General features: G+C 29.6%; 1 protein-coding gene across 1 annotated transcript; it reads left to right on the top strand.

Annotated features, from left to right (window-relative positions):
- The first annotated feature begins 2,961 nt into the window (after window positions 1-2,961).
- LOC121121782 (tubulin alpha chain) lies at window positions 2,962-49,149 on the top strand. Its single transcript, XM_040716757.2, has 7 exons — window positions 2,962-3,010; window positions 21,130-21,363; window positions 29,821-30,122; window positions 30,178-30,489; window positions 30,840-31,055; window positions 48,172-48,335; window positions 48,883-49,149. Exons 2-7 carry the CDS (start codon window positions 21,141-21,143, stop codon window positions 49,013-49,015), a joined length of 1,350 nt encoding a protein of 449 aa, XP_040572691.1. The 5' UTR covers window positions 2,962-3,010; window positions 21,130-21,140; the 3' UTR covers window positions 49,016-49,149.
- The last annotated feature ends 13,042 nt before the right edge of the window (window positions 49,150-62,191 follow it).

Raw genomic sequence — 62,191 nt, 5'->3', positions numbered from 1 at the left:
AGATTCAATTTTAAAATAACTCTTTTATATATTTGGAATTAGAACTCTTAATGATATTAACTTTCACAGTTAATGATTAATTGAAGGAGATGATGAAGTGAAAAATCGAAACGACGTTTATGGAAGACAAACATGACAAGGCTTGGTAATGAATAAAAATTGTGTTAGATTTATTACCTGATGTAATGTTACCCAGGAGGTGAGAATTACTTTGAGTCTCAATCTTTTTAAGAAGTAAATAAGTCATAAAAAATGTATTCATTCTAAGTGTGATTACTTAGTGTACTAAGCATTCCCTGAAGAGGAAAGTAGAAAAACAATTTATTTTCCATTCCCTCCTTGCTTCTGATAGCATAATATAAAATATCAAAGCAAATATCTACATTTCTAAAAATTTAAAAACTTTGGTGAAACAAAATCTGAGACCAATCACATTGGGCCCCCAAGAAATTGCTATTTCATACACGACCATTAAATAAAAAATATTAAATGTGCACAGTAATGTATTGTAAATAATAATAATTATTTCATTTTTTCTTGAAATTTTCTTCATGTATGAACCAAATTAATCAATCTTAATATGATAATATAATTTTTCAAGTTTGAATCCAATAATTATATATGGAACTAATATGTTTCCAAATCCTAAATTTGTTCTTTCATCTAAATGCCCCTGATAACCTCAGCTCATATTGGGATATGAGGAGTCTTTTTATAATTTTTTGATTTATTATTGGAGTCATAGATAGAAAAAAATTGGGGATATACCCCGAATTTTCTCTTACTGCCCTAAATAATTATCGGCTGTAATGGATTAATTGATGAAATTAAACTATTTTTCCAATGATTATAAATCATATTATACCTCAAATTTCAATTGGTAATACATAGAGATGCGGGAATTATCAAAGTCCTCGTCAGTGTAAATTGAAAAAATAGTAAACCATATGTTGCTACTCCTTACGACATATCTGCTGACCATAATCACTATATAAACATTGTTATAAATTTGAAGCCTTTTTAACTTGCTAGTTTTGTTGTAGTTGTTGGCAACTTGAACTGTGTTTTTATTTTTTTAAACTGCTATCATTATTCTTTGACCCTTGAGGAGAGAACATCAAAGTATAAAGTGTAACCACAAGAGCGCGTGCTCTTGAATGAGGAATGGTTAACAGTGATGCATTGATGGGAGTTATAGGCATAATTCCTTGTTGGACCCTGAGTCGAATCGAGAATTGGCAATGGAATACAATTCCTGTTCATCTCATTGGTGGTTACAAAGTGGTTTTTGTGCCTGCAGCTAATCTAATCGCCATGGCAACTATGCTGCTCAGATCCCATAGTCATTCTTCAAATCAACATGTTTATTTTGATTCTTTTTTAAAATACTTAAAATGCTTATGATTTACAATTCTATAAGCTTTAGTAAGAGATAGGAATATTGTCTAAATTGCAGTGAATGTAAAAATAATTCCTGAGAGAATGTCATAGAAGATATAGTATTTGATAGAAAGTAAATCTGCTGGTAGAGATCAGTGATCATTTTTAAAATTGATAGACATAATTTATATGAGTATTTATACCTCTTATAAACATATATTTATAGTTTAATTAAGCTCACTGCAATATAGATAATATTCGCATCTCTAATTTCAATGCTTGCTAAGAAATGGAGCTTTTTTTTAACCTACAAATTTTTCTGACAATTACTTAAAAAAAAATTTAAAAAATCTTGCTCCAATTGTTAATTATTTTGGGTGGATTTATTATTTAGATATTATTATAAGTAAATAGGTAATGATTTATTTATAAATGTTATAAACAATATATATAAATTGAATTTAAATTCTTGATTTATATCAAATGATATTAAAATCTAAATCCTACATTTACTCTTTTTGAGTTTATAATAATACTTGACAGTGCTTTAAATAATACAAAGCTCAAATTATGAAAATTAGAATTAAAAAGGAAAATACTTTGTCCTTTGTATTATTTAAAGCAACTGTAAAGTATTATTATAATCAAGAATTAGAACAATCTAATAAATAATTTAAAGTTGGGTTTTTTTTTGCCTGTATTTATTTCTGAATATATGAGAATGAGTCACTCAGTTCACTGTATATAGTGCTCCATGATGTATATCATAAACATATTTTGATTTAAGAAATAAGAATTTAATGGTATTAATAAAAAATCGCAGGCATGTACAATGAGCATATAGCATCGAACGTGTATATAGGGTGCACCGTATGTAATTCTCCCTGATGTAAATTATATAAATATTCGGATATAAGAAATAACAATGTAGTTGTATTTATGAAATATTGCCGGTATGTACATGTATACAAAAAACCTGTTTCTGTTTTTTTTTGTTGTTGGTCTCTTATGAATATCATAATTAGTTTGCTTTTTTAGCTTCACAACTCATTATTTTTTTTTTCTGAAACTTTTATTACTATTTTTATATTCTAGAGGAAAGCACAGTTGAATTGATATTAGTATTAAGTAGTTACGTGTGAGCGTGCTCATGAAAACGAAGAGTAAAAATGAGAATTTCTGGAGGATTTATTTTCTATATTATTAATGAAAAAAATGTCTTGTAGCCGACCTCTAATTACGCCGGACAATACATGGTAACTGTGCTAATCATTAATTAAGCCCCTAATTTTTAGCAGGCTACCAACATGTAATGCTTTAAATGTATGCTCTACTGAATTTCGACATTTTTTACATCTCTAGACGTATACATATTGGTACATACATTTATTAATGAATGCATGAGCATTTCCCCTCCTCAAACATGATTTTTTTTTTCGCTTTTCCGTGACTTCCAATTTTACTTGCCCCTTTCTATTTAAATTGTTTTTAATAGTAACTCCCATGTCACTATGCATGCGTTTCTAGGATATTCTAAATCAAATATCAAACAAAAACAAGAGTAGATGACCATTAGTTAGCCATATACGCTCTAAGTGAAAGTACATATACTAAAAAATCCGATTTAAAAGTAAGTATATTACAAATATTAATATAACAACATCAAGGGTGAAATGAATTTATTAACCCTTAATTCGTGAACAGGGATTTTCTGTAACACAAATTTTATAAAATTGTTTCAAATCTACTGTAACTTTTTAGTAATATCTTAAAACATCTTTTACAATAAATGCAACCTTTTGTTGTTGCAAAATGTATTTTCTTTGAATTATTTGACATTTTGAAATTTTTAATAAAGGTTTGGTGAATTTGATTAATTTGTTCGCTTTTAAATCATTCATTTGTTTTTGCTATTTCCTTTTTTTCTACATCGGGTATATGGGTTGCATCTAAAGTAATATCAGCTGTTATTTTATATATTGCACTTCACAGAATCAAAGTTAATGAGTACATTTTTGGTACCTATAATTTTTATAAATTAATTCATATTTGAGAGAAGTCTTAACATTAATTATCTGAAATTTAAATGTGTTATTAAGATTAATTTTTAAAAAAATGTATGAAAAAGTTAGGAAAAATACTAAAATCTTTATTGAGTGTATGTGAACTGTGTATCATGTATAAAAATTAGTTCAATATTTGGGTTAACATTTTACACTAACTGATGGTTAACTAAAATTTGTTGAAATATAGCTCAAAGTTATTAACACCTTTGTTACTCACATTCATAGTATGGTTGATTGCAAAAAGTAACTTATTTTATATCTTTCAACAATTCTACCCAAATTTACAGATTTATTTCAGAATAAAAAATAATTTAAAAAAAAATGAAAAATTTAAGTATAAAATTATATAAATATTTAATGTAAAATTGCACAAAATTGCAAAAATATACTAAAGTATTTCATAAATAATAAGTACTTTTTTAAATTTCGGGGTGTACATGTGTGCGCGTCTAAAACTGAAACCTCTGAAATTTTTTTAAATAGTTAAGTAATTCTGTAATTTTTAAAGTGGTCGACGAATTAATTTATTTAACATGACTTAGACACATGTATATTCAATATGGTCGCCCATGTTCTCCACTATCAACTCCAGCCTGGACCGGAACTTGCTGCACGACTTGGCGATGAAGCTCTGGTCGAGGTTGGATCAGGCATTCTTGAGGCCAGACTTCAGCTGGTCCTTGGACTTGTATTAAAATCCCGACAGGATCCCCTTTAAACGTCCAAACACTGCGAAGTCAAGCGGCGAACAATCAGGCGAGTGAGGTGTCCAATAATTCCGATCGAAGAAGGCTGGAGTCTCGATCTGAAGGAGCTCTTGGGTAAAGTTGCTAGTGTGGTATCTGGCACCGTCCTGCTGCCGCCACCACCTGTCCCTGTATGTAGCCCTGGCCCAAGGGAACACTTTGTCCTCCAAATATTGGCAGTACGTCTCGGAGTTAAGCCTCTCGTGGTCCTCCAAGAAGATGAGATCACATTTCTGAACGTCGGACGCAACAACAGCCATTTTGTCCGACCGTCGAGACCTTGACTTAGATCTTGTGATCACCTCAGGAGTCCCTTTGGCTACCACGCTGTAAATGCTAGTGCAGCTGCAGTTCAGAACATTGGCAATTTCAGTGGGAGTTTTTCCCCGGGCAGAAAGTTCCAAAATTGCGATTCGACGTCTCTCCATATTATCGGTTGTTGTTTCACTGTTGCTATTTAGATTTTGCTGTAGTTTTGTTTATAACTAGTCAAGACCCTTGCCTCGAAGTATAAACCGGTTTCAACTCTATAAAATCACGAATGTGTGCATGGCGTAAAATTTAAAGGAGTGTTCAGTTTTAGACGCACACACCTGTATAATATTTAGTGGTGAAAATCGTGTGCATTTGGGGCATGTTAAAAAAACGAAAACAATACAGTCACCCGTACAATTTGAAGAATGTTTTGGAGGAGAGCAGCTTAACTGTAATGACATTTCATTAGATCAACTCAATCAGCTTACAATGGTATCCTAGGTCACTGCCTGGCTTATTACAACATCTCCCAAGTATCACGAGGCTTTTAAAATTTATTATCTAATTCAAAAGTCCAAGAAATTATATATGTAGCGAAGCTTGTTGAAAGAAGAATTCCCTCATGCCTAGATGGCAAAGGCTTCGTGTCCCAGAAGATTAAAAATTTCGAGGATTCGGGGTCTGCCTTCCGAAGAACCAGATTTCATGAGGACCTATAAACTAATAATTAGTTATGTTTATCCAGCCTTGTAAGCGTTTCCTTCAGTGTTCCGTTCAATTTTTCTTTTTTCGTTCAGTGTTCATCGTTCTGTCATTATTTTCGTTCCGTTCCGCGTTCCAATTATTAGGTAGTATCAGGCCTGTACAATATACATACATACACTAGGGTACTCATTAAATGAAGCTCTACAGTTTTTTAGGGATAAAAAAGTCGGATACTCCAAATGAAATTGCTAAATTAAATTGAGTGTAGAAAAAGGAAGAACGTTCTTTCATGTATGTCTGGAGTGTAAAACCTTTTTTTTTTTTGTCAGAAATCCCAATGGGAATCATAAAAAAAAATCAAACTAAAGTTCAAAAGACTAATAACCGACTAGAATAACTACCTTTTATTTTCACAGAAATAGAATAGCTATCTCCGTTGTGTTTCATATCGATCTCCTCTTAATCCCATATGTTAATATAGATAGAAGTCATAATTAGTTATTAAAATATATTATATATAACTTATGACCAACTCTTAATAGTACTGAGTCATTGTAGTAAAATTGCATATTTTTAGCACGTCAACCCAAAAGAAAGTTAGAATAATTTTTCTCAAAATTGAACGTGAAATAGATTTTCCAACAAATTATAGTTCCTTTCAATGAACAAATGATTCTGATCCTTTTATGGCAACGCTAATTGTACTTAAAGTAGCCAAAATTCACCACCACATTTATAGAATTAGGAAATTATTAAATTATATTTCTAAGACAATATTAGGCCAAAATAAGTGAGGTAGAGAAAAGGGAGTTTTTAAACTACAGTGCCTATAATTGCCTGTAATATCTTTTTGGAATATTGCCTGCTATTTTATAAACATAAATGATAGTACCTTTGTATATTCGTGTATTTTTGATAAGAATAAATATTTTTTTTACTAAACCCCGACATCTAGGCGACATTGAAAAAATACATTGCAGTCAAGATTAATAGAAATACTGTAACCCTTGATTGCAGCGAGTAGCGTTAAACATAATATCTAACTCAAATATCCACTGAATGGGAAGTACTTTAAATCCCTACGAAAAATTACAACAAAAAATAAAAAACGAAGAGCGTGAGAATTTGTTCCATTGAGTACAATGGAAATTAAATTATTACTACATAAAATAGACATAAATAATAATGATGTACTTTTTAGAGTGGTTAATTGACATTAACACGAAGATTAATATCAGGGGCGGCGTCTAGTGGGGTGGAGGCTTTAGATACCTCCCCAATTTCTAAAATTGCTCTTGAATATGCATAGTTTCTAGGATACTTATCCCGTGGATACCTACACACCTTCCGAAATTACTATTATCTATTAGAACGGAACGCTAAAATCTCATTTATAGAGTTAAAAAAAAATTCCGTTCCGTTTATTGAACACACGTTCCATGGAACGCCGTTCAATTTTGTGCTTATGAACGGAGCACAAAAGTAAACAGCTTGTGTTTATCTCAAGTATTGTTTACGACCGCCTCGCTATGCCTACTTTTTCGTTTTCTTTTTACATTATGATTTATGAGTTAATATTGTATTGTTTATTTTACGAATGGCTGGCTTCCCCCCCCCCCTGTCTTCCTCTTTTACGTATATTTCGTAAAAATGAATAAACGAATGTAAGTCAGTGCTTCATTAATTTCATTAATAATTGGAAATTGAATTTGTATAAAATTAGATATGTTAAATATACATATATGAAATAAATGTAATAAAAAAAGTATGACAAGAAGGAAATAAACAATAAATTGGTAAGAATTATCCTCAATTCTACTATGAGTCCAACAAGGACTTATAATTGTAATTCTCCTAAAGATCTTCAAGGTTACTCTCCTTCTTATATGAGCACATACGAATGTACAATAAGTTTTTGAATATAATTGAATGAAGTTCATTACTAAGGAGTTAAATAATAATGGTAACAGCAATGGAAATGAAATTTTATTCTTTGTATTACCAATCCCAAAAAGACGGGCCTTTTTAAAAATACACTTGATCTACATAATTAAAAATGACGGACTGAGTGTCCCACACGCAAGTTACTACCTTGTTATTTTTTAAAAGAAGTCGTCACCCAGTTTTAAGATACCAAGAGCACATGAGTTTTCTACAAACCGACTTACAAAATTTAATTGATTTGACTCTTAGTTTAAATTAAACTACTTTAAAAATTCTTGGAAATCTCCAAAGACATAAATAATATGAAAAATTAAGAGTTTAGATTCTAATAATGGGTAATTTATATATTAATTATTAAGTCAGTAACGTTAGAATAATACATTTATTCTGTTTTTTTTAGTTGAATCGACATCTTAATTCACATAAGTAGTTTATTGTCGCTAAGGTATATAAAAGGGATGTATCGGCTCCAAAATGTTCAGGATCTGTCCGTTGTTTTTAAAATTTATGACCATTACTTTCTATTCGCATAATTAAATCGGCCTAATGTATTATGTAAAAAATTTCACACAGTAAGTTAAAATATTGTTATTTTCTTCTTTATCCATTTGAAGAATTTGATAAAGAAGTGTCACAATCATCGGATTTCAGCTGTAGAAGCAAAAACTCGATCAACCAATTTTCAGGCCTCTATTGCCACCAAATTGGTACCCCCAAGCGTGTTGGCCATATACAGGCATAGGTGGTAGTCACGTGGTTCCAGATTTGGATTGTAGGGTGGATGGATAAGAACTTACCATCCGAGCTTGCAGAGCATCTGCCGCGTCATCAAAGATGTGTGAGGCATAGCATTGTCTTGTTGTCTCCAATTAAACAAAACTGGCAACTTTTATTCGATCGCCAGCTTCAACCGGTGAGTTGTTCTCAGTAGAGGGCAGAATTGAGGAGAGAAAAAATCACTTGAACCACTGTTGTGTCACACGAACTGAAAGAGTATCGGCCCCGTAAGCTTTGCAAATTTTCTTCGTCGCTTTAGACACGTTTGTCTCTTTGAAAGTAAAAATGTAAAATATGGTAAATTTCTTCCTTATAGACCTCCATACTCTACGCACGATAATTCACGATGGAATTGTCCAGGCGCAATATTGTTCAGAAAAGCGTTTGTAGGATACACTCACACCTTACAGCACATTATCGTATAATCCGACCAATGACGAAAAATACAAATATAGTTAAAAAAAGGTAGGCACCACTAAATTACTTTTACTCCAACCTAATATATCTTGATGATTCTAATAATGGATAATTTATATATTAATTATTAAGTCAGTAACGTTAGAATAATACATTTATTCTGTTTTTTTTTTTAGTTGAATCAACATCTCTATTCACATATGTAGTTAATTGTCGCTAAGGTATATAAAAGGGATGTATCGGCTCCAAAATGTTCAGGACCCGTCCGTTGTTTTAAAAATTTATGACCATTACTTTCTATTCGCATAATTAAATCCACTAACAAAATAGCTAATATTTTTCGAAAGTACAAGCATTTAAAAGGTTACTGTCACATTTTCATGACGTTTGATTTATTATTTATCGAGTTACTGTGGTTTAAGTGGCGTTACTTTTGTGATTCTTAAAAACGATGGATTCAAAGCTATTTTGTGTGTTGATTTATCTTTATTTTTTGATGGGAAAAAACACCGTTCAAGCCAAAGTTTGGCTTGATAAATGTTATTCAGACTCTGTCCTCTCAACAACAACCATCAAACGTGGTCGTACGGACATCGATGATGCTGGAAACACTGGTCGGCCAAAAGAGGCGGTTATTCAGGAAAACGTTGAAAAAACCCTGAAGATCATCATCGGCAATCACAAAGTGAGGTTGCAAGAGATAGGTCACACTCTGAAATTATCAAAATGTAGTATTTACACAATCATACACGAACATTTGGGTATGAAAAAGCTGTTTTCCAAATGGGTGCCGCGTTTGCTAACACCAGAGCAAAAAGAACAACGAGTAGATAATTCAAAGAGCTGTTTGGAGATGTTCACGCGAAATAAGAAGGAGTTTTTGCGACCGTGCATCACAATCGATGAAACATGGATTCACTACTTCACTCCAGAATCAAAACGGTAGTCTGCTGAGTGGTGTGCAGACGGAGCAAGCCGTCCAAAGTCTAATAAATGTACATAGTGCATAGAACTCTTTCTAATAAATACTAAACCGTACAATATCACTTTATGATGTCCGTAACAACCAAGTAAGGTTATTAAATAAATTATGGTCTTATTCGTTTTTGACACTTTAAAGGCTGTTAAAGGTAAACCCGTAAATGTCTTTAGAAATTATTTATAATTACGTATGGATAAAATAATAATTGTCAATGGCAACTCAATTTTATATGTATACTGGCTCAAGAAATCTAGAGATAAGGTATATTACAAACGCTGTTTTTATGATGGAAAAAAAAAAAAAAAAACATTTGAAAAACATGCCAAATTTTTTGATGTAATGAGTTAAATCCTATATTGCCCGACTTCGGACACTCAACGAATGGAAGAAGATAATTTAAATTTATTTTTCTTACGTCAAGTCTGTCTGGTGTGGTTGAAGAAATATGTTTTTTTTCTTTCCTTTTGTTAGAACTGATATCTTTTCAAATTTTTACAAACAAACAAAAATACTAAAAAAACAAGTACAATATAACAAAGTAGTATAAACTTTTTTGACTGGCAGTCCTTAAAATATGTCCTACAGTCGTTTCTTTTGGAGCTTGGAAAGATAAAATTAAGGCTGCTAGGTGGTCAATGGTGCTTGGTCATAAGATCGTAGCAGTTTGCATCTTGTAACCTAGAATTTGAGATCCTTGTTAACAAATGCCTAACTTCCTTGTCACATACTTCAAGTTACTTTCCAATTAAGACGAAGGACCTCGTAGGGGATCGGTCAATTATGGTGCGCACTTTCTCGATGAACTTCGTGTCCAATATGTAGAAAACAGGTTTATTCTACACGTTTGTCTTTATGAATCTTACTTTCAACTTCCAAGGTACAGGATAGTTTATGATAAGTTAACAATTTTTCTGTTGAAGATAGAAGTTTACCTTTAAAAGCTTCGATAACTTCATTCTTTTATTTATTGTTCTTGTGGTAGAAAAAGTAATGACTGATATACCTTGACTCTTAATATCTTGCACTAACTTAGCATAACAGAGGATATTGCAAATTGACTTCGGTTGTTCTTATATTAATTTTTATAAAAATCCCTCTAAAGAGGTTTTTTTTAAATTGGAGGTTTTGTATGTACAAACAACAGGCTCAAAACACATTTTAGGTTCTAAATTAATGACCAATATAACCTTAGCAAGTAAGATTATCGTAGTATACTTATGTATTCCACACAATAGGTTTAGTAACTTTGACACAATTTGTTCGAATTATTTTCAAACCAACATAGTTAGAGCTTATAAAAATCCATTATTGATTTAAAAGCTTTCCTACGCCTTAAAATACGTATAAACACCCTTAATTTTTCCGATATATTGATAAAATAATTGCTTCGTATTATATTTTCCCCCTCTAAATAACATTTGGCATTCCAAATAGATATGATTACCACATGTATGTTTTAATAATATATTTTTAAATTATCACGTATTGACATGTGAAGGAATAAAAGTTAATTAGTATTTGCATACTTATATTACAAATATCTAAGGTTAATTTTGGATGATATGATTACATAGTGTAGACATAACGAGAAATTCAATATATTTGTAAAATTATCAATATCTATATAAATTATTACTATTTGCAAAATATGTTATGGAGTAAGTCTTGTCCTCAACTTAGACATCACAAGCTTTATTTTGCAAAAATTGTGCTTACATATATGACCAAAAATTGTGCTTACATATATGACCAAAAATTAAAAACATATCAATGTCCAATGGCAAAACTTCTCAAATATCCAAATTAATCAGGAATGCAATAATAATTGTTTATTTTCCATAAAAGTTGGATGTATAACTATTATTTTCATTTGATCTTGAATTTCATTTAGTGACATACTAAAGGGGATTTGAAATAGAGATTACTGATTAATCGGCTGATTATTTATAATTTTTTCTGGTAAATACTAAATACAAGAATATAATTAATACAAGCTGAGTAAATGGTAGTAATAATATTATAAAAAAACATTTGAAAATTTTATTGCCAGCACTGCATTAGCCCTTACAGTTTCTCACTTTATTATTGTATATCTATTGGGAAAGAAAGATATACGTATTTAGTGTTTTTTTTTAGATGGTCTGTTTTTTTTTCTTTGGTGATCTGAACAATAAATTTTCATTTCCTTAGATGTTGTCATTATTATTTAACACCTGAGTAAAGAAATTCATTCAATTAAAATTATAAACCAGAATGAACATTCGTCTGTAATTATAAAATTTTTGGGAGATATGATTATAATTGAGGATTGACATCCGAGTAATTCTTGCCAATGCCCTTGTTTATTTCCTTCTTTCCCTTCTCCCTTTTTCCAGCTAATATTTGTTGATCTAATGGAACACCGTGACAGCTAAGCTGCTCTCCTACAAAACATTCTTCAAAATTTTAGGGCTACAATTTTGATTTTTCTGTTTCTTTTTTTTTTAATATGCCCAAATACATACGATTTTCATCACTAAATATATGTCACTGCACATTAGGCAGTATCATGGGTACAAAAAATTAGCAATCACTGGTTTAAGCATCGCATAAGTTGCGAAAAATAAATAAACGAAAAAAGCTAAAAATCACTTTTATGAAAAGGAAAAAAATTAAGTATGTCTGTGTATAATAATAATATGGACGGCATAAATGATAAATATACAGCAGTAGCCGCCATATGCAATTATCTTTTAGGAGATATACAATTAATTGCACCTTAAAATGCATGTTTAATGCTCTTATAATTATTGTTTTGTTCTTGAGAAAAGAACGTCTATGTATTGAGTGAGTAGCTACTACGTGTGAGTGTGCTCATGAAAAACAAAGAGTAACACCAAGGATTTGATGCAGAATGAATGATCTTCTATATTATGAAAGTAATGTTTGTATGTTCGTCGACGCCTACTCCTCCGGGGCTACTATGGCTAATTATCTTACTAATGAATTAGGTTTCGTATTTGCTCATTTGATTATGAATCACTATAGCTGTAAATCTTAAGCATTTTAAGTGGGAGAGTTTTTTGGTTTTTTTTTTGTGGCTGGCAATCTAAACAGTATTTTTGCATTAAAAATATTTAATTAGAAGCTACTGATCAATCGGACATTATCAAAAAATTGTTTTATTCCACTAAGAAATAATTATTTCATAATTCTAGTTACTTTACTGCACTTAGCTCTTGGTATCAATGAAATCTTTTCATTTACTAGCTCTTTACAATTAGCAACGTACTTTTTCAATTAGTAATTCCATATCCGGTTTATCAACTCTTGAATCTTTGTTCATATTAAAATTCATCGTTTTAAAACATGTTTTTTATACAATTTTCTTTCCTGTGCAAATACGATTTAATATATCAGTTTTATATACATCATACATACTGGCAAGTCCATGTTCTTAAATATGCTGTTTAGTTATAATGGACAGTACAGATGAGACATTCATTACCAAAATGTGCTCCAAAGATTTTTTTGGTGGAATTTAAGTGTGATCAATTAAAAACAAATTATTTATGTAGCAAAAATTGTTGTGCACTATTTCAAGTTGATCGTATTCAATTTTCATTGAAATTAAATATAAAGTATAAATATAATGATTAACAACAAAGTTTGTTGTTAAGATATATTAATTCAAATTAATATTGCTCAGAACAATAATTTCTATAAATATGGATCACATGGTCATTTTTTTTTACTTTTCTTATATCTAGCATTCAAGCAACGATACGCTGAGACTAGGTATATCAACATAGGTGCTATTCAATATCATTTTTTTTTTAAAGAAACTGAAAATCAATATTGTATTTTGGAATTTTTTTTGGAGGTGAGGAGCTTAGGTGTTATTACGTTTCATTCTTTCTTTGGCTGGGGGGACAAAAAAATAAACAAGGGCATTGTCAAGAATTACTCCGATGTCGAAACTCTTCTACTCTGAGTGAAACATGGAATTATAACTCTGCAATAAAGCCTCAGGATTACTCTTTGGAACTCTTTTATGATGTCACACCAATGTTCCATCCGGGGCTGTATGTATGAATCAAAGGTTATATGTAAGTAGAAAAGGAAGTTTACTCCTCAGGAGTGAAATAATAATGACGACAACTTATAAAAAGAAACTCACTCATCAATTTGACACTAAAAAACAAAAAAACAAAAAAAAACAGGCGAACTAAAAAAGGCATCTAATTTTCATTACTATATACTTGAAGAGACGTAACATCATTTCACCTCCCGCTTTTCACACTCAATACCAGTTCATCCTAAAGTTAGTTCATCGCGAGTAAGTAAAGTTAATTCCAAAACAGATTCACCCCGAGGAAAATTAATTCCCGTAAGAATACATATTTTTGGAATATCTCTTAATGAAAAAAATCAACTATGATATTTTATTTTATCTTACTTTTTAATTCGATGATTTAATCATTAAGTATTAAACTCACTATCCTAGTAAATAAGTTCCGAATTTCAAGAAGAACTTATGTTTAATGGAACACTTTATTTATCCCTTAACCAACGAATGTAACAAATTTGCTACATAGCTTTAACATATTTATATTTTCCTTAACTGAATATAGATTGATTACTCACTTAATTATCACTCCTTGTGACAATTGTCTCAAATTATCTAGACTTTCATTTAACCTTTTAAAAATACGTTTTAAACTTGTACATGCAAATTATACAACGCACTCATTTTACCTTCTCTAATAATTAAAGTATATTGTTTAAAAATATGTTTTTTCCTCGGGATGAACTTTCCTTGCAATGAACTTGCTTGAGATGAACTTTCCTCGTAATGAATTTGTCCTGAAATTAACCATATAATACTATAAATCTGTAAGTAAAGGCTTTTTAGTTGCGGCCACTACAAATGGGTAGAAGAACTTAGAAATTACTACAATACATAACATAACTTCAAAAGGCCATTTTTCATATTTGGCCTTATGAAATTATGTTATTTCATTGTCGTAATTTCTCAGTTCTTCTACTCCATTTGTAGCGGGCACGCTTGAGCCATCAGCGACAGGTTTTTATTTTTATATGGTCTATGGATGAATTTATCTTGTGGTGAAAAGAGGGTGGTGAGCTTTCCAAGTGTTTAAGGAGAGCGGTGAATTTTTGCTTGTAACTCTTAGTATCTTGTTTCAAACGAAATTACACAATAATTTTATGTATTAGTTTAAGTAGATGAAAAATATATAACCTACTTATAGTAATACCTTACTTATGATTTTTAGCAAACATTATCTTAAACGAATTCATTTCCTTACGTTGATTGAATTCTAAATCCTATGATACTAAGATTGAGAAATATTTGATGAATATTAAATATAAATCGTTTAATATTCAAACAATTCCAATATTTATTTAATAATGAAAATGGTACCTACTAGACGTGGGCAAATAAAAAAATATTATAAAATATTAAATCTCGCAAGTGTTTAGTTCAACTCTCTTTTCAAAAAAAAAAAAAATAATAATAATAATACTTTAAGTAAAATTAACAAAAAATGAATATCACTTTAGATTAGGTTTAAAAACAAGCGAAAGTACTCCCTGGAAAATAATATTTTTTTTTTTATCAGGCTAATATTTTTAATTTTCTATTCTTGAAGAAAGAAGGTCTTAGTATTGAGTCACTACTTGTGAGGGTTTCATGAAAAACAGGGGGGTAACATTGGGGATTTGTTAGGGAGTTATTTTCTTTATTGTGGAAGCTAATTTTGTTGTTGACGCCTAATAACTCCGCCCATTCCCGGTTAGTATGTAATATATCAATTAATGGATCTGTTGTGAGCCATCTGACAGTATTTACATGACTGTTGAGGCTAAGTATTAAGATACAAATTTATTACAAAAAAAAATTTTAATTATAAAGTCCGGATTCATCCATTTGCTTCCGGTTTAGTAATTTTATCAAAATTACCGTTTAAATAAAAAGAGATCTATTTTTACGGAAGAAAAACTTGACAAGCCTAGTTTATGAATCAATCTAAATTTGGATACATTACACAATGAAATGTTATCGGAGAGGCAGTCTTTGTGTTAACCTCTTTGTTTGATGTACATGATTCATAACCAGAGATTCAAATAATATTAAACGTCAGTATGTTAGAAAACAAAGAATCAAAAAATTAATGTGGTCAACCTCGGCAATTTGAAGGTTTTTTTTGCAAGGTGAGCAGTTATAATGGGAAAGAAAAAAAACTCAAATCCCACTCTGTATCTAGCAATGATATGCGGAGGAATTACAGCGATGTCGATCCTCAATTCTAATCCAAGTCCTATAAAGAATTCTCAACAAATCCTCAGTTACTCTTTGTCTTTCACGAATTAGTGATTGTTTTATAATCATCATTCTCTCTTCAAGGATAATGATGACTGGTCTGGTTAAGAAAAAAATATTTTCAAGTAACAACTACAAAAAGAGCCTGATCTTCAAATTTCATATTTTTTAAATAATCCGTTCATAACAGATGCATTAATTCATTTATGTGTGAGAACTCTTTGCATTAAGCATTCCCTGGCTCCAAAAAAATGATAAAACATTTTTTTTTTCATTTTCTCCTTTTTTCTAACTGCATTATGTATATAAAATATCATAAGCAAATATCGATATTTTAAAGAAAATTTCTACGATACCAATACGATTAAGATATTTGATATTTTGCTCAAAGTATCGGTTTAAGATTTTGATCCGACGCCCATGTCTAGTTACTAAAATATTGAACAAAAAAGATACTTTTTCATCTAATATATATTTTAGATAGGGGTGTACTGATACATCAGTATCGGCAAGAATCGGTATTTTTTGAAGTATCAGAATCGGTTATCGGTGGAATCGGCTCAATATTGCCGATTCCACCGATACATATGCATAGTTATATATATGGATAATATGGCTAATTTGAACTCATTTTGGAGACAAAAATTTTGTATACAAATCAATAAAACAAATAGACTAGACGAAGTCGTTCAAACAAATTCAAAAAAAGAAAAGAAGGGGGGTGGGGGTGGGGAAGTATATAGACAGGTTATACTAATTTGTAGGTTTGTAAAATAAATTTACATGAAAGTAATAATTGAGAAATAACCACATTGTTAGTGCCCCATACAATTGAATTGTATCATGAGTCATTCAAAAAGTCCGTAACTGCAGGAGTTGATTTGGACGGTTTCCTCAGAAACTATTAAGTAAGTCGTTCACTAGATATTTCTTTTTTGTATGTTTGTTGAATAATATCGTTTATAACAGAGCTAGAGTCGAGTCCATATTTTCTAAGTCAAGCTAGAGTAATCAATATCCGTCCCGGGTCCATTAAAAAAGACACGAGTCCGGACTCAAGAACTGGTATATACATATTTCAAATCCTAGGGCAAGCTAGGAATTAAAGACAGTTCAAGGCAATTTGACCTCATATGGGCCAAACCAGTAAAATAATAGAAAATAACCTTCTGTTATTGTCACAGGTTTTTTTTCCTCCCATGAAACAGTAGAAATTAGATAAGATCCCGAAGGGTGAGGAGGTTCACGTTAAATATCTAAAAAACTCCCTTATATAAGTCCACGAGAAATTAATTTACTTTTTAAAACTTAAATTGATTAACAACCAATTATGATTGGTAAGTGTATTTATTTATTTTCCTAAAAAGTTAAATATTAAAAAAAGTAAACAATTTTGCTATTTATTTATGGAATTCCTTCATACATAATAAGAAATCAGTATCAGAACCGAAATTTAAAAAAAAATATTCGTTGCTATTTTTTTTTTTTTTTTTCACAGTTTGAAACGTGTTTTGTTAGGAAATTAAATAAGTTTGGCTCTGTACAAGGTGGTAATTATGTAAAACATAAAAAGATATAAAAATATCAGGATTGTTCTGGAATGTTTGCAATATCATGTTCGGTTGTGGTTAATTTTTGTCTATATGAAAAAGGTTAACTTTCTTAGTTCAGAAAGGAGGGTACACAAAATACTCCTGTTTACTGTGCTAGTAGGACAGTAGAGCTACACCAGAACATTGAGTATAAAAAGAATGGCCTTAATCACAAAGTTTGGCATCTGGGGATAAGAATGTCATTAATGATCATCTAGTGTTAAGAAGATATTGATCATAGTGGACAAGTACTTTAACTATATATTCATTCCAATATTTATTCTATAGCGACGGAGTTATTTGAATTTTACGATATAAATCATTACTTTATTTTCTCTACTTCTTTAATTATGTCGTTAATTGTCATTGACTGCTTCCTCCTGCAGAGTGTTTGAGGTTGTTCTGACATTCAACCACATGGATACATTCAAAATTGTCTTGCTTGAGGCCCAGTCTACTACCACAGAGCCTTCTACGACAAACTTGTGGGGAGGAGCGCTGCGATCTCAGCCCTCTTCTTGTACTGTGTGCTCATGATGGCGAATAGGACAATGTTTTTCTTAGCAATAGACAGCTAATTATATGTTATACAACATTACTCATCAGAAAATTAAAAAAAAAATGACTTTTAACCTCTCAAAGTTTCCATCATAGAGATGAGTACACAATAACCGTAGGCCTGGTTTACAGTTCTTGGTGACTCATTGTCATATATTAATGTAGACAGACAAACTTTGCTGTATTAATATAAATTAATCCACCCTAAAATTTTAATAAAGAAATTGCATTTTTCTGTTTACAGATTAGTATAGTGTGTATTTTTTTACCTGTTCCCCCTTTTTTTCAATTGGTAATCCGAAGAATGCATTTTCTTTTCATGATCTGTTGTATTATTTAACTTCTGAGTATTAAACTTCCTTTCTGACTACATTCAATTAAATTCAAAACATTAAACATTCGTGTGTGCTCATAAAAGACAGAGAGTTATAAATGTAAGTTTTTGTTCATTATGCACAATACACAAGATTTCCATCAATTGAAATATTACTACGTTATCAAGCAATGAGTTATATAATGATTCTAGCTTTCCAAAACAATAACAAATCTATATATTTCTTTTCACAAAGTAATATATTAAAATATTTTTAACAAAGGGTCAATTAAGATTTTTTAAATACAAAAGACGGAATATGTAATGTTTAAGAAACGAATTATTAATAAAGAATCAGAACACGTGATTCATGAAAATTACAAACAAAATAAAAAAGGAAAAAAGTATACTAAATACGAATTAAAAAAGGAAATTAGGAAGATAATTAGCAATTTAGTCTTAATATGTATCTTAATGATGATTCAAGGAGGAACATATTTCTAATTAATATATTGTCTATCGACAATTTTTACTAAATTCTGGAGTTATTTAAAGCATTAATAAAATCCTTCGAAATATAAGATATAATATGGGTACGTCCTAGAAGTATAATAAAATAAATGTACAAAAATAGAATATAATTGAAGTTTGATTTTTTATCAATCACAACATTGAGACATTGAAGATAATTTGTTGAAAAATACAAATGTAATTCATGTACAATTTTGAGAAAAACCAATGATTTTTATAATGGCAAAAGGATGCATAACTATTATTTTATGATACTAATATATCTTTCATGTAAACAATACAATAATTCAGTTAATATTTTATACATGGAGAATGCACTTTTTTTTCTTTCTTGTAACCCCTGAGTTGGTCCAAATAAGGGGTATTTTTAACCAAGTAGAATAGTTATGAAATGAAAGAGAGAATTGAAAAACGATTATGTAATGAAAGTCTTCGATTTAACTTTTAGGTGGACCTTTTCATTTAATTTATAACTATTATTGTTCATTACAATTCTACGAATAATAGAAAAGAAAAAGACCGAATCACCCGTTGTTGCGCAAAAAAAAAAAGGATTGGAAAAAATGAGTGACATATATTGAGTATTCTTTAGCTAAGTACTCTTTTAATCCACTATTTGAATAATGAAGATACAGAGCTCTTAAAATATATTAAGAATGATGAAATGTTTATATTATTAATTTAAATAGTTGTTGTTGTTATTTTTTTTTAAATCTCTTTATTCATTTAGAAAAGATGCATTATACAGATATAAATAAACATTTTAGTTTAAAATAACTTTTCTAGAAAAAAAAAAGAATAAAATACATCAATGCATTCCAATACACGTGTTTAAAAAGATGACTAACCAATAAGCTAAGAAATTTTTTTTGAAAGTTCAAAAAGCAACTATAAAATTAACAGAAAAATTAATGTTTTCTTTTCCCACTATAAATAACTATAGGAATTTAAAAAATGTTCATAGATAGTTTACATTTAATTAGATGGTGATAATTGAGCTGGGCTCTTGTCAGAATTGGATATATTATTTATCAGTCTTTAAAATATTTCTATAATAACGTTTCAAATATATTTTGACTTATACAACTTGAAAAAAAATAATTTCCAAATTTCTTGGAGTTTCAAACACCTTGAAATGAGTAGAATTATAAGGAATAAGTTTTTTGTAGTTGGGAATATGAAAATTGTCAGTACTTTATTTTTCTAAGCTGTTATCATTATTGTTAATTAACAACATAATAACATAACATTAATAATGTATATGGAATGTTGAAAGGGGGGTGGAAGTTTAAAAGTCCGTGTAGGACTCAGAGTAAAATTGACGATCGACGATGGAGTAATTTCGGCCTTTGTCCTGGTTAGATGTGTTGTGGCATTTATGTGCAGAGTCCATGGGATAAATCTGCACAATATAAAAATTATTCAAAAGGTTATTCTAGAGAAAGTAGAAAACATTTATTCTTGGTTATGTGAGATGAGGTTTTGAAAATATATTTGGTCTCATATCAAATAAACAATAAGTGTAAAGGTGAAAAAATGAGCTACAATGGTTGAATTGGCTCCTGTGGATTACTAGGCTAGTACAGTCAAAACTTTCCTAGTTACCCCAAGAGCAAATATTATTTTCTGTCTCGGTCCAGTTCAGTCTCGTCTTGGTCCTGATCCGTTCTCTATATCAGTCCTAAAAGCTTATAAATTATGTCCTTAACGACGTCAAAAACCTTTTTTCCCCAAATCTATTTATATGGACTTAAAGATAAAACTATATAAAAATCACATATTTAAAAATAAATCAAAGTTAATTGGGTCACAAACGGCAAAACATGTTCAACAAATGACATTAAATGTAGTTCCTTTTCTTACAAATTTATTTATATCCTTGTCAAAAAAATCCTTAATTATAGAATAAATCCTGTATATTTCGTTCGTTGTATCTTATATATCGTTGCACCGTCACGATTATTTTTGTCTACAACAACATTCACACTGCAATTGGAAGGCCTCAAATGTAACTTGTGTCCAAATCTAGACCGTATAAAAGATTCATAAGGCTCTTCTGGAGTGGCACCGTTTTAATTTCATTGGGGAGGAATTATTGCCCACAGCATGTCAAATCTTAATTTGACGAATTAATTTGCCTAGAACTACGTGTAATTTAAAACAAATAAAACATCTCATGATTGCCTCCATCAAGGAAACAATGACCAACATGCAAAGGAACTACCTCGTCAAAAGCCTGTTCTAACTTCCGGGCTCAGATCGAAGGTGTATTTGATTATGGAGGCGTATACAACAAATGAGCTCTTTTATAACATTCATAAGTATAATTCACGCCAATTTTTAAGTAAACCCGCCAAAAAATGTGACCTCAGTGAGATTTTAAAGATTTTTAAAAAATGCGCCGATTTGATCTTAATACTTGGTATACTTCAAATTAAAAATAATTAAAATTTAAATTATTAATTAAGAAATAGTTTATGTGTACTATTGTTGTATTAAATAAAATACTAATCCTTGATTTACTTATCTTTTTTTTAGTCTGATATAAAATGAGAGAAGTCATTTCTATTCATGTTGGCCAAGCTGGAGTACAAATGGGTAACGCATGCTGGGAGTTGTACTGCCTTGAGCATGGCATAAAGCCGGATGGAACAATACCTTCGGATTCTATTTATCAAGAAGATGATTCATTTTCAACTTTTTTTTCGGAAACAGGCTCAGGAATACATGTTCCAAGGGCTGTGTTTGTTGATTTAGAGCCAACTGTTATAGGTTAGTATTAGGTTTGTGATTTATGGGGTACTTAAAAAACCATATTTTTATGTTCATTTTCTTACCCGCTCAATTGGTTTTAATAGTTAAAATATATTCCCTATGTCAATAATGGTAACATTTCAGCAACATTGAGTAATGGGTGCCCTTTTCTCTTAAGCTTTTGACTAAAATTGTAAATTTATCAATATTTGCAGACGTTATTATTTTTAAACACATATAAACCGTAGAATAATATATTTAACTTTTTCAACTATCGAGAAGAGACGCTCCACCATAGATATTAGAGGACTCACTTGATTACAATAATAAAATATGTGGAATTGAGCAGTGTAGCTCCATTGATACCGCCCTTGGAGAAATTATTATCTAGAACTCAATGTGCGTAGGTTCAATGTTAGGTGGCTCATAGAGAAAGAAATATACATTGTGTACTTGTTAATGGACTTCAATAACAGATGGAGTAATTTTCCATCTGACCAATGAAAGGAACATTAAAAAAAAGCTATCAAGAAGAGAAAAGTGTACTGAATAAGGGTTCTTTTTGTAAATTAAATAATTTGTAGTATAAACAACACTGAATACTCCAATTTATGTGAAAAAGGATTTAATATTGAAACTACACAAAATACTAATTGCAAACCAATAAAGGATGGCAAAAAATATATTTATGCATTGAGAAAATGTTGCTGTAGTAGCTTGATGTTATAAAAAGAAATTAGAGTTTTGAATTTTTATTTGCCTAATTTTTCACTATATATCGTATACATTAAGAAGCCACCATTAAATATTAATTAAAATAAAAAATATTTTGCACAACAAAGTTTTATTATGAAAGAAACAAAATGGAAGGCCGAGACAATTATAAAGTAAAAATTAACTTTTAAGGGCTACCTTAATATACATATTACATAAAATAGGTAATTCTTCATTTTGCATTATATCAGAAACATAAAATTTTAATATTTAATTTACTGTCAGCCGTCGATTTTTATACTTTATTTTCTTTTTATCAATGTTCTTACCGTTGATTGGTTGAATTCAAATTTACTCTGTAAAGAGTTCTTAACAATTTTTAGATAATATATATTTTTTTAATTTTATTTTTGATGGAAAGGTTGCAAGGCTTTATATATGATATATGTAGGCAAAATTTATTGGGAAAATCACAACATTCCTAATGTGAAAAACAAATAGGTAATAAAGATAGGACAAAAACCACTTACTCTGGGTTTTGGGTCTGTTGGGATCTTTGGACATATATATTCCAGTAAATTTACACATCCCGAACCAATATTAGATTAGTTTTAAGGTTACATTTTTGCTGATTACTGATGCTTAAAACAATAAATAACCTACTGTTATTACTATTAGAACATCATAATTACTTATCACTAGAACCATTGTTATACTTACTTGAACACATCGCTATCTTATTGTATTGTGCAAACTCTCATATAAAAAGAAACAAAAAATACCCCAAAATTAGTTGGTAGTTGGATAATTCTTCTAACAAAAGAATAATTATTCACAGTAGATAACTGTTAAAAGTTTAATAAGAACTCATTTGTATCCAACCAATCAATATTAAAAACACTAGTTAGAGGAAAAGAAGAAAAAAAAAACATTTGCAGCTGACGACAAGTTGCACTTTATATTTTTGCTTTAGCTCACAGGCACAAAAAAAATTATATTTGGTCGTCAATGTTTTTACTTCTTTTCTACTTAACAGTGTTCTCAAAGCAAAAAATTAATATATGAATTTTTTTCCAAAAAATTTAATTTTTTGTGAATAGCTGTATATTTTAGAATTTTTTTCCGAAGAAATATAATATTTGAAATTTAATTTTCAATTTTTTTTCTCAAGCCGTAAATAATATTTTAGGCTTATTCTGGATCTTATTCTTATTAAAAGACTATGATTTTTTGCAAGATATGTGCAATGCTCATAATACATATCTAATATTTTACTTGCCCTAATAAACGTTGGACATTTTTAATAAAAAGTCTAAGGACCAATAGAATCGTTCCTAAGACTGGAATAAATAGAATATATAAGTTCTGACACTGAAGTTGAAACTCTTCAAAATAGTCATGGGCTGATATAAAAATAATTTTTCGATCTGATAAATATTTATAAATAATTACTTATATGTATTTCTAAAAGTATTTTTTTTTTGTTTTGTCAAATTGTTTTGATTCGTTTGATAGCAGATTTATATATTAAGGGGTCTAAACTAAATATAGATTAGTAGTTTTTTTAGTGACAATATGAGGAAATATGCATATTCAGTTATAAGAATATGTAATATCCATTAATTGATCTGTCACGAACCATCTGACAGCATTTAATTGATCGAAAAGATTAACTCGTGACATAGAAGCTTATATAAATAAAAAGTATTTTAGTTATAAAGTACAGATTCATCAATTTCTTCCTGGTTTATTAATGTTATGAATAATTGTCGGTCTTTTTTTGGATTTTGGTTTTTTTAAATCGGTAATCTAAAGAAGGATTTTTTCCCTTTAAGCTGTTGTCATTGTTATTTAAATCCTATAGAACCATTTCTAAGATAGGAATAGTCAGAATAAAAGACTGAGAGTAACCTAAAAGATTTGTTGTGGAGTTATAATTCTATGTCCTTTTTCGACTCCAAGTAAAATTAAGGGTTGACATCTGTGTAAATCTAGCTAATGTCTTATTTTACTTCTCTCTTCTCCTCCCCCTTATTACAGCTGATGTTATGAAACGTCATGACAACTAAGCATCTTTCTTCCAATACTTTCTTATTAGCATTTTGATATTTTTTTTTAACATGTCCATTATACAAGTCACTAGTTTGCAAGATTACCATCTAAAAAAAAAACAACGATTTTAATGAAGATAGTTTTGAGAAACCTGGATGATCAATCAAACTTATCCAGTATTTTTGTCCTAATGTAAGGACCAAGAAGGCAAACTTTGCGTCTCACTCTTCTTATGAATTACATAAGTTATAATAGAAGCCTTTATTCATTTATCTAAGTAAGTACTCCTTGTATTAAGCATTCCCTCGGTACAAAAATTGAATTTTTTTTCTATTCCCTCATTTCTTCTGATTAATAAAATATTAGGAGAAATATTGAAGTTTCTAAGAAATTTATCAAATACCTATACGGTACAAATATTGGATATTTTGGCAGATATATCGTTTATCTGATTTCGATCAAATATATAAACCCACGTCTACTTTAGATATAATTATTTGTATTTTGAAAAATCATAAAGAAGTATAAATTGTAATAGTGTCATCGGATATTATTTAGTTTTTGTATAGTGGATATTAATTATTGGTCAGCGTTTAGACTGTTACAATAATAAATCCAATATTGAATTTTTAGAAAGTATCAATGCCAAAAATTTAATCATATATTATGAAAATCGATAAAAAAATCTTAAATTGTTAACTTATCCAATTAAAAGTAAGTCAATTTTAATTATAAGATAATTTTTGAGACATTCTATTTTAATGTATTTTTATAAGCCCATAGGTTTTGTTTAACAAATAGTTTTGATGAACACTTGATAAATCGATTTAGTTGAATATACTATAGGAAAGAGAATACAGATACGAGTAATGGAAAAATATTATTATCACTTTGAATATTAATAGGAAGAGATGCATCAAGTATCAAATATGTACTAGACAAGTAGGATAATTTTATTTTCAAAAGCTGCTATCAATATTATTTAATTCATGGAAAAGAAAAATAAATAGTGATGGAATTCATGTGTATTTGGGCATGATAAAAAAAATACAAAAAAGAAAAACAACATTTTAAAGTATTATTCTCATGTTGATCCTTAATTCTTCTATTGGTCCAACAGGGACTTGTAATTTTAGCTCCACAACAAATACTAACGTTACTGTCCGTCTTTTATAAGTTCAAACGAATGGTCAATCAGGTTTTAAATGAAACTGAATTTAATGAATAAAGAAAGCTAATTACACAGGACTTCAATAATAATAACAAAAGCCTAGAGAAGAAAATTCATTTATAAGATTACCGCGCCCAAAAAAAATAAAAAATGGGCGAGCCGAAAAAAATACACCATATTTTCATCACTAAACATCTAGGTGCAAAGTAATAACTAGTAAGTGTACTCATGAAAGACAGAGAGTACATACCGGCAGTATTTTTTTAACATAACTGCTACTTGGTATTAAACATCTACTTGCACTATGAACATCTTTTAACTTGTAGTATTGTTAGGTATGTGATTTTTGTAAATAAATAAAAAAGTTTTATTTATCCTTACATTTTACAAATATGTCCCGACCCTAGTCATCTTTCGATTAAGAGTGTGCGCATGAGTGAACATATTTGTAAGTGTTGATTCCATCGTTTTTAAGAATCACAAAAATATCGTCACTTAAATCACTGTTAAATCTCGATAAATAATAAACCAAACGGCATAAAATTTTGAAAGTAACCTTTTGAATATTCGTACTTCCGAAAAATATTTTGTATTTTTTTAGTGGCGCCATCTAGTAATTAGGCCTATGACTTATTGACCTATATGTTATAATGTAGCCAATGGGTGCCATCTTGAATAAGTTATGGAAATCCTGACCTAGATGAGCTTTTATGTTTTTATTGGTGGTATTAATCAAAATAAATTAATTTCCTAAATTTCTAAAATACAAAAACTATTTTTTATATTCATTTTTAAATTTGTAACGTTTTTTGAACACAAAATTCTCCGCAGATAATAATGTTAGATATCCAATATTAGTATTATCAGACTTGATGTCATGTAAGAATTTTAAATTGCTCAAGTTAGTCCAAACTGCGTAATTGGAACTTGATTTATTAAAAAAAAATCATCAAGAATGAATTAAATCCAATAATCCTTAATAATTATAAAAAAATATATAGTTAATTAAATTTGTACCTTTTTGTATAAAATACTATCCATCTAAAACCTCTCAATATATAGTAATTTTAAGAGGAACAAATAAAAACGAAAATATTTTGCGTATTAAACTATTGATGTTCAATTTATTCAGTGTATTTACCGTTTGGTTATTGAAATCTTTGAATTTAAACTTTAACAAGTTACAATTTATTAATTGACAATAGAAATTCAACAAGATTAATACTATAAATAGATGTGTATTTGGGCTCCCTTAACTATTCATTTAGCCCCTTAGCGGGAACAATGGCTGCCAGGCAGTGGCGGAAGGCTTAATACCCGCTGCAAATGTTCCCCCAGAGTTCTTGCTTTAAGGGTCTGGCTAATTGGATGACTGACACTACAGGCCTTCTTATCATATGCACCCAAAAGGTTTAGTCTGTAGGTGGGCCAAAAGTGTAAAAAAAGGAGCTCAAAAGAAGTATGAATTGAGAGGATTGGCCTGGGCTGCTTTTTTAACTCATCCGGATCCAGTTTGGCTTTTTGACGGAGCGCTTCTTCCTTTCCAACGTTTGGTACTTGCTGACGGCGTAGACAGTAGTCTTAGAGACGTTCAACTGTTGGAAGATATCCGTTGGGGTTTTTTCCAGTGTCAAGGAATGGGCGAATGGAAATTTGTCTATCACGTTCAAGTTTCATTTTCTTGACTTGTACGTAAGCTAGACAGCTCAGATTTGTTTTGTTTGGTAACTAATTGCTATGCTTTAATATATCGGAACATTAATTAATTTCAATCCCTCGGCCTTAATGAATTATTGAATTAGCATGTACTCAGATTTCAATGGACCACCCGGTACCCATATATTGAGGGAAAGATATGCAAAGACATTAGAAGATTCTTAAGTCAATGTAATGCTCCACTTCTCCTTATTGTTTATTACCCAATCAACGCGATATATGCAAAATAACTAATTAATTAAGAAATGAAATTAATTCATTTATTAATTGTTTATTATAATATTAAATTAATTGATTAATAAAACTATAAATAAGACAATATGAAAAAAATCTTTAATCATTGAATCAATGAAAAACTGAATTTAGCAATAACAGAGTGGTAAAATGTAAGTTGTTAGTTCCTTAATCCTGGAGGAGCTAAGCGTTTTGTACTCTTAAAAATGTTATTGAAAGGCGAGTAATTTATTCCGAGGTAGTCCATTGACTTCCTTGCTTATTAATAAATCGAATATGAATCTTCCAAGTCAGTGAATCAAGCATTTCTCAACAAAAAGGATAAATAGGATTTTGAAGAACGGTAATGGAAAGATGTATAAAGGAGACAGTGGATTATTAATTAATAATTTTTATCGATAAGTGAAACCAAAAAATGTAAAAGGCTAGAACATCTATATCATCTATCTTGGAGGTATTCATGGAATAGATAGCATCATATCGTTGAATTGGGTCCATTACATTCCTTCTCGAAACGGAATTTGAAACACAGATATGATCCTTTATAAATTATTTTAATACTAGCAAAGAGTGTTGGATTATTCTTTTTTTAATGTTTGTACTGTCTCTTACTCCCTCTATTTGTTCTCATAAAATAATTTGAGATGCTTCATTATAAGGATTGTAAATGAGTTTATCCGTTGAATTTTACCCACCCCAGAGATAAATATTCAAAGCAGCATTTGTACTCGTTTGTACATTTTTCTCCTATATTTTTGTTATTTCATGGTGTCCCAAATTAAGAAACATGATTCGAATAACGTCCGAAGTAAAGAAATATAATTTGAAACCTGTCCGAATTTATGAATTTTGGACATTTTTTGATTGAGTTTTTAAATTATTAATAACTATTCTTCTTACTAACATATTTATCAATGAATTTATTTAAAAAAAATCTCAAATATAACATACGATGTCTATACCTATAAAGTATGTGAACGTAGACACCTTTTCGATGTGTCCGACAATGCATAACTTACCCTTTATAATTTTTTTGGGGGAACAGTCTCAATGAAATATAGGATCGTATGAGGATTTAACTTTATGGAGTTGACGATAGGAGAAACAAGACCTAATTATAGCACATATTTGAAAAGATGTCCTTTCAGCTGTTCACATAACCTCTTTCAAGTTACAAGATAGCTGAAGTTTGGAGGTGTGTGGCAATTTCTCCTAGCACTAATCCAAAACTAAAAATAGTATTTATGCAAGGAAAATATCATTTTATTATTATTATTATTTATTTTCAACTAAAACAGGGGAATACAATGTTATCAATGAACAAATGAATAGGATGTACATATAAATAATATAAAAACACAAAAAAATATATAATAAAAGTATTTTTACAAATTCATTCACTTTCAGAGGGAGGGGAAATTTATTGCTTCTAAATTTGTATAAAATTAGGAAAATTATAGTTAATAAAATGGTAATTTCATTTTGATCTAAATAAATGTAAAATGACTTGTCCTTTTTTTTCTCCATTCTTCTCGCAAATTTGTTTCATTACACTGCATTACCTCTCTAACATACAAATACCCTTTGTATTTTGTTGCTAGCTGTCGATGCCCTGTTTTCACTTGATAGGTCATGGTTATTCCATAATTTATAGTCATTTTTCATTTTTAAATAGAGTAATGAGTTATGAATACATATGATCCGTTTCCAAAAGGATAGGATTACAATACTATATTATAATCCCCCACTGTACTCATATATATTAAAGTAGCAGTTTTATTATTTCTATGAATAAATTTTGGCTGCCATTTACAAATAAAAATGCACTGCTACGCTTTTAATAAAATATTACTACGCAATTTTATAATACAGAATCGAATAAAATACGATGAAGGATTTTAATATTAAGAATTATATAATTCCTTTTAAAAACTGTGTAGAATTAATATGACAATAACAGTCTCAGAGTACTTAATAAATAAATAGCAATTAGTGTGATTGACTTATTTGGCTAACTACCCAAATGATTTCAGGGCTTGTTTCTGTTTCGTTATTCTTGCATCGTGAATACTTATACACTTTTCTTTAAAAAAGATTTAGACGTCGCGATGTTTTAGTATCTCTTATGATCAGTGTTACCAAATAACCGATTTTTATCAGGTTCAGTTAACCTTAAAAACCTGCGGCTCCTAAAAACTTCGGCAGATAATCAGATAAGTTTATCATACTGTCGCAATATTGATAAAAAGTATTCCAGTTTGGTTTTATATTATCACCACACATATGTCTTACTTCTGCTTTCTCCTCGTTCTCTTTTTTCACTTACAAAAATGTCAATTCCAGTCATAAAGATGCATTCATTCATTTAAGTGTGAATAGCTAAAAAAATTGAAAAACATGTTATGTCCATTCCATCCTTTTTTCTGATTGCATCATATAAAATATGGGAATAAATATCAAAATTTCTAAGAATTTTCTACAATACCTATACAATTAAGATATTGTATAGCTTGACCAATATATCGATCTTCCAATTTAAATCCTAATTTCAGCCTACGTCTAAATTATCTTTTCTTTATACATTTTAGATGAGATAAGAGTTGGGACCTACCGGAGTCTTTTCCACCCAGAACAATTGATTACAGGCAAGGAGGACGCTGCGAATAACTATGCCAGAGGACATTATACAATTGGAAAAGAGCAGATCGATGTATCTCTTGATCGTATTAGAAAGTTAGTTGATCAATCCAGTAGTCTGCAAGGGTTTTTGATTTTTCACTCCTTCGGAGGTGGAACGGGATCCGGATTTGCATCATTACTATTAGAAAGGCTTTCTATCGAATATGGGAAAAAGGCAAAACTTTGTTTTTCCATCTATCCCGCTCCTCAGGTAACTCTTTTGTTCATGGAATATCTATCTATGTATAAAATCTATTCTTTTTTAGGTATCGACAGCCATTGTTGAGCCCTATAATGCTCTTCTTTATACACACACAACTTTAGAACATTGTGATGTGGCATTTTTAGTTGATAATGAGGCAATTTATGACTTGTGTAGAATCAACTTAAATATTACACGACCCACTTATATAAATTTGAATAGACTCATTTCCCAAATAATATCATCAATTACGGCCTCATTAAGATTTGATGGAGCACTTAATGTTGACTTAAATGAATTTCAAACAAATTTAGTACCCTATCCAAGGATTCATTATCCCTTAGCAACATTTAGCCCCGTCATTTCAGCTGATAAGGTAATAAATTATACTACTTTGCAGGCCCAGAGAGGGGATGGGGAGGGGGTACAACACCCTGACTAAAAGCTTGTTAAATTTCTTGAAAATAATTTTTTTTTTGTGAATTATCTATTTTTGCTGACACAATTTTGGAATTAAAATTTAGAATTTTAGAAAAGAAAAATCAAAAAAATTAGAATTGTCAAATTTTTCCGAAAAATTTTAATATACAAATTATAACTATAAGAATTTAAACAAAAGTAATTTGTCTTTTATAAAAAGGTATTTGCCCGTCAAAAAGACCCCCCTCCCCCAAAGAATGCTAGTAAAGGCCCAGCCTCTTTGAAATTTTTATACACTTATTATAGGCTTTCCATGAAAAATTATCTGTGGATGAAATAACCAAAAATTGCTTTGATGCCGGGAGTCAAATGGTTAAATGCAACCCAAAAAATGGTAAGTATATGGCAGTTTGTCTTCTATACAGAGGCGATGTTGTTCCAAAAGATGTCAACAGTGCAATTGTATCAATTAAATCAAACCGGTCGATTCAGTTTGTTGATTGGTGTCCCACTGGGTTCAAGGTACTTTTTTTTAACTTTATTATTATAAATAATTTATATTTAATACTTTAATAGTGTAACTCCGTTCTGTTGTTAATTTCTTTTTTATAATTACCGGGTGTTTTCTTGCAATTTGATCAATAGATAATTTCGAAAAAATTTCAAATTTAATGAAGATTTTTTTTGAGAATTTTCAAATTCAATATATTTCTTTTATTTTAGAGAATTCACAATTTTCATTTACTAGCGAGAGTACTCAGTATTGTATGGAGTTATTAGGTGTCACTCAACATAAAAAAGGGCAATCAACATTATCAACTTAGCTCAATAGAGAAAGGTCTCTGGAGAAATAATTCTCTTGAACTAAATATGCGTAGGTTCCCGCCCAGGTCGTTCTTAGAGATGATCATAACAATACAAGTAATGAAAAATAAATGCATTTTATTTGAAAGGGCTTGTCGTGGCTAATAAATTTATCTTTTATATCAAATAAAGGTTTTAAACTATACTTAAATTTCTAAAGTATCTTAAAATATACGATAAATTTGAATACAAAGCTTATAATTTACTCAAATATGCTTATGAAATATTTGGTTGTTTGTAAAAATATTTGGAGTAAAAAAATTAATTGGGATTTATCCCTTTTCTTGATTTTTGTTAAAGATTGTTTTAATATTGACGCACTACTCCCACTTTGTCTTTAATATGATACAATGAGCTTTAGCTATACACGCTCTTTACTGCATCAATATTTCTTAGATAAAGTAGTTTTGCATTTCTAAGATATTAAGTGCACCATTAAAAGCGAGTCCTCCACTTTCATAAATGGTGCGTGAGCTTGTTCATAGGTCGAAAAAAATGGTTTTGACTCAATGATGTTGAACATATTTTGACAAAATTGGAATTTATTTAAGTATATATCTTCCTAACATAAGTTTAGAGATAGTCCAAGTAAAATTAAGTAAATCATTTTCAAGGAAGCACATCAAGAGCAAAGAGGGGATCTTACAGATACTTTTTAATAAATATGAATATCAAGGAGAATGTGATTCCGAAAGTAAGAGCTCTAATGAAGATGCTAGTAGAAGAGTGAAGTGAGGGGCGTCTAGACTATTGCTTAGTAAGGTAATTTAAGTCCTGAGAATTTTTTACCTGGCCTGTTTTTTTTTTTTGGAACTGGTAATATAAAGAATGAATTTTCTTTTCCTTAGCTGAAGTCATTATTATTTAACTCCTGAGTGTTGAACTTATTTTCCTAAATAGATTCAATTATATTCTAAACATGATTGAAAATTCGTGTGTTTTCATAAAATTCTCATTGGACTACGAGTAGCATTGGGCATCAAGATGAGAGCAATTCTTGCGAATGTCCTTGTTTATTTCCATCTCCCTATCTTCCCTTGTTACAGCTGATTTAAGCTGCTCTCCTCCAAAATATTTTTCAAATTGTCAGGGTTGTTATGTTGATTTTAGGGTTTCTTTTTTAAAAAAGGTCTAAAATGCAAACAATCTTCATAAATACCTTTAGGTCTGCTCAAAAATCTTGTTTCTAGGGAATCCTTCGTGGAGGATTACCTTAATTTTTTATTATTGTTCTGTCATATTTTGAAATAATTTAACGATTACAACCAGCTAAAAAACTGTTTTATTTGTTTGTATCTTAAAACTTTTAAAAAGTTATATATAAATACCCTAAAATCTATTGTCTAATAATCAAAAAATATTATGCAAGCATAACTTTTTTTTTTCGGTAAGTAGTAATATACCATTAAAAAAAAATAAGCAAATTGAATTTTTGAAAACATATTTTTCTGATATATATCAATCTTTATTGCTTTTGTAAATACGTATATAGACATATATTTGTTTTATAAGTATACATCAAAAGAAACAATATTTGATATAGTACATTGTTTCAACAACAGAAACATTTATAAAATACTAACTTTTAATAAAAAAATATAAAAAGTTTCTTGAGCTATTTCATAAATCAAACATTATAAATGAGAGAATGAGATATAAATTGATACAATTTCATTGCAGTTGCATTTATATATATTTTTCTTTGACGTCAATCTTTTAAACATACATACTAATCTATTTTTTTTTTCTGATGAGGCAATTCCATTAAACACTTAGTATTAGCAAATTAGCACATCATTAGAGGGTCACATAATTTTTATACAATAGAAATACATTTATATAAAGTGATCAAAATCGTGTGTAGCTTTTTTCTCACTATTTTTTTTTTTTTTTGGAATTGGTAATCACTAGTTGTTATTATTTTTTTTCCAATATGCCAAAAATGTCAAAGTCTTATTGAATATTCTGATTAGCATTACTATGTGCTCAGAGTAGAATTGATGATCGACATAGGTGAAATTCTTGTCAATGTCCCTCTTAATATATGCTCAGGGTTACCATATTATTTATTGGTTTCTTTTATTTCAATATATACTTTACAGCTTAATTATTTGATGAATTTTGACTATAGTTCTGATATGGCAGCGTCCCAAAACATGGAGTGTAATTTGATTTTTTCGTGGGTTAATTGCATTTATTACGTAGTTTTTAATTAACCCTACGTTATTTTTTTCTTCAAATCTTAAAGGGAGTACATCCCCAACATTAAAATGAATATTTAGGGAATGTAAAACATATATATTTTGTCCAATGTAACATTTAATCACGATTTTACTAACATTATTTTTAATTGCGGGGTTTTATTACACAGCCAAACTATAGCTGAAACAAAAATAACAAATATTGCCTTGATACTATTCCTCTAAGTACAAAAAGTTGGAGCAACAACAAAAAAGAAAGCGTGTGTGCAATCTCTTCTACGCCGGTGTAAGTAACGAAAAGACTAAAGAGGCTGTTGGCATCTCCATCTAAACTGCTTTACATTCGCTCTGAGCTACCATCATGACAGCGCTGTACACAATGATATACCCTTCATCGTCGAGGGTTGAAAATCTGTTCGCGTGTGTGTCGAGGAATTGCTTGTGACGTTTTGCTTGTGTTTATTGAATAAAAAAATAGCTAAATGTAATATTTAAATATATCACAATTTGGGTTTGAGTTGCCTTATCTTGAGTTTAAAAAAAAATCAGGTATCTGTAATTTAGTCATGCTACTGTAAGTTTTGGATCCCCACACTGTATGTGTTTAGATAGTTGATTTACTTGGCCATGAGGATGTACCATTTTACAATACTTTTGAAGTTTAAACCACTCCATGTTTATTCTGGCATTTATAGTAATGCCGTTTTACATTAATACTTTTTATGTTAAACTCTGCTATTATTTAATTGTCTTTAATGTAAGTTTTTTTTCCGTTTATTTGAATACTTTTAATGTCTGTAGGAAGGAATATTTAACATAGCAGATGAAATTAAAGCTTTTTAACTGCCAATCAAAAATTATTTTAATTTTTGTTATTTTTGTTTCTACATTTATTGCATGCTGTGACGTTTTTAGTAAACTAATTTATTTCACTTTAATTCCTAATAAATCAAAACCAAGTACATTCGTTCCTGGTAAATTTATTCCCTGGAGTTTTATTCCTAATGATTTAATTCTGTGTAAATGATTTCCCTGAAAGTTCATTCATCCACAATTCATTCCTATTTCTGTGATATATATTTTACGAAGTAGTTTGGTTTATTTTTGTAAGCTTTTACAAAGAGGTTACTTGAGATAGGAGACAGATATGATTTATAAGCAACTATCTCTTATTCTTGGAGGGGGTGGGGGGTTGGAGTTGAATAGGGGCTAAATACCAACATACTTTACCATTTAGCATCGGTTGACAGTTACTCACCCCAGTTTCATTCGTTTTGAACGCGGCAGCTTTTTTTTTAATTGAATTTCCACCGACAGATAATAATTTAATACTCCGATATTTTTGCTAAAGAAGGCGTGGAACTGCTACTGCTCTGTTTATGTTGATAAACTGATAATAGGAAATATTATATTATACAATCCAACTTCATATTTTCATTCACTTGCCGGGTACGCCATTATGAGCCAGTCGCTCTCCGAGATCATAAAGCACTGAAACATTAAGCAGTACATAGTTTAACGGAAGAATTGTTCAACGATGGTAGAATAAGATTTCCACTTGTTAATTATTCAAAATATTATTGAATGCCATGCCCGTGGCACGTTAAGATAGTCAACTTAAACTTTGATGCAGCTGCCAATGAACTCTGGGAGCTGCATAGTGAGCGTTTGGGCCTCCTTATGTATTGGAAAAGAAAAATAGTGTCTTCTCTGAGGGGAATGAATGATGATAAAAAGTTTACCTTTAGTTACAAACATTTAAGTATATAATTAATGTAATAATAAATTCAGTCTGACATAATAATCTCCTAAAGTACTATGTTTTACATTCAATATTCTCCAATTATACGTCTTATAAATCATTTATGTACTCTATGGACGTCAAATCTAATAAACTAAGGTTTTAATGAGACATATTCTAACTTCTTAAGCGCTTTTTTCTTTCTTCAGAAAATTATCACAAAATAAGAATGATAAACATTGCTGAATGGAAAGAGAAAAAAAAAATGACTCACTGAAAGTAAGTTACCACATTCTATTGTGCGTGTACATTGTACACACAATTTATTTATTAGAACTCTCCATTATATTATCTTTACACCTCCACAAAGAGGTTATGTAAATAATTTTTTTTTTGTTTGGGTAAAAGAAAATTTCACATTAGTAGATTTTGTGCTTCTAAAATTTAATTTATCCTGGAATTTTAACCCCTACAACCAAGACTCATCTTTAATCACAGCAACTTTTTATTTTAAAAAGGGCAATTGATGAGGGGTTGAAGATTATGTTCTTAAAATAAATTGTCTATTGTTCTTTTCCAAAAATATGTTAATGTACATTAGGGTAATTAATAGTTTATTTTTTCTTTAGATTTAGCAAATATATGAAAAAAACTTTCCTCCTTTTAATATCTTAAAATTCATCTTTCATTATATATATAATATATACCATAATGGCGTTTCTATGAACTATAGTACCAAAGTAAAATATTTCATCTAAACAAAATAACCAGCGTTATTCTTCAATCAGAGTCAATAAGTTAATGAAAATAACAGTAAATCAACTTTTATTGTATTGCTGACCTCTATTTATAATATTAATATAATAAGGAAATGAAAAGCCTGAAAACCCTTTTGGAAATATGACAAATCGATGGATGACATTCCTAGATCAAGCCCCAAAAAGCAGAAAAGGTAGTAAAATTTATGGAAACACAACATGGAAGTTTAAAAACTTAATAATTTTTGAATTTTGAAGTGTAATGGAACAAATTATTTATTTCTATTATTTATTTAAAAAATCTTTAAATAATAAAAATAAAACTATATAGGTATATATTTGAAAATTACAGATTTATACAAACCTTTACGTCACAGGAAAGGAAATTTTTTTTTTTTAGTATTAAAAATACTACGAAAATTCAAAAATTAAATATAAAAATTCCTCGTTTGTGAGTGGTGTCATACAAAAAAAAAATGACATTACCCTAGTGTACTTGTATGATATATATAGTTAGTATTATGTCAAGCCTTATTTAGGACTGAAAACTACAATACTGTCCAGTTCAGGCTCGGTATCAGATCAGTCCTAAAATTTATAAAGTTATGTCCTATATGACGTTTCTCGACCATATTTCTTCTTTGTTTAATCAATTCTAGTAATGACCTTCATAAGTTCCTATTGTCTGAATAAACAGTTGAAAAAACCAATCAGAATGGTTTTAAGACTAAAAATAACTACACCAAATAAATAAGGACTGGTACAGCACTAGATCGGGTAAACCAAAGTTGAGAAAGTATATATTAAATATTCGTTCAATTTACATAAAAACTAAACAAGCTAAAATGATTTTTTGCAAAATATACCCTTTTCATTTTAATCAAAAAATGATACGAATTAATCGCACGGAAGCACCAAAAATTTTACGTATAGTATTAGAAATAAATTGCAGCAATGAAAGAGTTGGAAATCGATTGAAATTAAAAGACCATATCAGAGCCAAATTAAGTCTCATAAACTAACAAACTTGCTTAAGTATCTTAACTTATACAATATATTTGAATACAAAGGCCTATGATTTATCAAAATATGTCTATGAAATATTGGATTTAAATTGTATATATGACATAAATAAATAAATTTGGCGTTTGTGGCACGTCAACACAAAAACCAACTAGAAGGATTTTTCGCAAAGTGGAGTTTATGTGACTTGTATTCTTTGACGAGCTATCGTCAATTTCTAATCAACATATTGTTATTATTAAACCTTTGAAGGTGAATGTAAATATTAATTTTTCAGAGTCAGTGGAATATCTAGGTTACGTCATTGAGAAAGATGGTAAAAATTCATTTGTCAAAGCGATTTAATCTATTGAAGATTTACTTTAACCTCCACATACAGAACAAAAGTGATCTCTAACGATAAAGTAATGTACTACTAATTTAAATGTTGAAAAGGTACATGTTAAACTACGTTACACGATGTGGTGTTGTATGTTAGGAGAAAGCCATATTTATGTGACAGTTCTAAATTTAAGTGATTAAAACTAGTGATTTAAATAGTGTTATTGATAGCAATTTTTGGAATTGATAATCTGAAGTATTAATTTTGTTTCAATCAGCTGTTGTCGTTATTGTTTAACTCTTGAGTAGTGAACTTCCTTCCCTACTACAGTCAATTATATTCAAACCCTGATTGAACATTCGTGTGTGCTCATAAAAGAGTTGGGTAACCTTGAAGATTTGTTGCTGGGTTATAATGGTAAGTCCTTCAGAGTAGAATTGAGGATCGACATTGGAGTAATTCTTGCCAATGTCCTTGTTTACTTCCTTCTTCCCTCTTAACTTTTTACAGCTGATTGCAGCTGATGTAATGAACAGTCATAAGAATTTAATATCTTCTCCTCCAATACATTCTTCAAATTGTCAGTCTTACAATATTAATTTTCAGTTTCTTTTTTTTTTACATGCCAAAAATACAAACGATTTTCATTTCTAGTTGTGTATATGTGTATGGTATGAATAGTTTGTATTTTCATTTAACATGATTCATTTGTGTCTTTTAAATCTATTAAATAACAACATTATTTTGTCTACTTCATTTTACTAAAGTAAAGGTATAAAATAATGTATTGTAAAGCATAAGATATCTCATCCCACAAATTTGAATACGATGGCTGTAATTAAGTCAAATATGTCTATGAAATATGGAATAATATGTGTATACGTATATGAAATAAAAATATAATTGAGATCTTTCCTCTCCTAGATTTTTGTTCAATATTGTGTTTTTGTTGACACACCACATTCCTCCTTTTCTTGAACTTTGTTCAAGATTATTTTTGTGTGTACTCTCATCCTCATTACGAAATTAATGAACATTGATCCCTCAATAAGTAATTGTTAAGGAAGTAAAAAAAAACACATTTGTTCTTACAAAGCTGAAGCCATATAAATGAGAATCCTAATTGCTTTATACTTGTACTATACTGCATGAATCATAAATACATACATATACTCAGTAATTTGCTACGAAATTGTTTTACTCAATAATTATACGGCTGTTTGATTTATTAATATATTACAATTTCGATCATATTTATATCGATAAATTATTATTTGACTTTTTTTTCTTCCCCAATATTATTACTGCTGTAGTTCAGGGATCAGAATTTTTTGTACTTGATGTTTATTATGAAAGCTTAATCTTGCATGAAAAAGTTCGTTCTTTTCCTTGATCAATCCTAAATACATATCTTTTTCTTAACCACGGATCACGCTACAATTGGTAGCTTGAGTAAAACTACGATACCTCCAACCATATCGAACTATTGAAAATTTTAACAATAATGTATCTGTCCATCAGAAGAGACAGATTGATTATATTTCAAGGTTCTAAAGTTATATTCATTCCCACAATCTAAAAAAAAAATCTTAGATGTTCTGTATAATTATTTTTATCTCTAGTAAATTACGTCAGTTATGGCTTAATTTAATCATGCTTTAATTTACGATCGAAACCCGTGTTCACTCTTCGAATCGTAATCCGAAAAAATATAAGAAGCAGAGGGAATGAACTTTTTTGACTTTCAAAAAGCTTCAAACTCAACTTTTGGACAAAATGTCTATCTAAGAGAACTTATTCAGAGAGATGGAAAGATCAATGTGCACTACGATATTTTCCTACATATGTTCACAAATTGGCCATTAAAGAACACTCCGATTACAGCATTTGTTGATAAGATTCTCTTGAAATTATGGGAGGATTAGATTAGGATTTAATGCATATCCCTTGTTTTACGGCATTTTGAACAATTAAGGCCTGTTCAAGAGGTTTGCAGGATGAACAATTTGCCGAACAAAAATAACAAAATCTTTTGTTTTTAATTATAGTTACAGAGGACCCTGATATAAAGGAATGTCGATCAGGACTTGACTAGGTACATAAAATTTACAACTCGTTTGATCTAAACGATTGATTAATTCGCATTATCCATTGATTGTTTTATTAACGCCTTGTCTTCTTTAAACATTTTTTCTCTTTCTAATTTATTTATTTAATTATTGGAAGGTTAATAGCGTTTCAAGCCAACTGTTCAAGCATTATCATAACGCAATGAATCAATGATTAATGAATTAAAACTTAATCATTGCAATAAGTGGCAAATAATTAATAATTTTGTTTAAAAAATTTGTATAAAATTAATAGGAATCATAATTGTATATTATTTAAGTATGAATAATAATTAAATATACTTTTTGATTGTTGTCCGGTCACCAAAGTGGTCGTTTGACAATGTGTCCGTACCCAGTTCAAGAACGGGGAAAACCTCATACTTGAACTAAGAAAAATAATAATGAACATAACTGTCAACTAATCCCTCTTTCCTCTATATAAATAATAATATTGATGAATGGATTGACGTTTTTAACCTGCAATTACAAAAAAAAAAGCAGATTATTTAGTTATTAAGTTTTTTTTTACACTTTAAATGTCAAACTTCTTTCTAAACAAGTGCAATCCAGGGCTATCAAGTATAACACAAATAGGTTAGAAACTGAAGCAACAAATGAAATGTTTATCATGCTTCTATGTCATACATTGAATTTTTGAACATTTTTTTTCAAACATAAAAAGTAAGGCTGAATTTGATGTTATAACTTTTTTTTAAATAATATTGGACTTATGGTTGAAAGTGGCGAGCTGTACCACTTAATTTCCAAGTTGTACTGTAAATTCTTGGTGCATAAAAGATTAAATTTAAAAACGTTACGTCATACTAAATAAAGAATTTAGAAAGTGGTAAAAAGTTTAAAAAAATGAACCTCTAAATTTCAATCAAATACATATAAATAGGAAAAAGAAAATTAATTAGGTATTTTGGATTTTGTCCATTTTTTTAAAATAGTAGCCAAATGAGATTAAATACTGCATGTCGAGTTGGGCCAGGCCACATAATTCAAAGGCTAAAAAAACCAACAAGTGCATCACTAATACCTAAGTACATTTATAAAATTATAGCAGTATATTCTAATTAAGTTATTTTTGTAGTGTTTCTGCTCTTAATTTGAAGTAGCTCTTTGCAAAAGAAAATTATGACTTGCTCTTTATAAAACTGCATTTACACAAATAATATAAAATTATTAAACAATATTTAGTTGGTATTTTTAACAATAGTCTACTAATTCTTCAAGGTTATTTAGTTTCTTAGCGCTATTCTTCAATTTCAGAAACCCTGCAAAGCTACTTCCGCTAACGAAGTTGAACAAAGGTTATTGTTCTTTTATTTGTTAGTTAGTTTGCTTGTTAGTCAACAAGATTACGGCAAATTTTAAAGGTCGATTTTGATCAAACTTGGTACAAAGATTATATATGGTCACAGTAAAAGGCACAAAACTTGCCCTTTCTAGTTTATTTTTGGAAATATATGAAAATTTCCAAGATATTCAAACTTAGACAGTTAAAATAGTTGATAATTATATTTTTATTGTGATTTGCACTAATTTCACCCCTGCTATTTAACTTCAAATCCTAACGTGATTAATTCCCTTTGATGTTTAAGTTAAGGTCAACGTCAGTCAGATTAGTTTTTTTTATCTCAAGAACTCACTTTACCTGTTATTAGTACTAAAATAAATTTGACACTTTTGAAATTTTAATTAAATTAACTTCTAAGTCAAAGCTTATCTGATACAAGCATTATACAAATAATTGTAAGGAGAGTAAGAAAGCTTAAACTTTAAAAAACAAACAAACTGAATGTAAATATGGTAACCTTCACGATTTGAAAAATATTTTGGAAGAGAGGTGCTTAGCTTTCATGACGTTTTAATAGATTAACTACAAGCAGCTGTAACGACGAGGAAGGGAAGAAGGAAATTACTCCGACGTCGATCCTCAATTCTACTCTGAGTCCGACAAGCGCCTGCATTTATAACTCTGCTACAAATCTCAAATGTTCCTCTCAGTCGTTATGAGCACACCCGAAAGTTTAATCCAGTTGACATATATATCAATAATATGCTGTTAGTCTAAGGAAAAAAATTGTTAGTTTGCCTACCCCAAAAAGGGTCAAGCTAATAAGTACACCCGTCATTAATATAATAAAATCCAGGTAATCTCTTTAATGTCGAGGTATCCTAGCTAATCCTATAAAATGTAAAAGGAAAAATGTTAAATTACCCCTGTAGACATAAAAATAAATTGGACTTTCCTTCATACTCTATTTATTGTGAATCCTGGTATATTGGATATTTTAGCAGTATGGAACCTCAATTTTAAATATAAAAATGTTGCTAGTCATTTATTTACTATAATATTTTACGACAAGTTCATTAACTTATTCGTTTACTAATGTTGGGACAGTACACTGAGATCGATAAGGTGGGATGGAGATCAGTGATGATAAATCCATTCACCGATTCAAGAAGAGATGTTTACGATATCGTCTTCCTAAACTGTTGATGCACAGTCTTTACCAAAAGAGTCTAGATCTTATCTTATCGGCTATGTTCAGTTGCGTGGTAGTTTGCCCATAAGATCTCTAGCCAGGTCTATCAGTTATTATTTCCCCTCTAAATAATTTACCGTTTTGTTTTGTAGATGTTACTATTAATGTATTCCTTCATTATTATTTATATAATATGTAGGATAAGTTATTCATGAATTAATATATATTACGTATTCATACTTGATTTTGTAATTGGTGTTCTTAAAATCATAGTTCAGAACAAAAATGATCGTGAATGAAGCTTCTACAACTTAAAAAAATACAACTTTCTTCTTCCCATTTGGTCTTCAAATTAACTAATTAATGAATGAATGGAAAGTGTTTTCATTTATATTTCTATGTATGTATATGTAATGCATCAACATAAAAACAAACTTGAACAACAATGGAAAAATCTAAATTAATTTTTTTATATCATTAAGACCAATATTTCATTGACACATTGCAGTCAATTATTGGTTTTGTCAAATATGGCTAATGCAACAAATTTAACTTCATAACACGTTTTTGTGTCGATGTTCGTAATCATGAAACAAATCTATACAATTTGTAAAAACCAAATTTTAAATTAAACTGTTTTAAAGGACCGCATTAGTTCGGTCTGCTAGAAATCATAACGGTCTCGAACGAGTAAAAAAAATGTAAAACCGAACCCCGACACTAATAACTATATTTTCACGGTTTTTATTATCACAATTGTTACTTTGCTTCAAATCCTAACGTGAGTACAATAAAATAAATATTTCTTCAATATTTGCCCTCAGAATTTGTTACTTACAATCATTACGATAATAGTACTAATGTCTACATCGATGACTTTCTTATTTTGTGCAACAATAATTTCATTTTTACTTTATTAATTATATTGTTAATATTATTAAATTTCAGAAAAATATTTTATTGTACGAATTAAAGAAATATATTTTAACTAATTCAATTTTAACGTTCAAAATGGAAGATTTAAACAAATATAAGGTTATAATAGAATTGAATTCAAAACGTACAAACTATTTTGTGGAATATTTCTTTGGGGTAGGTATTTAACAAGGGAAAAAAACAATTTTTTATTCTATTTTTACGTTTTCAACTTTACAACAAAAGCAAATGTAATGTTGGAGGCTTTTAAAACATTAATCAAGTCTTATATCTATTATATTGCGTAGAATATATCGTTAGTGATTGGAAATCGTATGTATTTTTTAGCTGGCCCGTTTTTTACGAATTGGTTATCTGAAGAATGAATATTCTTTTCCTTAGCTGTTGCTATTATTATGAAACTCCTGAGTAGTGAAATTCTTTCATACTATATTCAGTGATATTCAAAACCTGATTGAACATTCATGAGTGCACATAAAAAACGGAGAGTAACCTTTAGGATATGTAATCGAGTTATAATTGTAAGTCCTTGTTGGACTCCGAGTATAATTGAGGATCGACATCAGAGTAATTCTTGCCACTGTCCTTTTTTTACTTCTCCCCCTCCTCCATTGTTAAAGCTGATTGCAGCTAATGTTATGAAACGTCATGACAGTTAAGCTGCTCTCTTCCAATCTTGTTTCTAATTGTCAGGCTTACCACCTTGATTTTTTTATGTAACCCAAAATACTCAAGATTTACATCACTACATATTGTATTATTCAAAGCAATAGTGACTGTTTCTCAATATTCATGATGGAGAATCGGAGAATGACGGAAAAAATTGTTCCTTCTATCATTGAAATTTCAAAAAAACATGTCTTTAAGTACGAGTGAGAGAGCGACCATAATATAAAATAGTAATTGTGTTCACGGCAGTGAAATTTTTGAGTAGCAATAATGCTTGAGTATTATCTAAAAATTTCAAGCAAAGTAGCAAAAATTTCGGTTAGTTTGAGGAGAAGCATGGTTATGGATGAAAAAAAAGACAGAAAATTAACTTGCATTATAATTTGAAGAATGTTTGGGAGAAGAGAAGCATAGCTGTCATGATGTTTCATTAAATTAGCTGTAAGAAGCAATGAGATCAAGGAAATAAACACAAACCCCACTCCGTATCTAGTAATGATATACGCAGGAATTATTCCAATGTCGATCCTCACTTATACAAGAGGGTTTGCTCGGAAGTTATAAGTGTAAGTCCTTTTAGGACTCGGAGTAGAATTGAGAATCGACATTGGAGTTTTTCCAGCTTATATTTCCATATCATAACGGAGTAGGATGTGTTTTTATTTTCATCCTCTCACGACTGCTTGCCCTGGATCTAATAAAACGTCATGCCCATAGAGAAAAAAAAATATACAGAGAGGCAACATGGTGCGCAAAAGTTTGAGTAATATTCTCCAGCTTACAGTTGAAGTAAGCTCAAAAAAACAAAAACTGTTAATTATTAGTAATATATATTTATGGAGTTATATTGGATTCGGTGACGTCTTAGGTTAGAGCCATCATGACTTGGACTCAGAAAAAGTTTCAGCTATAGCCATTTAAGGATCTCAGAGTGACTACTATCACAAAATTTATGTATTACATATTAATGTGTGAATATATATATGTATGTATATTAAGAAGATAATTATGGCCTCAGACTGCTATAATAGACATTTCATTCAGTTTTTGTGGTTTGAAATTTATGATATGACTATAAAGTTTCATTTTGTCTGTAAAATAATGGAATCATGTCCATAAATTGTTATGAAGTTGCATACTATATAATTACTCAGACTCAACTCGGACAGGATAGCAGGAAAACACTTAGGCCTGGTAACTAAGAGTAGTATGGAAACCTTTAAAATATCTTGAGCTCTAGAAAGATGGGCTCGATAACAGCACAGGATATCACATTCAAATGAAGAGTGTTATCTTAAAAGTTCTTTGGTCCTCCAAGGATTTATGTCAAAAAGAACATAATTATCTTTTCCACTCTCGTTGTATTTTAACATTGACTTTAGTATTTAGATTATTGAATAACACAAGTTTGAATTAGGAAGGTGATACCATTAGACATATTTACGTTTCATGAATATACAAAAATGGAACTGAAATTATCAAGCGAACAACTATAATGAAATATTTATTCATCATATATTTTAATAATAAAAATTAGATATTCTTAAAATATCAGATACCAACTATTTATTGCATAGCTTTATTCGTTTTATGTTAGGTGGATCATCTTCTGATCCGTATTTATTCATTGATCTCAACATGCTTATCTTACTATAAAAGATTTTTACAATTTAAGTATTTGTTTTCCAACAAAATTGAACGAGAAGCATTCCCAGAACAGTAACAAAATATGTTCTTAATTTCTTTAAATTCGAAAAATTTAAGAAATCAACATCAACCCACAAAGAGAATCATGACATTAGGATTGCCGTTTCTTTCTTATTGATTTCATATATAGTATTTGTTGCAGCCACCTTGTCTTGCATTAATCTGATATCTTTAAATTCCATATTGCTAAATCTTATGAGAGATTAAATTAAATTGAATAGATACAACGTTGTATTTTAATTTCCTTAAGATTCTCACTGTATTCTTGGCTGTTTAAATGATCCTCCGGCAAAGAGATCAGAGCATAATTCAGGATGAAAGGACGGTGAGAAGTCCTTTCTACAAATAGCTTTTATCCATTAATCCCGAATCTCTATTGACTATTATTATACAAAAAAACGAAACTTGAAATTGAATTGGGTGTTATGATTCAATCTAAGCTTTACCTACGGAAACTACGTCCAGATGAAAAACCCTTGTTTAAATAGGAGCAAACGTAAGCTGCACAAAATTTTATCATTTTAGTAAAAATATAAAACTATTATTTACTAACAATTACTAAATATTAATTTTGATGATTGACTATCTCTAATTCCAAGTGGGATATTCAAATCTGATCACGTACTAAGAAGTTGAACAATCAACTTCTTCCCTTTAGTTGATAACAACTAAGCTGCACTTTTCATAAACATGATTCAAATTGTAAAGAGACCACGTTAGTTTTCTGTTTCTCTTATTTTTACATACCATGATAATTATATTTAAATGAATATATATCTACATTATTATGCATTTTTAAATCAATTTAGATCACACATAGGCGATAATTCTTTCAACACCCAGGACTGACTAAATAATGAAAAAAAACAAAAAAAAACACGTGCATCAACTGTTTATCCTTTTCTAATCGCTATACTTAGTTTTTTCTTCACATGGATCCCTTCTTTGATCATGCATCTCAGTTTATAGCTTAGGTATTATCCAATCTAAAGTTTTCAACAAATAAAGGGTAATTTTTCGTTCACACTACAAAATATAGTAACTCAGATAGTTATACGAATTTCTACGCGACACTTAAATAGACAGAAATAGATATATTTACTAAAAATAATTGATATTTAGTTTATCTTGTTACAGTATTTTTAATGTTAGGTTTCTTAAACTGTTTTAAATCTTATATTTGTGAAAAATAGGCCCCAATTTAGATTATTACAAATTTAAATTCTAAAGGAAGCTCACGAATAATTATTTATCAAAATTAATAAACTTAGTATAACTTTTTTTAGTTGCACAAAGTTGTAAGATGTATTTTGTATAATGTATTTTATAATGTATAATGTAATGTAGTTTGAATAATATAAAGCAATTTTGTAAAAATCATACGCCTCATAACCCCTTATTCAATTACAACATTACTTTATCATGCTGTTATTTTATTCTGATCTATCAAATATCCATTTACGAACTAGGAGCACTTTTTAACAAGATACAGAATACACATATATAAGTAATTTTTTGATTAAAAATGTACTAAAATTACATGATTAATATATTGACCAACCATTTGATATTATATTTTTAGAGTTTCCCCACCAAAAGTACTGTAATTTCTTCATTTATCTTTTTGGTTGCAACCTGTAAAACTTCCTTATATAAGTTACTACTTCAAGAATATTTCAACCAATTCTCAACATATAAATACAGTCAAACCTGATCTAATGGTCACCTGATTTATGTGTGTCATTGCACTGAGGGGCCAATCCTGTTCCCACGCAGGAATTTTATAAAATGAAAAAAACTCTATTGAGCGTGTACCTGCAAGCCCCAGTCAGTAGTTACACAAATTATTATATACCTACTACTAGTGGAGTCATTAGTCCCGAAAATTTATGTCAAATATATGGATATTTTGTACAAGTTGCAAATTGTATAAGTATGTAAATTGTACAAGTTCCTAACAAAAATGAAGGACTAACAATAATTTGGGTGAGGATAATGCAATTATTAACTAATTCATTGATGATCGATATATTAATAATTTAATTTTTGACTATTTTAATAATAATTACTAAAATATGTGTAATTCTGTAGGACATTATAAAGTTCAAATGCCCACAATTATATTAATTATAATTACCATTTAAGTTGAATGGATCCAAATGAAAACTAATATATGGTAATTAGAACAATCAAGATTGTAATTAAATAATGTAGTTTAAGACAAAAAAATGTAACAATTGTAACTATTACACAGCATATATATACATATTAATCAACATATTTATATAACACTGCTGAAAGCCATTGGGGCAAAGCCCCCCTCCCTCCCTGAAAAAAGGGGGAAAATGATTAAACTATTAACAACCTGGCTACTACATAGGTTAATAGATTAGCCTTAACGGTCACTTATATCGACTGTTTAGGACATAGCAAAGACAGAGTTGCCGGCTATTGACATTGTTACTCTTGAAGAGTTATATATAAAATTTCTGTTTTTTTCTTTCTATCTGAGAATGAATATTATCCCATTACAACCCAGACGTACATTTTATAAATTATTGTAATCCTTTATTCACTATTTTCAATCTTTAAATTATTCCAAACTATCAAACCTAGCTTAATAGGTCGCCTGAATAAAATGGTCACTTTTTCAGTCTTGTTTACCTGACTTCTTAATAAAGGTTTAACTGTATATATATATATATTATGTATTTAACTGTTAAAAATGTTATGTAATGTCTAAAATATCTAAAGCATTTTCTTTTTCTGAAATATCAAAAATTAATAAAATGTTTATTTTGTTGTTTATAGGTGGGCATCAATTATCAACCCCCAACAGTTGTACCAGGAGGAGATTTGGCAAAAGTACATCGAGCTGTATGTGGTCTTTCTAATACGACTGCCATAAAAGAAGCATGGGCTAGTCTCGATAGAAAATTTGATCTTATGTTTCAGAAGCGAGCCTTTGTTCATTGGTAAAAGTCAAATCTTTTTTCTAATTACATTTTTTTAAATAATGATATGAGAGTTCTATTTTTTTAGTTTTTTTAATCTATAAGATATTCTTTTAAAAAGTGTTGGTAAGATAGCGCATAGAGTTTTTTTATTGGTCAGTTCACGACCTTGAGTACTTGGCATTGTTTAGAGTTGTTAGGCCTCAACGAAACGACAATAATACAGACACACTTTCATCAACATTTGTAATATTGATATGTATTCCTTTTCTATTTTATTCTTTAACCTGAGACATGGAGCTATAGCTATCATTCAAAGAAACCTTAGAGTGCTTAATTTCTATATTAAGGCATTTTATATAATTAGAATTTATTTATGCCCTATGATAAAATTAATTAACCAATAATTATATGGATACTAAAAAAAAACAAAAAACATTTCTTCCTTTTCTAATCGCCAATTCAGTTTTTCTCTAGAAAAATGTCCTCCCTAGCCTATAGGTCATATGTTTTAATATGACATCAAGAAACTCGACTAATATATATGTTTACCTTTCCTCCACTCTAGGTACGTTGGAGAAGGAATGGAAGAAGGTGAATTCAATGAAGCCAGAGAAGATATTGCAGCTCTTGAAATGGACTATGAAGAAGTTGCATCAGATAATTTTTCTGATGAGGACGACCAAAATAGTTACTACTAAAGAATTTGTTGTATATCCCAAGTATTTGTTAGTGTTTTAATTTTATTGTTGTTGCCATCCTGAACACTGTTTTATATTATTTTGTAAAGTTCTTATCATTATTCTTGAGGAGAAAACATCTTAGTATTTTGGGTAATTACGAGTGTATGTGCTCATGAGTAACGCTAAAAATTTGTTGGGGGGGAGTTATAGGGACTGTTTGATGTACAAGAATAGCCCTCTATCTACTTAAAACCTGACGGAATCTCAAATTTAAAACACTAAGAGGAATTCAAATTTATATTGAAAAAGTTAAATTACTCCCTGGCTAGCGTTGTGTCAGTGCTTATTCAGGACTGAATAGTAGTGCAGTTCTGTCCGGTTAAATCTCGGTTCGGTCCAGTTGAGGGCTTGAAACTTATAAAATTTGGTCCTTTATGACTTGATTCAAATTTCTTTCTTTTATTTTTAATAAGTTCTAGTACAGAGAGTCCGAAGGACCGACAGTGTTCAGGACCGATCCCTAGAACTGATAGGACCGGTCCAAAGATTAGAATATACCAAATAAGTAAAGATTGACACAACACTATCCGTTACATCATTTACTTGTGATATAAACTTTGTTTTGTGCTTAGATTTATTACATGTTTCAGTCATAATTATTGTTTAAAATACGATTGAGTTTTGCCACAAAACTAGCACAGTGTATGTGTACAAGTCGTGCGGACGTTTAATAGTACTTATAACAAAGGAAAACGAAGTAATTCCTTCCCATATCTATATGAGTAAAGCTTTTCTCCTTTCAAATAATCTTAAAATTTCCAGGGTTATCATCTTAATTTTAGATTTACTTTTTTCAATATAAAAAAAAATGCTTACAATTTACAATCCTAACATTACACTGAAAATATAGGACTATTTTATTATGTATTATCTTACGTAGCTTATATTCCTTTCGTAATTGCAACTAACCTGAAAGAAAAACAATTTTTGCATACTATGTATTTAAAAAATATTGTTTCATTAAAAGTGATGCTCCATAATTAATAATATTATTCTTAAAAGGTTTCTATTGAAAATCTACGTAATAGATAAATAAAAGTAAAATAAGCTTAATTTTTGACAGTTCACAATGCTATACCTACAATTTGTGTATGTAAAATTTTATTCATTTTTTCATATTGCATTTGTTTTATAAATATTCCAAACCATTATTTATTTAATTATTTCTGTCATAAACAGTTGAACTGGATAAATGTTTAAATGGATGAACTTTATAAATCTTCACGATACAAACTATTTATTTTTATAATGTTATCATATAATCAAAAAGCTAATGAAAGGTAGAACATCAAACTTTTGACTACAATTCTCGTTGAAGTCCCTCTTTCAAAGAGATTATTCAAATTCAAATGATCGAAATGTACAAAATAGTTTTAGATTTGAGATTTTAAAGTGGATTGGTATATTAATTCTTCCTCCAATCCTCCATTTTATCTCCTTACAAATGGAAAAGCAAGGCATAGACTCTGAAAGATTTAATATCGGCTTCAGTCAAAATATTTACATGCATTTCTCTGGAAAAGGATTGCTATCTGTTGTATTTGATTCTCCCATAGGATTGTCTTCCGATTGGAAATAATTTAGGGAGTCAGAATCCCATGGGTTCATATTTTAAAGTTTGAAGCATTAGCCTGGATTGAATCGGTTAGTTGTTCTTAGCGGTAAATTAAGGCCTTTCAAAAGATTTAAACATTGAATTCCCTCTGAACTATTATAGAGAAAAACATAGTTTGTTGTAATGCAAGTCACATTTAAACTTTAATATTTTTTCCGACAAAACAATGTCCCAATGTTTCAAACATTTTTAATATACCATGTGGCCCATTGAAACCTGAACAATTACTAATTTAATAATCAATGAAGGTTAAGTGATTGGAATTTATTCATAGTACGAGATATTAAAATATAAGGGATAAGTTTAAAAAAAAATTGAGCTCTCTAGCTTACATACGTCGAGAAAATGACACGTGAACGTGATCGACGAATTTTCATTCACGCACTTCAAGCATTTGGGCGTCTCCAAGACCACTGTCTACATCGTCAGCAAGTCTAAAACGTTGGAGAAGAAGAAGGGCTCTGTCAAAAAGGCCAAACTGGACTTGGAGGAGTTTTAGAAAACAGTCTAGTCTCCTCAAGTCCATGAGGTTCAACGCCAGAGATTTTGAGGTTTAACACCAGACTGTCCAGAAAGCTATAAAAAAGTGCGTAGAAAGAGCTTTTTGACACCGGCAATAAAAAAAACCTATCTCCTCCGTTGGAAGACTCTTTTGAGATAGTTTTGAATAAGTTTTTTGAGTTCTTTTAAACTATTTTTTGACACTTTTGGCCTCCTAGAACCCTGACGCAAAATCTCTCTAATATATTTTTTGGGTGCACGTAGAGGGGAAGGCCTGCCGTGTCTATCACCCAAACACCAAGGCCCTCAAAGCCACTATCAATAAGCTCTGGTATACCATGTTAGAGAACTACATCTGCAACAGGTGATATACCTTCTGCCACCGGCTGGGAGCCATAATTGCAGCTAAGGGCGTGTACAATAATGAATAAGAGAGCTCAGGCACACATCTATTTTAAGTATTAATTTTGTTGAAATTTTATTGTTAATTAAAAAATTGTATCTTCTTAAATTATAAAATTCATAGTATTCAGATTTTAATGGACCACTTGGTAACTGTGCCTCATATAAAATGTCTGTGAAATAAAATTTGCTGTGGAAGGATTTAGAGGAGACGTATATGGAGTGGCGTCCGCATTATTATGATTTTTTTTTTTTTTTTTGAGAGGGATATTGATTAATTTTTTTCCTAAATACTTACAATTTTTGGACTGGGCCTACATTTGACTAAATGACTTTTTTCTTTATTATTTTTTTTAACCGTTTTGTCATTTAAATTTTTTCTTGTCAAGCCTTCATTTCTGGATTTTTAGGACTAAATTCCCTTGATTTGGGATAACGCCAACACCTCCAATCCATCACTTGTTAACACTTCTAAAAAATTATAAGGATTTGGGGAGTTTCGGTCCGAAAATTCAGTCTCCGCTCTATAATGGATATAATTTTTAGTGAACCGAGATAACTCATTATTTTAACAATTTCGTTAAAATCTTTTAGAATTGGTCCCAAAGAAAAATTCGGTCTGGTTCGTTCTCATTTAAAATGTACTTTTATAAAGTTAAATGTTTAGTATAAATAAAATTTGTACAACTCATTAACCAGGGTATAGGAGGAAATTAATCCATAGATATAGACTGAATAAAATTGTTCAACGTTTTCGCTACGATTAAATTTTGGTTTACAGTTTAAGATCGCTATCTGGCCCGAAATGATGGTCTAAATCGGTCTAAAAAAATCAATTAATATCGAATAAAAATAAAATTTGATCCTGGACCGAGTCCCAACACTAGAGGGTACATACACTGGTCACGAGTATATTACCTAATTAATTTTTCTATGCTTTTGTTAAATAAATTAAATCTTGATTTTACTCAATGTTTATAGAGATTATTTTGTAGAAAAATAGTATAATACATTAAAGTCTAAATTGATCATTACGGAACAAAGTATCATTAATCTTTTTAATTATATTTCGTATCTAAAAATATCATTGATAAATGGTAAAATGATATAATGAACATGCATATAAAGATTTTTGTAACAATTAAGAGCAAATGGGTAATTTCTAGCTTATTAAGAAAAATGGACAAAAAAACCCGGTAATTTGCTGACTTAGAATAATAAAGTACATCATAGAGCAGCTTATTTATTCAAGCGTTTTCTTCAATGTGTATCTGTTATGCGACACATTATACAACAAAAGGGATTTATGATGAAATACATAATCATTTATAAAAGTTTGTAATGTTTTTTTATTTATTTCACAATACATTTTGAAAAATTGTATATTTTCAAACATATACAAAACTATTTGCAAAATCATACAAATATCAGTATATTCATTATTCATCGACATTTGTTATTTATAAGTCAAAAACTGTCATATAGATGGATGCATAGCACTACATCTTTGATGACTCTTTATTTATTTTCTTCAAATGAATGTATATTTGTGCTGTCAACACAAAAACAACCTTCAATGATTTTTCTTCAAATTAAGGATGGTTTACATTTAGATAATTTGTCAAATTATCGTCAATTTATATCAACAAGTTTCGGCAATTTTTTATAACCGAAAATTGTACTTAAAGTATGCAAAATTCAATTGTCTCTATAAAAAAAAAATGAGAAATTGACAGATTTTACTTGAAAGGGGCCATATCCGGGTTAACACAGGTTTCTTAGATCAAATAAAGATTCTAAACAATAGCAAAAACTCCTAACTTTTCACTCAACTTTTTAATGTCAAGCCTATAATTGACTCAATTATGTCTATGAAATATTGGGATCCATATAAAATGTACTTCCTATACATATATAGGAAGTAAAAAAAAAGGTTTTTTCGTTTTTGTACTAATTTTCAATGTTGTGTTTTATGATGACACACCTCAAATGTAATACTCTATAAACTTAATTTTTCAAAATATAAATATATTATTGTTGTGTCAGTCCTTATTTATTCGGTCTAGTCCATTCAAAGGAGTGGTCTTATCCATCCTTAGGACTGTCTGTCCTTGGGACCGGTCTTTCGATTTTTTTCGTAAAAATATTGAGGATTTATTAATCTAAATAAGATATATGAGATATATATTAAGAGCATTATGCATATTTTGCAAAAAATATTCCAATCCTCATTATAATAGGAACATATCGCAGGGGACTCAGTCTTTTGTTAAAGTAAGGACCTATAGGTTCATCATTTTTAAAATAAAGAAGACTCTTGGACGTAAATTAACGAAATGAAGCAGTTCTCTATTTTGGTCTTTTCATAGGTTTCTAGATTTTTTGGTGAAACTACACTATGCTGCAAGTTTGTTACTATAGAAACAATTTTCCGAGGAGGTTTGCTAAGGCATTTCTTTATATAATTAATCAATCCATTGGATAGTCGTTTGAGATCAAAGCCAAACTTCTACTTACAATTAGTGTTGTGTCGGTCCTTAATTATTTTTTCCAATGCAGTATTAACTCTATAGCTTAAAGCCAAATAAAATATATCAGTCATGTATTAAGAGCATTACACATAACTTGCAAAATTATCTGTGCTTTCATTTTAATGTAATATAATAGATGTTTACTTACTTATATCATTTATTTTATGTAGTGGAATAATTTAAAAAAAGGAAATCACCCTCAATGACGTCACAATGGACTTTCTTTGGGGACCCAAATGTCAGATTGAACTACACTGGATGGGATTGGACTGCACCGCTAAGTAAGGACTGACACACCACTAGAATCTTTTAGATATATCCTACATCATGTAATTAATTTCTCGATATCATAAAATAATTTTAAATTTGGTTCCTGTTTTATGTATTATAAGAACTAATTAAATTATCAATAGATGAAAAATGGTGAAGACATTTACATTTCAGCATTCTCTTACGCAACGACAATAAAAATTGGAAAGGCATATTTGCAGTCACCATCAGTCATACATGATAAAATAATCGACATTCATACATTTAAAATCATCAGATCTAAAAGCTGGCAAATAATTTAAGAATAGTTAGAAATGACTAAGACGTTATAAAGACAAATTTTCTGCAGAAATCCATGAAAAGATCGTACAAACTTGATCAATTCTTCACATCGAACAAAAATTCTGTTTAAACTCCATGGATCTTTTAGTTAGTGAGTGTCCAAATTTATAAAATTTTGTAACCTTTACTTAAAAAAAAAAAAATCTGTTATTGTACATTGAATTATTATAATTTTTTCCAATAATGTTTATGTCCTTGACAATCAAAACTAGACGATTTCCATTATTTTTCCACATTTTTGAGAATTGGTCTTCCATAGTATGATGCATCTTTAACATCCAAATTTCAAGGAACAGAATCGACGAAATCAAAATTCCGCTTGATTGCCTGACATTTTCCGCCACTTGGCATGGGGATTAACCTTCATCGAATAAAATCTGTAAAATATGGCGTATTTTCACTTTGCCAGTGCCCATTTTTGCCGTGCACTCAGACAAACTTGAGTCAAACAATCACAAAACTGTCAAATATATTATCTTTCTTGCGGAAAACAGCGAATATAATGCAAGATACATATTACGAAAGTGATCTATTGGAAAAATTATGGATATCTTTTTACTTCCCATATTTGAATTAAAATCCAAATTTTCCAAAACTATTCGAATATACCCAAATGTAATAGAGCTTTTCATAATCAATAGGCTAAAAGGAATCATTCATGGGCAATTAAATGTAATATGATACATATATTTCCATTTCTTCGCGAATAAATATCGTAAAATTTAAAAAAAAATTGGGTTCATACGAAAAATCATCAATTGATAAAAATTTTAGTTTTAGGAATATTTTTATACGGAATTGCAAAAATAAATTGGAATTTGATTATTTCATTTCATTTAATCTAGATAAAAAAGAAAAAAGTCATAAAAATTTTATCAAGAATATTAATAGTTATTACAAATTGAGTTTAAATTATATATTCAACAGTAACTATTTTTTTATTTGTTGCTAATTCGAAAATTGCTCAGATCTTCAGTTACTTCATACTTCTCAATAATTCTTCAAGATTGAAAGAATAATAACAACAGCTTGAGAAAGAAAAAAAAACAATTTTTCAGGTCGCAAAAAACAAAAAACTTGCAGCCTAAAAAACGCTCCAAACGTTTTACTTCTCCTATCGTATGTACTCTCATTTTTTTCCCGTATATAATATATATATCGCTTTCTGCTAAATTAAAGTGAACGTCAGATTCGTTATTAGCTTAAATTTGTGTTTTCTCCTATTTTTTCATTTTTAATATGAGCTTTTTAATAAAAATGAGTCCTTATCCGACAGTTAAATGAATATATAAACAAACTTTGCTTTACTAATACATATATGAGGCACTGAGCGTTCATTATTTTTTATCTTATATATGTGACATCATCCAACAAAAAAGTAAACAAACAGACATACAAACTTAGTTTTATAAAAATTGATTTTATATTCCTTTTTTATTCATTTTGTCAGAGCCCTTCATAATAAAACTCAATTGATTTAACATATTTAACGATGAATTTAGCTTAGTTTAAAGAACTACTAATTTATATACATTTAAGCCAATTTGGTTCAAATGTAAGGTTTGTAATCTATATACGGAATACATATAGTATTTGCATTATCCTATACTAAAAAAAAAGGACATAATATAAATAATATATATGACAGATTATATTTAGTTATACTAAACAAAATTTTCTCTAAAAGTGTTAAATATGAAAGAAATTACTCTTTCCCCAAAGCTATTTCAGTTTTGAAAATACATACAAAACCCTTGGTAAAAACTTACATTTCTAATTTATTTATTGAAACTTTCAAACCATCAAGTAATAATTGAGCAATAAATACACTTTGAATCGTATAATATTTATAAAATTTGGAGTTGTCGTTTACTTATTTATGCTCAAACTTTTTTTGATTAAGCAAGAAAAAATTATAAACTGAACATAATATATCGATTTTTAATAAAAACAGTAATTACATAAATTTTCTTTAAACTATCATTAAATATAGACAATACACATCAAGGAATGTTAAACTGCTCTCAAAAGTTTTTAGAACCGAATTTGACAATGAAAATTATGTTTTTACAAGCGTGTATATTACATATTACAAATATGTATAATGTGGTGACCCAAAACTTCGAGTAACATTTAATTACAATGTTATCGCATTATTTTTAATAACGTGATTTAATTACACAACCAAACGAGAGCTGAAAGAAAATTAAACAAGTTTAGTTTCTATCCCGTGTCTCTAAGCGTAAAAATGTCAGAGAAACAACAAAAAAGGCTACAGTGTCTGTGCGGAGGGGGCTTTAAAGACTGTTGACATCTCCATCAGAACTGCTTGAAGTAAAATAAGTATATTACATCTCCATACAGCCATCAAGCACCTAAACTTCTGCAGCAACAATATGGCTGACTTCTAGCCTGCCTCCATGTGCCCCTCCACCAGCCCTGTCATTATATCTCTGGACTATAAAGTTTGGAGCGTCTTAGAGAAGAATGACTGCCGCACATCTCATCCAAACATGGATTCGCTCCGAACTGTCATAATAACAGCGTGGTATGCCATGGGCATGACCTTCATCGTCCAGAACTGTCAATTTATTTGCCGGCATGTCGAGTACTATTATTGTTTGTGAGGGAAGACATATTATATAAAATTGGTTTTGAGTTCTCCTTTCTTGATTTAATAAAAATAAAGTTTTTAGTGATTGAGACATGCTACAGCAAGTTTACTATCCCACTCTGTACATAGCTAAAAAATTATTTTCGGTTAAAAAAATTCTGCGCAAATGAATTTTTTATTTTTTGATTCCCAGAACTTTCAAAATATCAGCAGGAAATCTGCTTATTCTAGAGCAGTGGTTCTAAAAACTGTGGTATGTCAGATCCCTTTCTCTCCTTAGTGGTACAAAATGTCTTCTTTAAAAAAAAATAGATAATTAAAAAAATCTTTTTAAAAAAGGGGGATTTAATTTTTTTTGCTACACATTTGTTGTTTTCGGAGATGTTTCTTATACTTTCTCAGGATATCATATAAAGTTTGAGAGGTTCTGTTCCAGAAGAATATTATCATTTTCGTTTTCATTTTTTCTGTTTATGTTATATAATTGCTCAACTTTCAACAAATAATAACACTTTATTAACATTCATAGACAAAGTGTTATAAGAGGTGGGGAGTTGGACTTGGCTTGAAATCGAGTCCATATTTAGAAAAATTTCGACATGATATTTCTAAGTGTCTGAAAGAGGGTATTACTTGACATTGAGAAAATCAACATATCTATTTTATTGATAATGAAAATTTCATTTTTTAGAAGAGTCTAAAATCGGATTCAACATTATAATTTTTTTCATTCTCCAAAATATATCCTGGATTAAATATTTTTTTGTGCTATTAGGTAGAATTGATCAATCAAATGATGATAACGGTATCTTAGATTTCGTTAAAAGCAATACCGAATTGCAATTTCATAAACAGTATAACTAATGGTACTGTTTTACGGGAAGATATAAATATAAATAAAAGTTTTTGCAACTACTATTTTAAATATTGTAAGTGCGGATCATTTAAGATCCACAACAAGACTTGAAATTACCCAGAAATCTCTAAACTCTTAAATATTTGTTCATTAAATCTTCTTATATCAATAAATTTAGTAATAGTCCTTTTTAAACTTTTTCCTAACTTTCTCATCATAATAATGGTCAAATAATCCTAACTTATTTTGCTATATATGTGGTTATTACAAATTTTTAGGTCAGAGGAGTAACATAAATTTTTTAAATAAGCAAGCTAAATTAACTTATTTTAAAATGTTATTGAGTAATTAAGATAAATCGTTGTTATCTCTCTAAGTCTGTAATTCTTGTTGATTAGTTTTAAGTCAAGGAACAATGAGAAAACAGAATAAGATGCAGTTTTAATTGGTGATAACCAAAGGATAATTCCTTTGATTTGTCATTTCAGAGGAGTAAAGGATTTACAAATAAAAATAAGCAATATCGTCAATCCAAATTTGAGTCAATTAACGTTCTTGTCCCTCATTATGATAAATTTTTTGGTAACAGCATATAAACCTTCCCTAGAAATACAAGATGGCGTCGAAAATATAAATGATCTACACTTTGAAATTTTGGAAAGATTATATGATAAAAACATATACTGTACCTTTATTACAAAAGTTGGAAATTTGGTTTCGCAGGATAGTTTTTATTTTGCAATTTATTCTTCTAAAAAAGAAAATAACCATCAAAGTCCAGAAAACGTGGACGCGTTTTGATTTTAAAATATGTAAAATGTAGGGAAAAAAGGATTTTTTTTGCTGTTTCTTCAAAATAATTGATTTGAATCAAGTTACATGATTTTTATCTAATGAAGTATTGTATACGAGACATATACTTTGCAACAATATTAATCAACCTTTCTCGAACTTGCATCATGGTATGAATATTTTAATTCCAGACATGTTCCCAATATTTTTTTTTTTTTTTTTGACACATTTATTCTGATATTTCTCTTCATTTTAACTTCCCAAATCTCGTGTTTTGTTAAGAAATGTTTAATATATTATTATAAAAAATACTTACATTGTTCATTTATGCCAAATAAGACTCCCTATAATAGATTTTTATAATTATGTGCTTCAAAACTGTCTTATGTAAGTTTTCAAACAAACTTAAATGTACTACATATTTATGATTAATGTCAGTTTTTTAATCACTGTTATTGATAGTTTCATAACATAAATACTAACATTTTAGTAATATTTCAATTGATTTTGAAACCTTTGTAGTAGAAATAAAGGATTAACAGGTAAAGATTTTAAAAAGAAAACATACAAGTTGTAATATGGAATAGAAAAAAATGTAACTTTAACATTCAAAACCGGAGGTTCCCATATTGATCATCTTGGATCCAAAGGAAAAGACGGCAAATCAAAGGCTAATTCTATATTGGAGGAGTCTCGGTTGCTGTAAATACAAGGGCTGCTGCTCACTATGGTATCATGTAATAAATAAATAAATTTTTTGGCCATATACTTGTTTGAACAGTGAATAAGCTTCATACCAATGAATTACATTAATGTCACATAATAAATTAGTTCTATTTTACCAAATCGGAGCTTACTCATTTTCAGGAATGCTAGATTATATAAATAATATATATTAACTTTATTGTGTGTTTATTTATTTTAAATACAGAAACTTTGGAAAATGATTTCTGGTAACATTCACGACTTGGAATTATAAGTTAAAAAAATAAGCATAATTTTCCCCCTGTGTAAAAAATCTCAAAGTGTGGTTGATAATTGGTCTTATGATCAATTTTATGTTTATCACATTACAAATACGGTTATCTCAGGAATTGCTGGTAAAGATGTTCTTAAAATGAAAATCGGTATTTTCATATTCAAGATGGCTCACAACAGCAAGTCGTTTCGTACTACTCTACATTTCAAGACATGGGTTTGGCTTGAGATGAAGCAAACAAGTTGCACACTATCGTCGAGTTCATCTTGAATTTTTTCTTCAGGGAATGAATTTACTGGGAATGAAAACACAAGGAATGAATTTACTGGGAATGAAATCACCGGTCACAGCTAAACACATATCGTTATTACTGATATTCTATATTTTGTCCTGGATATGTGTCATATTTCATTAGAGCTATCCTTGATCGAAGGATTTGCCGACTTATAATCGAATCAATATGTTTTTCTATCTGAGAAAAAGAAAACATAATTTCTATGATAAATAATAAAATTTGAGAAGTGCTAACAAAGTTTGACTTGGAATTCACATTGCCTTTGAGAAATATCTTTAGGACTTAACCCTCGCAAATTCGACAGAATTGTACAAGATGTTGGTACAAATGATTTCTTCTGGGTCAGTTTATCTTTGGTCATTGCCAAATTTTCTTGCTATATATTTTTTTTTTTGTGGTATCAGACTCAAATTTGATTGGTCATCCCAAGCAAGGATAATCTTAAACACATTTGCCATCTTTTAAAGAGTTTACACACGTTGTAAACCCAGCTTTTGGTTGATGTCATGAGTAATCTTGTCGACAAAGATAATAGGAGCAATATTGAATATTTTTTTCTCCATATTTTTTTTTAGTTAACTAAAAATGTGTTTACCGTCTTATTTGAAGATAAAAACATGTCTTCTATTTTTTATGCAAGCAACAATGTCATAAAATATATTTAAACACTTAAGAGTAATTTTTTTTAAAACCCTGTTTTAGTAATGGTGTAATTTTAAGTAATTTGTTGCACATTAAATATTTCAAATGCCCACAAATTATATTACTTGTAAAAAAAATAAATGCGTGATTTTAAAGTGACAGATGATATAATTAAATAAAGAGTAATGAAATGAAAAAATTGTTTTCTTTACTACATGTTACAACTTGTACAGAAATTACAACTTGTAGAAAACATATATATGTTTGCATATAAAGAAAATTATTAATGAATGAGATTATATGTAATTGCATACCACGAAAGAAAATCTTATTGCTGCAACCACAAGTGCTTATTGTGGATGTACAATTGTAAATTCTTGTGGGACTCAAAGTAGTTGAAGATTGATCTACAAGTAATTTTTGCCTATGACCATGCTAATACGGAGTAGAATCTGTGCTTATTTCTTTCTTAGCTTAACTTTTTGTAGATAATATATCAAATGTCATGATAGCTAAGCTCATCTCAAATGACGGCTGTAGCTGAATTTCAAGTACTCTTGAATTATTCAATCCCAGCAAAAGTCGAGGGAGTTGTCTGCACCAAGCCTCAAAGATCTGTGAGATCTTTTGAGTCCGCGATCAAGGTTTCCTTACTTGTCAGAAGACAAAATTAGTAAGGTTTTTACGGCCTTCGAAAGAGTTGGGATGCCGTCATTAAGGCTGAGGGTGGCCATGCTGAATAAAATATGTCGATTTCAGTATTATTTCACTACAAATAACCTTAGTTTTGTTCACACTGTCTTCACAAACAAGTTTTCATTAAATCTTGAAAAACATTTTTTTATATAAACTTAAATATGACGCATAGGAATCATTAATATACAACAGGGTAGGGCAGCATAACGTGAATTCGAGCTCGATGAATTAAGAAATACATAAATAATTTTATATTTCTAAGAATATGCAAACGCATAATATTAGCAAAACATTTAGAGAAGATTTTTGCAAAACTTTTTTCACTCAATATGTCCGTGCCTTCATTATCAATCACACGTCGTCTGAAGGCCATGCAAGAGTGATGACAAACTCTTTTGACAAGTTGCCCCATGAAGGACTTCAGGATGTCCATATTTGGGTGTGAGGTTGCTGGTTTCCTTCTCCAAAGTGTCCCATGTAGAAAAGTCTAGTGGGTTCAAATCTGGTGAGGAAGGGACCCTTATCTTTTTGCTCCAGAATCGATCCGTGTTTTCTGCACAGAGTTTTTGACACTTAGCGCACATGTGAGCGGGGGTGCA

Source organism: Lepeophtheirus salmonis, chromosome 7, assembly GCF_016086655.4.
Source record: "Lepeophtheirus salmonis chromosome 7, UVic_Lsal_1.4, whole genome shotgun sequence".
Taxonomy (NCBI): domain Eukaryota; kingdom Metazoa; phylum Arthropoda; class Copepoda; order Siphonostomatoida; family Caligidae; genus Lepeophtheirus; species Lepeophtheirus salmonis.
Note: the sequence above shows the minus strand (reverse complement) of the source record. Positions and strands in the feature narration are given on the sequence as shown.

What these genes read in the sequence shown, in the direction of transcription:
- LOC121121782 (XM_040716757.2), top strand. Translation starts at nt 21,141, where the DNA reads ATGAGAGAAGTCATTTCTATTCATGTTGGCCAAGCTGGAGTACAAATG. An exon ending in GGTGTCCCACTGGGTTCAAG is followed by an intron (nt 31,056 to 48,171) that starts GTACTTTTTTTT and finishes TGTTGTTTATAG; the next exon opens with GTGGGCATCAATTATCAACC. An exon ending in AAGCGAGCCTTTGTTCATTG is followed by an intron (nt 48,336 to 48,882) that starts GTAAAAGTCAAA and finishes CCTCCACTCTAG; the next exon opens with GTACGTTGGAGAAGGAATGG.